This window comes from Ammospiza nelsoni, chromosome 1 (genome assembly GCF_027579445.1).
Source record: "Ammospiza nelsoni isolate bAmmNel1 chromosome 1, bAmmNel1.pri, whole genome shotgun sequence".
NCBI classification, from domain to species: Eukaryota; Metazoa; Chordata; class Aves; order Passeriformes; family Passerellidae; genus Ammospiza; species Ammospiza nelsoni.
Genome location: NC_080633.1, coordinates 33,470,844 through 33,542,932, shown reverse-complemented (window position 1 = coordinate 33,542,932; position 72,089 = coordinate 33,470,844). Strand labels below are relative to the sequence as shown.

The 72,089-nt window shown below is 40.3% G+C and overlaps 1 protein-coding gene across 1 annotated transcript; it reads left to right on the top strand.

The window, feature by feature from the left end:
* Positions 1-11,634: 11,634 nt before the first annotated feature.
* NPVF (neuropeptide VF precursor) lies at positions 11,635-63,708 on the top strand. Its single transcript, XM_059491163.1, has 4 exons — positions 11,635-11,803; positions 12,042-12,112; positions 61,402-61,471; positions 63,283-63,708. The coding sequence occupies exons 1-4, from the start codon at positions 11,759-11,761 to the stop codon at positions 63,706-63,708; spliced, it is 612 nt and encodes a 203-aa protein (XP_059347146.1). The 5' UTR covers positions 11,635-11,758.
* The last annotated feature ends 8,381 nt before the right edge of the window (positions 63,709-72,089 follow it).

Genomic DNA, 72,089 nt, shown 5'->3' with positions numbered 1-72,089 from the left:
TGCTTCCACGCTTTTCCATGAGCACTCCTTCTTTGGCTGTGACTTTCCAAGTTTCTTTTCTTCGAGGTGATGATTTTGTTTTTGCTGGGCTACTAAAAGACTTTTCCTTTATTGATTCCCAGCTGATCGGACCTATTTCAGTATTTTTCCCCAGACAGACCTAAATTTGCTGTTCAAAATGGCTAATAAAGAATCAGGAAATTCGTTAGCTATCTTTAAAATGCTGGACTGCTTCCCCTCCTTTTTCCATTCCAGAACAGAAGTAATGCAGGAACTATTCTAATAATAATTATAATGTCACCAGCTCTTCTGCTTCAAAATGATAAAAATCCCTTGAATTGAGCTGTTCTTAAACTTTGGTAGTATCATGCTCATTTTAATATCATGCATAAAATGGCTAATTTGTACGATTAATGGTTTTAATTTATGTCTAGTGTGCCATATACATTAGCAGCTCCCAGGATCAGCATATTTTTAATTTGTTGATTTTTCTCAAGTGCACCACAATAATATTGGTGTTGTGTTGATAGGAGAGAACATGTGCTTTAGGACTTTTATTAGTTTTCCTGCTCTGTCCCTGCACAGAGCATGGAGTACATTAAAAGTATTCAGAGTAATTCCTTCAAGAATCAACAAATTGATTCTGCTGTGTGACAGAGGCATGGGATATCCCAGCACCATTTGGAACACCTTCATCCTGTTAATTTCTGGGGTAAAACCACTCCCTAACAGCGTGATGTGCATAATGACACACAGAACAACATAGACTGGAACTGCCAGATTTTCTGGAAAACAGAAGGATTTAAACCCTTCCATGAGAACTGTGGCACCACACTAAGAGATCACAGGCATTTAATTATGTGGTCTCTCTTCCCTTTTAAAGATGACACTGTCAGCAGCAGCAATAAACATATCTGTCTTAAGCCATCTCTGCATATTTCTGGGTTTCCTATTAAATCAATGATGGCTTGCTTGCAGTATGCCTTTTAATAAATTGATGCAGCAGCAATAACTGGAGTGCCCAATACTAAAAAAAGAATGTTAATGCTAGGTATGGCTTGCACCAATACAGTTTATTTCAGTTTGAAGCTGACAGCAGAAATCCTGGTACAGATAACACATAAATCTTATTAAGTCTCAATGTGAGACAATATTGTTGACATACAACCTTGGCTGTGGCAAACAGGGGTTTCCTTTAAAGATTCACTCTCTGTTTCATAAAAGCTGTACCCAGTCCACCTCCACATGATCCTTTTAAGCCAATTTTCACACAAAAAGTTTAGTTTTTCTTTTTGACAGTTCACTTCCCTGCTTCAGGAGAAATACCTCCCTTGACTTAAGAAAATGATGAATTTTGAAAAAAAACCAACCCACCCAACAATTACTTCTGAAGTGACAAGTATTTTGTCTTTCAAAAATGGAACCCATGAGCAACACCTCTGTCTAGTTCCCCAAATTATTTTATCTGGAAATGCTGGTGCAATGAATACTGAGTGCTGCAGGATAAACATCCTGTAACCCCAGGCTTCTATTTCCCATTAGAGGGCTCTCAGTTGGATGCTCCATTTCAACCTGAAAGATCAACTTCTTGCTCTTCTGCAATGCAGTGGTCCCACCAGACAGGAGACCTTGCTGTCCATGGGACTCTGGCTGGGTTGGTTGCCAGGCCTGCAGAGAAGGGTGGGGGCATGGAGAACTGGCATTGAAAGCCACAGGGAAGAGCTGGGTGGAAAAATTCTGACAAAACCCCCATTTTCCATTGAAAATTGCTTGTTCAGGAAAAGGAATGGTGATTTTGACTCACCCTGCAGGGGCTCCAGTGGAGCACCGTCTGCTTTCCTGTCAGCTCACCCCTCCCCTCCTCTCTCTGCTAAACTTAGCAGTCATCAAAATCCTGCAGGTTGAAAAAATTTCAGTTTCCCAGACGGAGACCATGAGCTCAAAAACAGTTCTGGCTGCAGGTCATCAGCCAGGATTCATGGAGTGCAGATCTGGGTTCCACAGTAGGAAGCAGGGGAAGAGGTGCCTTGTGGATATCAGAGCTTGAACTCCCTCAGTGATGCTGCCTTCTGAAAGCCTTGAAGTGAGGTGTTTTTGATAGCTTTATAATTGCTTCCTTTAAGAAAATCCCTGCTGAGGGAATTTAATATGATGTTTGAAGGGTGTTTTTCAGTCTGAATTTCCCAGAGAATGGACAGTCTAGCTTTAGTCTGGAGTCAAACAGGAAAATATTTTTCAAAGTACTTTTTTTTTTTAAACTTAGTTAAAGTTTATAATGTCAACCTTGTAATAATTCTCTTTCAATCACAACTTAAATTTTCCATGGAGGCAGGGAGAGAAAAAATACAATCGAATATAAAGACAAAAACTATGATAATTTCTCCTGTATGGAGAAATCTTTGGTGGTTGCCATCTGGACTTTAAGGTCATCCTTTCCTCAATCCTCTGTGCATGAGAACCACCCTTAGGATAAGGGAACAAGACAAAACCTACATCAGAATGTTTGCCTGCCACAACAACCCCTTGAAATCCTGGGTGTCCACAAACATAACCCTGCTTTAAATTTATACTTAGATCTGACCCAGACCTTCAGCTAGTTAGAAAAGAAGTGAAAATAAGTGAGCAAGTTTGGAATTGCAGAAATAACCTGAACATACTTTGGCGGCTGGTTCACAACCTCCACCTATCCACATACTTTGAATTCTGCAAACAACACCTCTCAAAATTTTTCCTTTATATGCCTATTGGTGTTTGAAAGTTATCAGGTACAGCTTAGCAATTTAAACAGGAAACAAGGCAGTCTTGAGGGAGAGCTGGCAGAATTAAGTGTACAACCCTTACTGACTCCCACTGCCTGATGAAGGCACAAAAATGGGCAATGGCAGGAGGATTTTCACATTGTCACAATGAGAGGAATAGAAAACTTTCTCTCTACACCTTAAAGGCTCAGAGAAATGTCATGACCCTGACATATGCTCTTATACATGCTAAGAACAATAACATGTTTGTCAATGACACACGCAGGGCTGGACCAAGAGGCTGGGAAGTGCCTCTGCACCTGGTGCAGTAGGAGCAGGTAATTGTGTCACTGTTGTGTGGTGCTGCCCATGATCAATAAAATGGCCATGCTGCTGCAGACACTCTCAGGAGAGGGGAGGCCAAGCTCTCTGCAGGGGAGGCAGTGAAGGAATCTGTCACTGATTCATCCAGGGGGGCAGCCTGATGCTCCGAGGGCAGTGAGAACAGCAGGTGAGGAGGAGGAGGCCCCCAGAGCATCCTCCAACGGCAATGACTGCTGCCATGGCAACAGCAGCTATGTGGTAGAGGAGGAGACAGGCACCAGCTGTGGCTGGGTGATTGTTTTTCCCCTTATTTTCAGCAGAACTGCTCAGTACTGTGTGGCTAGGTTTGAAGGACAAAAGGGCAGATGCTCCTCTGCCAGCAGTGCCACCCCAGCAGCTCTTCCCACAGACTGCACACCACTCTATGCACAGGGCAATCCCAGTCCCTATTAGACCCTGACTTCCCCTTCACCATTTTCACTCATGTAACAAAATTCCTCCTTGGTTTCTGTAGATGTGAGATAAAAAGAATCACTAAAGTGCCCCCACAGCTGTAATCAGCAGACTACAGGCGCAGCGTGCTCTCAGCTGCACCAGCACAGAACCCTGCAGCTTCATCCCTACTCCAGATTTAGTTCCTTATAACCAAACCATTCTGCCCCAGAGATTCCTAGATCAAACCCTGCCCCTGGCATGACACCTCTGATCCTAGCTGTGATCACCTAAGGACTTCAGTGTGCAAGTCTCAACCAGGCTCCATCCAGTCTCAAAGACACCTGCAGAAGGTGAATTATCCACCAATAAGGGGACGACTCATATTCTGGAAATGCAAGCCCTTAGCATCAGATAGGATAAATTGCCCTCTGAGGGCAACAGAGAGACACTACTCAACCAAATTAAAGTGCAATATTCACAGCCTAATGTCTGATGGAGTGACTCTCATCTGCAGAGTAATGTTGCCTACAGACCTACTGAGTCTCATTCATCTCACACAATTTACTCCCATTTCTTGCTCCCTGCAGCTGAGTCAATGGCTCACATATTCAGGGCTGTGCTGCAGCCTCTTGTCTGCTTGGGGACCCCATACCAGACACAGCTGAATATGGCCCTGCCCCCCTGTTGCAAGATGCCAGGTTCAAAATATGTGTTTCTCCCAGACAGAAATTATCTGAGCAATGCCATTAGCAATTGTACCTATAGGGCACATTCTGAACTCCAGTTATGGTGTGATTGCCCAGAGTCCATTGAAACTCAAATAACCCATTTCAGTACATTTACCAATTATCATGCAAGGATGAGTAAGAAACAATTTGCTGTTTAAAATCAGCAAATGAAATCAAGACAACTTTCATCTTTATGAGTTTCATTTGATTTTCCTGTACTCTAGATGAACTCCCACCCCCAAACCAGAAGTCATAAGTGATTAATATATATATATTTTACTGAAAGCCACCAAGGGCACTAAATTAAATCTGCAGTGCTCTCCCTCTCTCTACCACACACATAAATGGTCTGGAAGCCCATGCAAGACTTCCTATTGGAGTGAGATTGCCAGCCAGCCTAAGAGCTATTAGTGCTGGTTAGAGAGTCGCAGAATGATTTAGCAGAATTTTAAATGATTGCTACAGCAGCATGCTCCACACTGGAGGGTGGACACTGTTCTTGGACGTGCATTTGGAAAAAGCTTATGATTTTAAAGTCATCTGACACATCTCTTGGTGTTTCACACTCCTTTGAGGATCCTACTCAGGGACACGCACAGTATCTTTTCAGGATTTACCATCAAACTCCTGTTTTAAGTACCAAAATCATGTGTAATTTAAATGCTGTTCATTTCAACCCTTCCTGTTGTCTGTCTATGCCAGTAGCTGCTGTGAATGGTTTCGGAAGGGTCACAGGGCTACCAACATATCAAGAGCCTTTCCAGTAATGAGTGATAGTTGTGCATCATGCAAATCACATTGACCTGCAGCCTATGTCTGCCAAAAGTGCACACTTACTAAAAATCTATTATACTCAGGCAAGCAAACCATGAAATCCTCCAGGTCTCTCAGCATTAGCCTTTCTGATAAAAGGAAAGCATATAAATTCACATAGATTTTTCGATTCACATAGACAATTTTTAAAGGATCATTCTCATTTGCCCAGTGGAAATTTTAAATCCTGTCAGCATAGAAACTGCAGCTGCATTTGGGTCTTGAACCTTGAAATTCCTATTTTTTTTCTCAGTGAAAAAAAGAATCAGTGTAAGAATTTGAGGGTCAGGGAGTGAGGATGGGAGAAAAGGGACAGATGGTCATCTTTTAGAGGTCTGCACAGAATACAAACCATCTTTAAATGGAATCAGACATTTGTAGTTTCCTGTCCAAAATGGCAAATTGACCTAAAGGCTATGAGATATTAGGATTTTGCCCAACCAACCTCAATCATCATCTTGACAAGAACTTTGCCTCATCTAGTAACTTAGGTTAAGAAAAAATGTTTTTTCTTTTGAATGATGACAGAACCACCTGTTTTAGGAAAGCCTTCTTATTTTCCAGAATGAATAGTAACCTCCACTTGGATTGTCTTGCAGCTTGTGCTAGACAAAGCACTGCTAAAGGTTTGCTCTTCCTAAACGTCAGTTGGACAAATGTGAATCTGGGAATAAACAACAAAAGGGAAATATCAGAGTCACATGGAAGACTTATGATTTGCCTGCAGGAACCCAGGCAGAGGTGAAAGAGAGCCTGTATATACTAAATAAGATAATTTTTGTTTTCATTTGCCCTTGTGAGAAAACTTATATAGAACACTCACATATCTATCTTGGTGCTTCCTTGCCTGTTTTAGGACTAAATAAATGGCCAGGACTTGAAACCATAATCTCAATTGACCAAGAACTAAAATGTCTCAAACATACAGATAGGCTGATGCTGATTCCTCAGACTCCAGAAGCCTTAGACAGTAAGGGTGAGTGGCTTTATTTGGAGTTCCCCCATGTCAATTCTGCCAGACAGTAAGATCTTATGCCAAAAAACTTATGATTACTGAGGTTGTCACTCTGATGGAAAAGGATATGTTTTCAGATGTCTGATCTGGGTATTCTGTCCAGCATTTGCTTCTGTACCATTCCAACTTCTACCAGAACATGCCACTGTCAAATGGTGAGGTTCATTTCGTGGTCCTCTGCTGGTCCTTCTGGTGCCAGCTCATCCTCAAAGTACTTTCCACTCCTCCCTCCTGTTGTCACACCTCTGTCTCATTTCTCTGCTTTGTCTTTCAATGCTGAGGCTGTCCTTGCCTGCATGTGATCCATCAGAGATGATCAAACACTGGCAGAATAATGATATTGATAGGTTTGTTATAGGAAGAATAAGGAGACCAGTTTTTCAAATCTGTTTTTTCCCTCTAGCTTTATACAAAGCCCACAGGACCTGGACTGGCAGATAGTTTCCTCTGTTTTCAGTATGAAAAACCATGTGAGCTAGTCACCAACACAAATGAGCTGGGGGAGCATTTTCCTTGTGAAGTCCAGCCTCAGAGGGATGCTATCAGGTGTCACAACATCACTATGAAGTTCTTGGTAAAAGCCATATAAAAGACTCTGTAGGCTGGAGCCACTGACCATTGCAGTCAACTGAAATGCTTCCAAGGGCTTTGGACCTTAGAGAACACTAAGCATGGGAATATATAATTTCCCAATAAATCCCCAGTCTCTCAAAGGCATGAGGGTTTTTGTGGGAGGGAAAATTTGGAGAGTGTTATGATGAGCAGTGATGTTATCTAAAGCTTCCCTGTGTGGAATATTTAGAAATCATCTGAATCATCTTTCACAGACAGCAGGGTTGCACCAGAGCTTCCCCTTACGAGGTCATGCGCCAGCACAGCCAGTCTCCTCAGAGACTTTTCCAAGTGCAGAGAAGTTCCCTACATCCCAAAATCAAATTCCTACCCTTTACTTCAAATGCACCAAAGGCCCTGGCACTTGTCAGAATCATTCAAGTTCAATCCAAAACTCCATAAATTCTGCATGTTTTTCTTTTCCCATTTTGGTTTCTAGTCTGGTTTGGGACTGATGTCTGGCATCTCTGCCCTGATCCAGGGGAGGGTGCAAGCTTCCCTGGTCCAGCACTGCTGCACACCTGCTGACCCACAACAAAAACCAGGCCAGGTGCCCCAGGGCTTTTCACAGTTTAAACTGTGAACTCTCAGGGCTGGCTTTGGCTAAGCTCCAACTTCACATTTTCTGGCTTTGGCTAAGTAATTTCCTCATTCTCCTTGTTATTCTCTCCTCCTTTCCTTGATACCATGCCACAAAGTTCTTTGTCTCAAGGCCAAAGGCAACTACACAGACTCTTCTGATCCCTGACAGAAGGAATGTAATAGCCATCCCAGGGATCTGTCTGACATTAGTCAGAGGACTTACTTGCTAAAGCACACAAACATGGTTTTAGAAGAGCTGATGTGAAGAGAAGCTCACATATTTTAATCTCATGCATTAGTGAGAGTTTTGTTTTACATTCCTGGGACTGTAGAGATGTGCCAACTTTAGGTGGACCTGACCTAACAGTCAAAAAGAGGGGAAAAGTGCAACTAATGTATTTTCAAGAGGTAAGGATCAAATCTCCGTAATTAAATTAACTGCCAGTTGGAAACAGGGCATAAACAGGGCTACCATGTCTTAAAGGAGAGAATGTATTCTCTTGTGTGCCTGCTATGGCCTATGAGCAAACTCTGCTTATATTTAACATTTTCTGAGTTAGGTTCCCTCAAATTTGTGAGGAAACAGCAAGTCCTGGTCCAGGGCTCAAGATCCAGCAGGAAGCTGGATGGATGAAGGAATGTGAAGAGAGGTCCATAACATAGAATATTTGTGCAGGGAATAAAAAAGAAGTCACAAGGAACAAACTACCTCTAAGCTCAGAAGAAGTACTGATTTTGTAGTCAGCTATAGAGAGACCAATTTCTGCCTCTCTGTGCAATTGTGTTTATATATGTATAGATACACACACATATATAGATGTCAGATTACAAGAAGCTGTAGGAAAGTACTAATTCTGTTTCAACTAGTGCAGACTGTGTATCTTTCAACTAGAGACTGGATTCCACTGCTGTGAAACACGTAGGTACCATTTAAATGTGTCTTTGTTAGCTCCCTTTCTCCATGATTTTATTGCCAAGCACAACATCATATGGTACGGAATATCCCTTTGGTCACTTGGGGCCTGTTGTCCCAGCTGTGTCCCCTGCCAGCTCCTTGTGCCCCCAGCCCACTCTCTGGTGGGGGGCTGTGAGAAGCAGCAAGGGCCTTGATGCTGTGCTGGCACTGCTCAGCAGCTGCTAAGTGACTTGGACACAGGACAGAAGGGCATACTCAGCAAGTTCACAGAGGATACAGAACAGGGAGGAGCTGTTCACTCCCTCCAAGGCAGAGAGACCTCGACAAATGAGAGGCCTGGGCAATCACCAACCACATGAAGTGCAACAAGGGAAGTGTCAGATTCTGCCCCTGGGTTGGGGCAGTCCTGGATGTTGGGAAGGGGAAGATGAAGAGCAGTGTCATGGAAAGGGACCTGGGGGTCCTGGGCGGCAAGCTGAACAGGGCTCAGCAGTGCCCTGGCAGCCAGGAGGGCCCAGCATGTCCTGGGGAGAGCCAGGCACAGCATCGCCAGCCAGGCAAGGGAGGGGATTGTCCCACTTTGCTCTGAGCTGGGTTGGTCTCACCTTTAACACTGTGCCCAGGTTTTGGCACCACAATATAAGAAAACTATTAGAGAGCATCCAAAGGACAGCTCTGAAGATGGTGAAGAGCCTCAGGAGTGAGGAGCAGCTGAGGTCACTTGGTCTGCTCAGCCTGGAGGAGACTGAGGGGAGACCTCACTGCAGTTACAACTTCCTTGTGAGGGGAAGAGGAGGGGCAGGCACTGATCCCTTCTCTGTGGTGACCAGGACAGAACTTGAGGGAATGGCCTGAAGTTGTGTCAGGGGAGGTTTAGGCTGGATTTCAGGAAAAGGTTCTTCACCCAGAGAGTGGCTGGACACTGGAACAGGCTCCCACATGGAAGTGGTCTCAGCACTAAGCCTGACAGAGTTCAAGAAATGTTTGAACAATACTCTCAGGCACATGGTGTGATTCATAGGGATGGTGCTGTGTGGAGCCAGGAGCTGGACTTGATGATCCTTGTGGGTCCCTTCCAACTCACCTTATTCTGTGATTGTGTGATTGTTGTCAACACTTTTTAAAAAATTATAAACATAAATCATAGTGCCAGACAAGCTATTGTGAAGAAAACTAACTGTATCCCATCCAAGATCAGCACACCACAGTTCCTGAGCAAACAGAGTTTGTTTGTTTGAGTTGGGATTTTTTTGGAGAGGTAGGAATAACTGTTTTTTACTGAGCTTTGTCCTTCAGCCATACATTTGTTTAGCTTTTGTGAAACTCTTCCCCTGCTCCTCATGATTTTATAGTCATCGAGTGATAGAAAACTGAGGAAATGTTACATCTGAGAAGAACAAAACAGTGGGAGTTTACTTCACCACTGCTCTTGAAAGTTTAAGTCAATTGTTGAAACTTTTTTCCAGTCTGGCACTATTATTATCAGCTCCTACCTCCACCTTGTTAATATTGCATGGAACCACTTGTGTTGCTGTTTGACAGATACCAGCCAGCTCTGGTTCAGGCACATACAGTAGGAGGGAGGAAAGGACCAAACACAAAAGCCTTACACTCCTAGCAGTAGTTTTACACCCCTCCTGAACCCCAGTGGGAAGAAGAGTCTGTGCTTCACTGCCCACCAAAGGAAGAGGGCTGTCAAGGTGAAGCCAGGTACCAGCCCTGTCTCCTTCCAGGGCTAGGAGAGCAAAGTCTCACACTACCGTGTTTTTCTACAGAGACAGATACAAGAAGGTACAATTAATGGAGCTACCACCTTCCACTTTCCCACTGAGCTACACATCCCCCAGCAGACCTGATGGGAAATCCTGAGGGGCTACAGAAGGTTTCAGGTTGAAAAATATTTGAACAAGTATAAAATCTCTGAACTAATCAACCTGCAAAAACTGTTTCTTTTTCAGACCCTGGTTTCTTACCTCAGAAGAATACTGAAAATCTCTTTCCTACTTTGCACAGCCTGATGCAAATATTAAGATTATGTATTAATTTATTTATTTTTACCAGAGCACCATCAACTACAAAGCTGAGGTTTAGCTATCAGATTATTTTTTATGGACAACGTCGTAGAGCTGTCAACAAGAACAGGTGTGTGTGGGAGGATTGAAGAAAAGGCCAGGCATCTAATGCAAGAAATATTTAGGTTCTTTCCCATGAGTAAAGCCTGAAATCTCCTTGATACCTCTCAGGCAGTGCTGTTCACAAGGAACTATGTGCATGCCAAACAGAGCAAAAGGCTTCAAAGGGTTGATCAGAGAGTGATGCAGCCACAGTAACTGCTGCCTACTTTTGTCTCATGCACAAATTCACAATGGGCCTGGGAAGGGTATCTGAAAAACTGTTGCTGCTGCTACTGCTGCTAGTTTCATTAGCTAAAACACATCTCCCTTGGAAAAATAAAAAAAGGAATAGAAATTTCTTTTGCTGACATTGTCATTCCCTGCTGCCCAGTAAATAAACATAACATCTATTTGTCACCATGGAAACACCTTCTATGGTTCAAACTATGCAAAGGAGAGGTATTTGAGAAACTCAGAAATCTGAGGAAACGAGCAAGTATGTTACCTAAAACTTCATGTAGTGCCTCTTTTCACTTTGCTAATTTTTTGTTTTTCTCTCTAAGGTACAAGCACACACATTTTAGAAGAAAGCAGTATGTATCTTGGATATGAAGCTTAAATATTTGCCTAACACACTGCCCCTACTGTGCCATGTTTCTCCCTCTTCGCTGCCAGAGAGGGATGTGTAAATAACTCCTTATTTGTAAATCTAAAAAGCACTTGTTTCTCCAGGGACATTGCATTTTTTCTTCTCATAGTATGCATCAAAGTTAGAAAGACACTGCCACGAGCAACATAAATGGTGTATTGACATCAACAAAGCTTGTCTTCTGCCCACAGTGTGTAGGCAGTGAGCTGGAGATGTGACAAACATGCCTCCTCCTTCCTGGGGGACTCTGTGCCACTGACAAGAGTCTGACCACCCTGCCTGCTCAGGGACAGATGCCCACTGAGGTGGCACCATGCTGGCCCCCTAAGTCCCATAGAGACATGCCTTTCATTTGCACAATATCTGACTTACATAGGAGTGGATACTTCCTTTCATAATTCCCCTATATCAACTGCTGCTAAATTAAGGTGAAAAAAATCTATCCTCCTGGACTCTTTTATCATAAGTGTTGTGGCAACCTGCAGACTTTGGAAGAACATCAAGGTGCATGTGAAAAGACATTCTTGTTTCTAGGACTCTAAACAGCTACAAACTAGGGAAGATAAATCCTCCTTATAATCCATATTACCTCCTGAGGCAAAGGAAATGAGGAAAGAAAACATTTGCATTTATGAGTACACCTAGACAAAGCAACTTGTTATTTACCAGCTATCCAGCCGTGTACAGGAACTCAACATCACACTCAAGGATCATGACCTTCACAAAACATGCATGTAAGAGACATCCTCAGCATTTAATTTGGAAGAATTTGTGTTCCCTGCCAAAGGAGACAGTGCAGCTCAGGACACTGAGCAGCAGACCAGCCGGCTGAATGCAAACAGCATTTGCATTTCTACCTACAGTCCAGCTCCAGAAGGTAATGGAGGTGTGAGGTCTGTGCTGCCAAGGGAGCACAGGTATAAACAGAAAGCTGGAAACCAGCTTTAAAATGAAAATTATAAGAAAAGGTTGATTTGAGACCTAGAGGCGTTGTCAGCTCAAATGCCTTTGCCTGCTCTTCCCTATGGAAACAGCAGAGATGTGTGTATATGCTGTGCATAGAAAACATCTTACCTGAATGATCTCAGATCCAAACCTGGGATTTTCTGTTCTAGGTGGTTTATTTTGGTGAGAATCACTTTCCTTCAGTGAAGCAGCTCCTGATATTCACCAGTATCGTGGAGAGGTAGGCTGATTTCTGCAGAACTTCACCTTTTTAGTTTTGATTTCTCTTCAGCCAAAGAAGAGACCTTAACACTAAAAAGCGAATATGAACTTGCTTCATTCCTGCACCCTTCTTCTGAGCAGCACAGGGACAATATCTGATTTCTTTCATTTTTTTAGCAGTTTATTATTTCTCCTTGGACCTACAAAAACTTCTCTTAAACCTCACACATGGACACACAGACACCTCTCTTCCATAGCAAAACTGTTTTTCCACAGGTTTCCAGTGCTTGTCCCTCACAGCTAGGAGTCCTTTGCCTGCCTGAGATACAGCCCAACCCACTTTTCTGCAAATAAACCAGAGCAAAGCAGGCACAACTTTTGGATGGTGTTGGTGTATGGAGTTTGGGTTCATGCTCAGCTTTAGCATTTCAGAGTTTCCATCTTCCTGAATTTCTTTGGGGTTTTTAAAAGATTTTTTCTTTCTCTGTCATCTGTCTGACATCATACACTCTCCATTAATTCCTCTCTTTGTCTTCTTTCCACAGATAGAGATCTCTAACCAGCTTTCATATCTATTGTGCTGCTCTTCCTCTCTTGCTTTAGCAGTATAATTTCTCTGCATGTCAAGTGACTTCTGCCTTTCCATCCACCCTATTTTTCCTAGACTTGAGCCTCTGCTCATAGCAACATATAACTGTGTAACTATCCATCACCTTTAGTTGAGTACTCTTGATTTATTCACTGTGAGAAAATCACTTGTCTACACTGATCCCTCCAGTACTAGGCATCAGCCATCACTTTTCTTCTCATGCCCATTGACACAACTATAGTACCTGTCCTAATAATACCTTTCCAACCATTAACAATCACTTTTTTCCCAAATACCAAGAATAGATGAAAGTTCCCCTTCAGAAACTTTTTTCAACAAATATTTCTCAATATGCTTTCTTTATTTAGGGTGCATAAATCCAAATAAGTAATGAGGTCCAGGGCACTGGCAATGGAAAAACATAGAAAAGACACAAAGTTATGTAGAGTGGTGTATTTTTGCCCTGCCTTTCACTTTGGGGGGAAAAAAGAGTCTGACTTGTGAAAACATCCCGTTTCCTCCTACACATTGCAAATATAAAAATGGATTTTTTTCCCATATGATTTCTTGCTGATTTGACCTGGGAAGTCAAAGGTGGTAGTGGTCAGATGCAGCTATGCTGGCTGAACTTTAGTAAAAAGGTGGTACAGCTTTTAATTTCACAGTACTCAGTTTTGCAAAAAAAATCTTGGTTCCTCACTTCCAGGAACATTAAAATTCATTGAGTTCAACTATTTTTTTATTAAAAATGAAAAAATGACAGAAGTTTAGCTTGTGATTAGGAAGTACTTGTTTATTTATAGACCCATTTGTTGCCTAAAAGCATTTCTTTTACATAATTGCTTCTTCAGACTGTTTGCTTATGTCGATCAGAAAATGTATTTTGGAAGATTAGGTCATTTGTACTTGTGCAAATCTGAGCAATAATTCAAATAAAGCAAGGTCAGTTTAAATGAAAACCATATCTAGCAGAGGGATAAACCCATTAAATTAAAAACACTGAACATAAGACTCTGTTGATCAGGTACTTACAGTGGAAAATTTTAAATGAAGACACTTTCTATTTACTAATTTATGTCAATGCTACAAAGATGGGATGAAATTCTTTAAAGTGTAAAGGTGGTTAATACATATCAGAAGGTCAAATAGGAATTGATTTCCAGGTGTCAGTAAGTTAACGTTATTTCTATCAGATACTGCAAATAGCTAATACTTGGTTTTTAAAATTAAGAAAACCAAAGCTCCAAGAGGGGTAAGCAACCACGAAAGCCAGCCAAAGATGCTAGGTTGATCTTGCTGTTGTATTTTAAGAATCTGAAGCAGAACAATTTCATTAGTAGCATCTATTACTGGGTTTTTGAAAAAGGGTAATAATTCCGTTCATAATATTGGAATTTCCATAGTTCATGGAAAAAAGCATAATTCCACATGTATTCTTCAGGCCTAAGAACTTTACATGGGTGCTTAACTTTACACTTGAGAGTAGTGCTGCTGAATGCAAAACTATAGTTCTCTTGTGCCCACAAAGTGAAACTGTTTTTTTATTTCTAATAGTCTGAATTTCTTGATAATTATTACACTGAATGAGTGATTTTCAGGTTATTTGCAAAATATATGTGTTTAAAATTTAGATACCTAAATTGCACAGTACTTTGTTCCTCCTATGGATGAAATGGGAACTTACTCCATGGAATTACATCCATTTTCTGTGTTTCAGGAAAATAAAAAAAGTGCATATACTTCAGCTATTCAAGGCTTTGCTGAATAAAACTCCAGTGAATAGAGGGGAGCTGCACAGTGGTCATTTTGAAAAACATTCACTGCTGCTAAAACTGGAATATATAAGAATTTTTCAATATGCACAGAAATGCTCCTGATCAGCTGAGGGCACTGACCAACAGGAAACCCAGGAATGAGAACAAGCAGAACTGGAGACCAGCTGTTTGAAGAGCTTCCAATGAGGCTTCCTACTCCTTGAAACCTTTGTGTGTGTGATGTATGTAGGGACATGTTTGCAGTTGGTAGGCTTGTCATAAGTCCTGGGGCAATTCCATGAGGTACCCTTGGTCTCTTGGGTAATGGAAAGGAACAAAGAAAGTAATGAGGCCACAGATCACATTTTTTTCTGTGCATTTGCATGTAGACAGAAATACATATGCATATAGAAAAAAAAAATTAGCCTGTGCCTGGATAGAGGATCCTGTTGGTACCACAGCCACAGGACATAAAACTCCTGTCCTGACAGGAAACATGTTGTCAAAATTGAGTTGCCCCATTTTTGATCCTCTTTTCCATGCTCTCAATGCTTGGAAAACAGTTCCTGATGTTTTGCCCTGCAGGCTGGTGAGCCCCCTCATGATGCAGCCAATTGACCACATGTACGTCACAGCACCCCTCCACCCATTCTGATGGGCTGCGTATGTACCCATCCCAATCCACCATGCATGCCATTTTCTTTGTGATGTGCTGGCTGTCTTTTCACACAAACAGTCCTTCTGCCCCTCCTGAGGCCCAGTACAACCTCAGATTACTTAGGAGATGGTAGGGCTTCCAATGCCGAGAGATATTTTGTCCACAAAGGGGCTGGGGATTTTCTACACTTGGTTTATCAAGAAGGGTTAAGTCATAATTTGTAAACAAAATTGAGTCTAAATAAATTTCTGTGATGCATTCTAATTCAAGTACCCCTAAAATGTATCACTTAAAGTTAGCATTAGAAGAAAATTCTATTAAGAGGGCATGAGGTAAACTCATTTAGTTGCTCAAATTGTATAACGCAATGAATTAATATGGTAATGCATCTTCAGAGACCAGAAGTAGATAATAGAGGTGAGCAGAGGTTTTCTAGCTTGGCTTCAGAAAGGCAAAAGTAATTTATCATTCTGTTTCAGTTTTGGAGGGTAGCATTTCTCATTTCTTCTGACTCTCCCTCTGAAGTTCTTAGTTTCATTTTTTAAACATCCAGTTCCTGAGATTTTATGTTTTGGGAGTTTTTTTGTTGTTTTGTTTTGTTTTGTTTTTGTTTGTTTGTTTGTTGGTTGGTTTTGTTTTTGTTTTTTTTTTTATTTCAGACAGAGCTCTGGTTGAATTTAGCCACACATAGTTTCCCTGGGAGATGCAGCAAGCACCAGACACTTTTAGTTTCAACCTTGTGCTTACAGGCCTTAAGGGGCTGCAGCAACCTGGGACTTGCCTCTCAGACATTCAGCTCACTACTCTAGCTTGTATAAGCAAGGCATGGAAAGGACAAAATGATATATTTTCCTTTTTTTGGTCAGTTTTCAGGGTCAGGGGGAGACTGCAGCTATGATTGGTGGTGATGAGTAACCTACTCCTTTATGGCCACACAAATAAGCATTATGTCTTTATTACTTACATGCATTGTCTTATATGAGCCTATTTTTAATTAATAGAAAACAAAGCCCTTTTGACCTTACCCACAGAAAATATTGCTTCTTTTATGCTGGCCATAAATTAGGCTAATACAGCCTGAGTGTCCAACATATTTCTCTCAGATAATATTCACTCAAATATTAAACAGGGAGAGAAAAGAAAGGAAAATGTAAACCATTGGCATCAAGATGGACTCTGCAATTGTTAAAAGTTATATAAGATTGAGAGACTTTATTTTGCCATAACAGTTGGTGGAAGAAGAGAAAGGTATCTGATACAATTGAAACAAAGGAAATTTTAGCAATGCAAAATCTAGTTGCCCAGACAGGAATGTCATCTGATGCTCTACTGAGACAAACATCTTCAAAGGAATAAGCAGAGAACAAAAACCTTCGCAGTGAAGAATAAAAGATGCTGAGCTAATATATAATAATTAACCATATTAATTTGGCTGCATAATTATAGTCTCTTTGTTTTTCCTTTTGCTTTTTTAACTACAAGCAGTGCACAGCAGTAGCAACACAAAATATTTTGTTTTGCCTTGTGTGTATGCTCAGTGCTGGCAAACAGTAGATATCTCCTCATAAATGAGCTGTCACAAATTACTCCTCATTTGGTGGCAACATCCTTGGTCTACATCACAGCAACAGGAAGCCTAATCAATTATGCTCCTAAAATGAAATCAGAGCTCTATGGTGCCAGGGGCATAGCTCATAAAATTAATTACAAGGCAAGTTTACATATTGAAGTACCAGTTTATGGAGGGACTAATAACTTTTGATGAAGACTTTGACAGGGTATTACTCACATGGATTATGAAAACAAAAATCTTTTGCAACTGGCTACTCAGACACTGGCTTGTGGCTCACAGCTGCCCTTCCCAGCTGTCATCCAGGGTCTGCCCCTTTCCTTTGTCAAGTGCAGACAAAGATACCCAACGATATCAGGGCATCATTACCCATGTAGAGAGCAGAGAGCAGTCCCCATCAGCTGCCACATCCACCCAGACAATGTCTCATCTCTCTGCCTCTCCCTCCTACAATTCTATGTTACATCTGCCAGATTATGGCAGGATTACCATTAGTCCAGACAGGACTAATTTCTTTTTGGTTTTAAAAAACTGGGAAACCCCTGCTAAGAAAAAGGCACAGGGTATTTTTAGTGGCTGCAGAGAGGGCAAGGCTACAGGGTGAGCCCTGGGGTCTCAGGGAATCCAGCCAGGGGCAAGACATCACAACTGCCTTGACCTCGGGGCACTTCCAAGGACTGATAATGGGAAATAGAGTTATTCAGGCGTTGGTGTTTGCTCAACTGTGGAGCATAAAAATGTAAAAGGTGAATTAGTGACAGATGGCAGATCTTTGGGGGAAACAAGTAATTTTAGTGGTGAAAGCAAACAAAGCAAATTGTGGCATGGATTAATGTGGAGCCTTTCATGCAAAAATTGAAAACATGTTGCTAGTCAGCCCAGCAAATGGGTGAGACAGGCAGGTAAATCCTGGTATGGCCATTACACCAATGGCTGAACTGAGGCACCAAAAAGACAAGCACCCTGCCAATATACTGCAGCCCTGGACAATAATGCAGGAATGGCATGGCCAGCAGTGGGGTGTCAGCCACTGTTCTTCACCAGCCCGCTGAGTCACCTCTTAGTCTGGCAAAAGCTGTTTAATGAATTGCCTTTATGAAGCTTCAAGACACTGAGACCCACATAGGACATGGAATGATGAATAGCCTGCCTCAAAGATGCCATTCATAATCAAATTTTAAATGTAATTCAGCTGAATGGAATCATTGCTCTTGTGTGCATCATTTCCAAGGCCGGATGCTGGTCTCTGAACTGGCACGGTCCCTCCCCTGACAGACAGGCTGGGAGCTGCCCTGCACAGGAGCTCACTCTGGGCACAAAGCCACACAGACTGCACAGAGTGAAAGGAGATGTGTGAAACAGGGCTGTAAGCATGGCTGGGTGTGACCACCTTAACTTTTCTGTGCATTGCCCAGTTTGAAGCAGGCACGATACAGAGGCAGCAATCTGAGAGATGCTGCTGTTTCCAAATGCTGAGTATAAGGAAAACTGGTTGTTGAGCAAGCAAGAAGGGGACCCTTTCCATGACCTATTTGAGAAAATAAACTAAACAAAGACCCAAAGACATTGGTCAGAAAAGCTGAAAAGAAAGTTTTACAGCACTTTAAAGCGAATCTTTCAGTTCCCAAGCATAAAGTAGAAGTGTGTTCTTTAAATTGCCATTACAGAGTTCCTTCTTAGACTGGGCAAAAGATTTTTATTTAAATGGAGGTCTCCTCAGAAGTGCAAAGAGGCCTTTGGGGAGGTGCAGGGGAGGAAAAATGTAATTTTTCAGGCTCCAAGTGTTCTTTTGTGTTTTATAAACAGCTGAGTGACAGCCCAGTGATTAATAAGTTACATAAATAATTATAAGCGACATGTAGCTGAATCTAGTCCACATTCCAGACATGGTACATTAAATAAAGAGAATTCTGCTCTTCCCCCAGAAGAAAATTTATCTGGCAACAGCAGATAAATCAGAAATGATACTGCTAAAGTATGTCCAGTTCTTTGGAGAGACAGCTCATCAAAACCAGAAGTTTTTACTGCACTCACTTTCTCAAGCAAATTGTTTCATTTACTTCAGTCCTACCTGGTACTCATTCAGTATGAAAAATTACTTTCTTCCTTTATTCATCCTCTCTGGTTGAGCTTATTATTTACCAGAAATGCAAAATGGAGCTTTGTGCCAGGACAGCCCCATCAATAGGAAGGTAAATGCCAGTTTGCAGTACCAACACTGGAGCTCGCAGGGAGCCTCACTGGATGTGTTTAATTGGTCATGTTTTACAGCACCACCAAGAAATTCAAGTTAAATTGGTCCCTCTCCCTTGGATTGTACTAAAAGAAACAAACCTGAGGACAGGGCCTGCCTGTGTTTTCTGTTGCAAAGACACATTTATAGCACATAGGGATTGAGCAGTAACTTTGTAAGATGTTCCTGAGGTTTTTAGAGCATCTCTCTGTCTTCCCCAGAAAACCATAAAAGGATGTAATAGACAAGAGCAGTCTGACCCAGTACAGTGCCTTAAGGTTAGGAAACAACCTTGTTTGAAATCCAGCTGTGCCCCAAGGTCTCCTCATTGGGTGGAGGGTAAGGATGTGAACTCCAATTAGAAAGTTGTGTGATGGGAATGATTCCAGTGCTGAAAAAACAATTGAGTAGTACTTTGAAATGTGTCTAAGGTTATTCAAAAGTACAAGCCAATGTTTAATACCTCACTTGCCCCTGTCCCAACCCCCAGCATTCTGTGTGTATGAGTTATTCTCACGTTCTCATGAGTTATCTCCCCCTGTTTTTGACACCTTCATACATTCCTTGTTCTTATGGGGAAAAGGAGTCACACAAAGACCTACTTTGCAAAGTTTTTTCTTTTAATAATAATATATAACACTGAATGGTTTTCTATATTTTAGAGTTCTTGTGATCTTGTGGAAACAATAAAAAAGAAGATTTCTGGTAAAGAACACTTCTTTTCACTAATTTCAGTAAAACACTGATCATCTGGTATATCATCTTAGCAGGTAGTAGCCACAATGCCAAGAAATGTGATTACTTCAATAATTAAAGTGTGGTTTTAATGACTTAGAGTGTGAAATGAGGCATCATTTCCTAGATTCACAGATTTAAGGCCAGAAGGGACTTGAAAGATCATCTGTTCCCAGTTCTCTTGTAAAAACACCACTGTTTTTTTCATTGCTGTTACTGAAGCAAATGCATTCCTTCCTGTGAAGCTAAGCACAGCTTTTTTCCAAAATGTATTTAGTTGTAGTTTAGTGACAGAACTTAAACTTTCTATATTTACTTTATATTGCATCTTCATTCCTTTCTTGCACTTAGGACAATTTACCATTTTAAAGGCAGCTGGCTGACAGCAAGCAGAACACTAAGATTTGACTCCTAAAACCATAAATAGACACTTATTTACATTAAATTTCAGTAAAGCAAGCCCAGAACAGAAGTACTGCACTGTAACTTTCCTGTTACCACTCCTGGCCAGAATAGCAGTGATGCTGGTGGCATCATTAGCAGAGGCAGCCACAAGCTCTTTCCATGCTCTGGACCATGAATCCCTTCAAAATGGATTGATTGCATGCTGGGATTAGCTCATCAGCTTTTCAACATGTTCAGGATCTCTCTCTTTTTTTTTCTTTTTTTTTTTTTAATGTTTTCCGATACAGGAAAATTTTGGCCTAAGAGAAATTTCCAGCACATCTTATCCTTGTGCTGCCTACCCCTACTCCAGGGTACAAGAACAGGCACTTGTTCAGTCCTTGCTTTCCAAGCTGTGGCCGTGGACAGGGAAACCCCACTCACACCCATGAGATATTCTAAATATGAATTTTGTCTTCCTGACTTTCTTTTCTAACTAACCTTGATCTCTTTTTCCCCCCATTGTACATAAAAGTCTTCTGGCAGAAATGTCAGTTTTAATCTGCTGTTTATACTTCTGTAGTAGACACTAAGGACCCTTATTTTATCTTGCAAACTTTGCCCTGACACAGCATCAGTTCAATTCCCTCATTGAGGTTCTAGCCAAGCAAAACTCACCTTGTTTTAATCTCTTGTTGTAATTCATTCAAAGCTCTTCCAAGTATATCCAAGATTTATTCTGTCAATTTAATCTGTTCTGGAGAAATAGATTATCCAAACAGATGCACACTTTATTTTTAGTTTCTGATTTGTAAGCTGCAGTAAAAGTGGAAAAAATGCAATCTTCAGTAATAACCGAAATTTTCAGAGAAATTCTGATCCATCTCAGTGACTGCATGAGAAATGCAATCAAACAAGGTAAGAGCTCCAATATACTGGGGAGAGGTGGGTGAGAGGGGAACATTTCCTTGTTTATTATGGCACAGAATTGCTGTGCAGAACAACTGTCTATCTTCTAAGGCTTCGAGTTCACTGCAAAAATAAAATCCCCCAGCAACTAATGTAGGTGCTTTATAACCACATCAAATGTGCTCTGACTCCCTATGTGCTGTTTTTGTGGCTAGCTCAAAAATGAACCCAAGGATCAATTTCAAATGTTTCTTTTTTGTCCTATCATATTCCACATCATACTATTGTTCTATTAGAAGAAACTTTTGAGAAAACCTCAAAAGTTAACATGCTGAATATCACGTGCAAATTATTATAACCACTTTAGTTGCATATTGCAATTTTCAAAGGTTTTAACTGTAGAGAAAATGAATGGATCTCATCAAAATGAAAACCGTAGAAATAAATCAGCCATCAGTAATGAAAAAAAGAGGATGATATAATTTCTATTTGTCAAGTAATAATGATGTCACCACCCATTTATCCTCTGCACTTAAATGTTGAAGCTGTTCAACAAATCTCTCCCGAGCCACGTACATCTGTTGCTTTAATGGTGCCTATAGAAAAGCTTTCTGATTAGTTAACACATCATTCATCAATTAGAACAGAAGGTAAAAGTTATTTCTCCCTACCCACAGTGCTTCATTAAAAAAATAACCTTTAATGTAATGAATGACAGCTGAATCAAGAAATAAATAAGAGGAGAGGTGGTGCCTGAGGAGGTCACTTTTTTGAAGAATTCTAACTTTTCCTAGAGCAAAGGAAAATGAGGAAATATGAGAAGAGGGGTCTTAAGAGGTGCCCAAATACAGACTTTTCTGTGGCTCAATGCAGTGGCTACTAGTACAAAAAGGCACATGCTGTGTTGCAAGCCACTTTACAAAAGAACTCACTAAATAATAAAAAATGCACTGGTACTTCCATCAAAGTTTGCATTGAGTACTTATCCTCAAAAGTCTTGCAAAGATGTATTTTAACCAATTCCAATAAGGAAGATGAGCAATTTGTCCATGTGAATCTTTATATCAATCTTTAGCTAAGAAAGTTTGTTCTTATACAGTGCATAAATTGAAAGATGCCCCTCCAAATATATTTAGCAAATAACTCCCTGGGTTTACAGGTAACATATTCACCTAAAGGTGAAAGACAAGGATCCTGTTTTCAACAATTTATTCAAAGAGAGCAGCATCAACTAAAGACACCCATCACAAACCCCCTGAACCCCAATTGCAGACAGATTTTATCTCCATGCCTTAGCACCGGAGATGGGGAAGCTTTCCTTGAGCACAGCACTGTGACTGCCTTCAGGGTGAAAAGCAGATCTGAACCCAAATTCCCCATTTTAGATGTGTTCTAACCACTAGGCTGCTGGGTAGTCAGCATGAATAGAGCCCAAGTCTTCCTCTTACAAGGGCCACAAAACAAACTACTTCAATTTTGTTAAGTTGTTCTTTTTGCATCTAAGGTTGGCCATTTTGTATTAAATAAATCTATTATATCAGGGCAGAGGTTGAAGTAGGATATTTATTTTGCCATTTAAAGTAATAACAGTAACCAATTCAATCTAAATTGAATTCTTCATTTGGTTTGTCCAGCAAACCAAAACATCAGGCTCAAGTCAGGTATTTGTTAGAAGCAGCTGCTGCAATTACAAAGATAGCTACCCTGCCTATTGCATCAAACAGGGTGGATAGCTGCAGGCACATTCAGATGTCAGGGGTCCTTGGAGTGATCCAAATGAGCATGTTTCACTTCCCTGGAGATGGACCCAGGGTGGCTCAGGGCCAGTGACAACAGCCCACTTCAAGGGCAGTAATTCACTGTGGAAGGATGGGAACATGGACAGCCTTGGCTGCTTCTCAGGTGGATCCCCACTGCACCCTGAGCTGTTTGCATTCTCCAGCTGCAGCTCCCCATTCGCTGCAGTGAGCACTGCTGGGAGCCATGTGCACTGATGGCACACAATGCATTTTCATTTATGTCCCAACTTCTGGTGTCAGCTAGACCAGCTTTCCAGAGCATTGATTTCATCATCATCTTTCCTCATCTGGCTCTTCATGGCTGTCCAGTCTGCAAGTCAGTTTTTCCTCACTCACAGTGCCACAGTAACATTAGCATAAACCCTGAACTCATTTTGTTTCTCACTATTTCTTCATCAGTAACTATTTCAGACAAGAGGAGAGAAATCAAACAGAAGACTGACCCCAGCACCTATTTAGTGGAAAAATTCCAGGCATGGGGTCTAAGCCGATGACTGCCAGGGCACATTCAGCCCAAAGACAATCTCCTTTTCAGTAAAAGCAGTCATCATCTTTGGAACATGGCACTCATCTGCAGCCGGGAAACACTTTCAGGCTTTTGCCAGCATGCCTGTGACTGACAGCCCTGGCACAGCCTCTGCATTGGCTTTGCAGAGCTACAGCAGCCTTGTAAAGTACACAAAGTCTGTGCACACTGGGGGTGGATTTTCCACCATACCATAGGGCTTACATTGTTGTAAATTGATGGGAAGTTAGAGGCTGGGCATCTATTTCAATTGCAATGCAGGAGGCAGCAGGCTTGGTTTTCATTTTGAGAAACAGTCAGTAGAGTGAAACCAAGAGAGATTTTGGTCATATCTTTTGTTTATTGTCTTTTTTTAGATAGGAAGCACAGTTTATGATTGAAGTACCAGTCATGCTGACTGTACAGGTGTCAGCACTCAAAACACTGTAATTTATTCAGTCCAGCTCCAGTATTCCCACCCTTAAGAGAGGCTCCCAGGGAAACACTTGGTACATGCTGCCATGCTGTTCAATCGCATTGGCCTGGTAGGGATGGGGTGGAGCAGGAGATGAGATGACCCCATTCATTCTCCATCTCAGACTGTCACACAAGAAAGGTATTTCTTCAAAAGAAGGAGCACAGCTGGATCCCTGCCTTGCTGCTCTGATGGGCTGCAAGAGGAGTGGGACCAATAGAGAGGATGTTTCTGGCACCATTTCCTGCATGGAGTGAGTAAGAGACAGATCTATGCCCCACAGACAGTATCAGCAGAGATGAACAAAGCCATCTACCAGTCACCTCCCTGAGATCTGTGGTTCCAAGCAGTTGACAATGTCAGTCAGTAACTGAAGAAGTTTGAAGAATCAAACAAATGCTGTGAATCTTCACTTCCGTTCCTCTGAGTGAAAAAAATTCTCAGGAACGTTCATGGCCACAGGAGATGGCCACAACTGCCTCTCTCTTCTGAAAAATGCAGTGAAGGAAATCTTGCTCAGAATAGTCTCACAGTCTCTGGCTTTATGGCATGCATTAATTAATTTCACATTAGCAAGGGGATGGATTTCCTTCCATTGTGGTCATATTCTTCCATGCAGAATTTCTATTATTTTGAAAGCTACTTTAAAAAAAGTATTGTTTCCTATTGATCAGCTGGAATCCTCATTATGCCTGTGGGTTATGTCTGCAGAGTGGACTGCAAACAAATGTGATATTCTAGTGCTGATTGCTCTTGCTTGGCTCCCATTTCTACCTATTGATTTTCAGGGCTTTGGTACAACCCTGCGTGCAGTCAGTGAACCCCCACACACCCCAGTGAAATGACACAGGTTAAACTGTACAGTGTATTTGTGCCTGGATGAGCATTTGTGCAATCTGTGAATTTCAAGAGACATGAGCACAAGCTCGCCTGTACAAAATACACTTTAAGAGCTGACATTAAAGTTAATATGAAAGTTCAGAGGTGCAAAATAATTGAAATGCATAGAAGAGGTAGCAATAACGTTTCTAAACTGAGGCAGTGAATTATGTATATAAGAAATATTAAAAATGCAAAGCTGACTCTATTTGCATTTGGAATGCCCCCTAGCTGTTACCAAAGAGGAGGAAATTGCTTTATGCAGAATTCAAGGGCATAATACTTAGTGCTGTATTTAAGTCAAGAAGGAATATCAGTCATTTTTATTCTACCACTTAACTTGGGCTTATGTAATCTGCCTGAAAGCCAAGTCAGTTGTCTTATTTTCTATCATGGAGAGAGAATATATAATCCAATCATTAAACCTTTATATTCAGATGGTTCTGAGACCCCTCAGAACCACATTGCTGCATGTAAATCATGGGCTGTCATCAGTCCAAGAGATGGAAATATCAGTGCTTTTGGGCAGATTACTTTTGGGTAATCAGAGGGTAAAATTAAACTTCTTCACCAGTTGGGGAATACATAGTTGATGTGGAGCAATCAAATGATGCCTGATTTTCTTGCAGTGGGTGTGGGTTAGGTATCACTTCAGAGCATCAAGGTCTAAAATGAGAAGCCTGGTTCATCTTACTGGATTTAAACTTTTTCTGGGTGGAAATGTGTGAGTGAATTTTGCCTTTCTTGGCATCCAGGCTTGACAGCAGTGACTGTGGACTGGACATGGGCAAATGGCATGAACAAGTGCATGAGGAAATGCCACCAAAATGGTGAGGAGGCAAAGGTCTTATGCCACATGCAGCAAACACTCTAAGGCTGAAACCCCTGTACTACAATCACCAAAGGATTTTTCTGTAGTCTTAACAAAAAGAGAATTAATGTAGAAATAATTTTACAAATTAGTAGCTCCTGTCTGTCTCTGATCATATCCTGTCTTTTCCATTTCCATGATTTCCTCCATGAGCAGTAAAAATCAATCAAATTCTCACAGAGCTTTTATTTAACATCAGCTTCACTTCCAAGATCTGTTATATAAGTGGCAGGAAAATATCACAAAACAGCTGCTTCCACCTATGACTTCATAAGGAGAATAAGCAGAGGACCAAAATGGAGTTTACACATCTATCATCCATAAGCTTCTGCATGCTGATACAGAGAAAACTACTTTTTGTGTTCAGAAAGCCAGCACTACTGACCAAGCCTGAATTTTAAATACCAGACTGAATTAATCCCAGTTCACTGTGGTAAACAAAAGGAAATGGTAGCAAGGACAGACATATGCAAGGGCAAGATATGTTTAAGTACACAATCAGGTTGCTAATGCATCTGTTTACTTCCATTTATATTATAGATCTACCACAACATTATCTTGTATTTTCAGCAGCCCTGATATTTAATGAAAAACTAAAATAAAAAGCATTCAAAGTGTATCACATATCCCATGAGTCTTCCCATCCCAACAGCTGCACAATAAGGGATGAATGCAAATTTTCCCAACTGCCACATCCTTGCCATTAAAAGAAATGACCCTTTCCTCCTCAGCTCTCCCAAAACAGTCTCTCAGAGAACAGTACAGGAAGGGGCTATTCAAGCTCAGATCAGTGTTGCCTCTATCTTTAATGCTAAGTAAGGATTTTGGCTTGGAGGGGGTATTGAGAGAAAACCTTACATACTGCCATCAGGATATTTTAGCTCACAATGGCAGCAAGTTGTCAAAACTGATGTCACTTGATGTCAGGACAGCTGTTTAAAGTGTAGTTCTGGAGTTCTCATGGGACTGACTTTTTTTTCCAAATAGACTGGGCTCCTCCTGATATCTCAGAACTCAAAAATTACTGCATTATTTTGGTTACTTTTTTAAACAAAGGGACAAAAGATCGTAGAAGAATTACAGCTAAAGCCAAGAAGGAATATACTGGAGATTGAATTCAGATATGGCAATAAGAAAATTCAATTTAAGAAGACATTGATGTGAGTCTCTGAGTGTACCTCACTAAGGGACAAAGCAGAGCTGGAGAAGTGAATATCCCCTTAATGAATATCAGAAACATGGGGGCAGGAGACAGATAAATCAGGACACATGACAGAGGTCACATATTGTATCACTTGTGTTAAAAAGAAGCCAGAAAATAAATGAGACTTGCAAGAATGGGCTGAAGCCATTAGAACAGGGATGGCTGGGAAGGAAGGGCTGAGCACAGAGCTGCAGAGTGTCTGCAGGAAGAAATGAAGACTGGATTTGCCACTCTTTGACAATTTCTGTAGCAGAAGGTTTGTAGCAGAAATGGCCTTAGTCTGTGTTGGGGAGAAAAAGAGTGGTGAGGGAATGACACTGTGCAGGGGCAGTGCAGGATGGCAGGAACACTGCTCCAGAAAAGTGGTGTTACAGGACAGAGGTCTGAAGCTTGCTCTCTGACAGACATCTCTGCTTGGAAGAGCTGGAGGCAATATCTATGGAGAAACCCCAAGGAAGAATACTGTTAATGCTTTGATCTGACATATTTTGTTTAATATTAAAGGGCAAACTTATTCTGACTGTTAAATCGATATCAAATCAAGGCTGGAATCTGCTTTATGATCATGGACAGTGAACTCCTTACTGCTGGAGTCATAAATGATGTCACATTTCAGCAGTCCTGTGGCTGCCAATATTCAGCCCAGAAATTCCCATTTTAATTAAAAACTTCAATCTGAAAGGCAAAGTGTCACTTGCTGACAGTGAAGAGCATTACTTTGTGTTTCTCACGTGCTCTTGAAGCTCTGTGTGGAGCAGAAGACAGCTCACATCCTTCTCAGCACCATCCTGTCCCTCTGGCAAAGCCCTGTCTGAAGGCAAACCTACAATTTACACTGTGAAAGCAAGTTTGATGTGAGATCACAGGCCTTGAGCTGGCCTTTGGGGACGAAGGAATGTCACTACTTGTGAACAGCACAAACCCAGAGTATCCTGTGCCCTCCAAACACAACTTCCCTGGGATTAGGAAGTTCCCTCTCTTATGTCCCTCCCCCAAACCACTGAGCAACCCAGCATGTGCTTTAAATCAGCAGTGCTTAGTCTGGCTTTCCAATTAATTTTGTTTGGCGTGGGCTGGACTCAGAATTCTCAAAAGACAGGTGCATTTCACATCTGAGCCTTTGAATAGGATCCCAGAGGATTCATTTTATCAAGAATTTCATATCCTAGAATGACTGAAATCAACAGAGACCTTTGCCACTTTCTTATTTATGTTGCCCCACTTGGTGAATACATGCCAGTGACTGGGAAGGCTGCACTGCAAGGTCATTTTTTATACCTTTCAAAGTGAAGCATTATTTAGGCACGTGTCAAAACTTTCACAGGTCTCAAGGATTAAACATAAACCACAGGTGTTTTCTCAGGGATGAAAAGGTTTACTGACATGGGGGATGTTGAAGCAATATGTCCCATAAATCCAAAGGCTGTCCGGAGGCCTGTGAAGAGGAATGTCAGGAACTGACTCCCTCTTGCTGTACTCCAAATCTGTGCTGTAGATCCACGGAGACACAGAAACATCAGGTTCTCATCACCACGAGGAACATTCCCAGGTCAGGATTCCCTGCGTGGCCCATGACTGATGAGCAACTGCAGAAATCAACTCACCCTGCTCAGTAAAACCTTTCCAGGACAGTGACAACTGTAAGCTCTTATGCTAGACCAGTCATCCTGGAGAGATAGCAAACTTGGAGGCTTCATCAGACAGGAAGAATGTCAAGTCAGAAACTTTGCATTGCTCTAGTCCAGTAAATCCCTCAAAGTAGCTGAATGCAGTTGTTTTGCTGTTGCAAAGTACCCAGGCATTTATCCACCAAAGCAGCATGAATATGGGGGCTTTGCTCAGCACTTTGTCTTCTTCAAACAGACAAAAAATGCCCTCTATGAAAAATGGATGTCTCCTTTTAAATTCTAAGGTTAGCTCTCTCCTTTGATTCTAAATTTGCCCCAGATCCATCAAAATTGGTTTCACAAGTGCAGGCTGACATGATGATAATCTAAAAAAGACAGTTTCTAATTGGACCAGGACATACCTTACAGTCATGCCATTTTAGAAGGGGAAAGTCATGTTTTCTCATTCACATGTACGATAATTCCCCATGAGAAATTATATTTCTTCTCCTTGAGCAGATTTTTGCCTATATGGTACAGATCTTCTTGCAGAAAAGAACTGGGAATATTCTGGGAGTTTGCACAAAACGCTTTTGTGGAAGAGATTAGTGTTTAACATATTACACACGCTCCATGGAAAGCATTCAACATCCACAGGAAAACATATCTGATATATAATTATCATCTTGTTTTACCTCTGTTTTTCAGAAAAACTGATGAAAGAACATTTAGACAGAAAATGCTTTCTACACATCTCACAAATTAAGGAATAGAGTTCATTGCTTCAAATTTTAATTTTAAAAATCTACCATTTACTTCAGGGAGTTATTTTTTCTCTCTAGGCAGTCTTGTTCCTCTTTGGCCTGGAGTAATTTCTACTAGATACTTTTTGATGAAGAACATTGAACAAAATAAGCTGACAATCCAATGCAGTGTGATCCTCCTTATCAGTAATATAAGAATATTACTTTTAATTGCTTTATTTGAAAATGGCAATAATAGCCTATTAACCTGGAAATTAACTCTGGACAACTGTTCCTATGAGATAATATATGGATTTGATTTCAATGAAATCTCTGTCTTTATGTGAGTAGCTTTTAGCTAATTTTGTTGGCTGCAAAGGGATCTCCCTATTTCATTTAAATGGAGACAGAGGTAAAAGGAATGGAAAGTTTCTCAATGAGATCCAAGTCCTTGCCTTTTGTCACTATGAAAAATCCTTTTCCTCACTAAGTAAAGTCACTGTAAATTATGGCGTAACTTTTCTCCAGAAAACTAACTTCGCTCTGCCTTTGCAATATTAGCTCCCTGGTTAGGCCAGGATGCAAGGACCATGAATGATGGGCAATGCCCTCATTAACTCAACCCAATTCTTGCAGTTCTGCCCTGTTTTACAAGGTGTTTGAATCCAACCAATAGAAGCAGCCATGAGGTGTGTACTGATCTGGCAGTAGCAACAGTGCCAGCTCAGCCCTGACCTGGTGCTTGCTGCACCCTGACTTTTGTACACGGGTGGAAGCTGCTCCTTAACAATAACTTCAGTGTTGCTTCTACCTCCAAAGTCCCCCAAATCTGAATTATTTGGTTTTTTTTCTCCCTGATTTCTATTTTTAGAAGCTTTTCTCATTGCCAATGTAAGGTCAACTTTGACAAGTGACAGGAGTCATCATATATTTTCTCTCAGGTTTGTCCTACAGGTGCCTGTACCTGGTCCAAACAGTCCTTGAGGACACACTGCTAGGTGATGAGTGCAGTTTGGTGCACAAGGAGGGACCCTGTGCCTGCAGCTCTGCTCTCCTGCCCCCCTGCAGCATAATCCTTGGCAATTACACCAGCAAACACTCCAGCACAGGAACTAATGTTCTGTGAGCTCCATTCAGCAAAATTCTTAAGTACCTGCTTAAGATGTATGCCTTGTTGCCTCTAGAGTCAAAAAGATTAGTCATATACTTGCAGTTAAACACATGCAGGAGTATTTAATGTGTTTTAATGGCTCTGTATATTCATTTGTCTGTTAAATGGCAGCAGTTCTGGACGTCCCCACTGGAAGCAGGATGAAACTCATACATCAGATGCCTTCAGCCCACCAGACTCCGTTTAATGGCTGGAGGGGGGGTGCATAAGCAGAGATTTTGCATTATCCAACAATAGATAGGTATTTTTTGTGGATTGATACAAAATACTTGCATCTGTTGTTTCTCTGAAAGAATGCTTTGAGCAACTGCTATGAAAAGGACTATAGGAAAACACAACTGTACTTTGAATGTTCTTTTCCTGCTCTCTCTGTGTTGTGCAACAGAGAACAGATGTGCCCTCTCACACAAATCAAGAGCTGTCAAGATGCACTTTTATCATACATTTTTATTTTCAGCTTGTGAATCTTCTATATTTTTTTAGCTTAAACTATTAAACTCTTTTCATAGCATCAGCTATCTCTCTCATTTTACTTTGAGATTTACTCTGAGGTTTTGTGAACAGCAAATAGTCTGCTTATCTTTGTGCTAAATTAATCCAATTTTCACAGAATCATAGAATTATTTAGATAGGAAGAGACCTTTAAGATCAAGTTCCACCTTTAGCCTAGCACTGCTGACTCCACCCCTAAACCATTTTAGGAAATGGTCTTTAATTGTTATTATAGTTCACACTTAATTGCTGAAGAGAACAGAAATAAAAACATTTGCATCTTTTAGAATAATTCTAGTCAGTAGCAGCTTCACATATTATTATTCTTTAGGTTTCACCAGGTAGAAGACAACCCTATTTCACATCAAGCTTGTCATTTCAATAAAGTGCTTGTCTGAACAACCTACATGTAGTGCAAGAGGTGGCTTCAGCAGGGCAGTCACTCAGTGGCTGTAAACCTGACTTAAGCAGCCACTTAAGGTGGGTTTATGACTGCTTTGCATTATTGAAGGGACAGGGGCAGCTAGAGCACACCAACCTGTCTGGCTCAGGACAGACTTCCATAAAGCACCAGATGGTCATTTACAGATGTGGAAGCAAAGTCTACTGAGATTTTTAAGCAATTATCTTTTAGTGAAATGCTAAGCCAGAGCTGGATAGGGTGTTATTCTTTATTTTATAAGCAGAGAAGAGCACTGCATCACCTTGAAGAGGACTGGAATAGATGATGGTTTCATGGCATAGCTAGGCCACTGCACTCTGATTCATGTCAAAATATTAACAAACACACGAGCTGAGACAATGATTTGGGAACCCTGTACTCTAAGGTTCCACTCAGAGGATGTCCTAGGCACATGTACACATTTAAGAATTGCAAGATGTTCTCCTTACATTAGCTTCAGTGGATTTATTTGCATACTAGTGGTTATACACATGCTGAAGTACTTTGTTTTAGCTGCAATCTATATGTAATGGGAACATCCTAATCTTTCTTTGTCATCATAATTAGAAAATCATCACTTAAGCTTTCTGCCCCCAACTAGGCAAGCTTCAAAGCAAGAAATTTGTTCTGACTGAGTCTACTTCCAGAAACCTGACCTCAGAGCCAGACAAGGCTCCATTGTTTATTTTCTTCATTACTGAATGAAGAAAAATATTTTAAAGCTTACAATGTCTGCTCAAAGAAGAGAAGACTTTCCATATTGAATTTTTGCTATTGTGAATCCATGGTTGAATGACATTAAATTGAAGGTAGTGGAAAAGGTCCTATCATCTTCCACTAATGAAGGACTGGGACTCCAAGTCAGTCAGTGTTTCTGAAATTATATATACTCCTTGCCCTCTTGTTCCCCAGTATGAACTTAGGAGAAGTACTTCCTCATATTTCTCATGTCTGAATGTTACATCACTTAAGCCTGTGCAATAATGTTCTGAAAGTGGCTGGTTAACAACTGCCACAGCACAAGCAAGTAGTCTTGATCAATCTTAAATCCTCATCCCTTGACACTTTAATCAAAATAATTTAAAATTCTATTAAGCACAATATGCAGAGCATTAACACTCTGAACCACTAAGCAGTTGGAGTGGGGAGGCTGAGTGATATATCTGAGTAACAGCCTTGTTAGAAAGGCTATCATGTTTAGCTCCTTGCTGAATCATCAGGAAGATAGTGGCAATATCACTCTTTCATTGCTAATGTGTGGCTCAAAGGATCTGACAAGGAGCTAAGTGTTTGATTCCCTGGGAGAAGCTACTTTACTGAGGTGTAAGGAAAATTTTCCATCTTTTAAGACTTGCATGGATTCTGGAGATGCCCATCACCCCATAGTAGGAGCAGGAACCAGACACCTTCTTAGTATTATTCCTGCTGCTGGGCATTCCCCAATCTCTTCAGTCTAGCTGCTACCTTTCCATTTAATCTGGATCTGCTGCTCTGTCTTGAGGATTCTTTTTCTCACTGTTTATTTCCCCATTGTTTTTCTAAACCCCACAAAGCCATGTCCAGTGTCCCAAAGAAAGACACCAAGAGGATCAGCCACCACTCACTGGGCAGCTGCCACTTCCCAGCACAGTTACCATTAAAGAATTGAAACCACTTATCTGCCTTTCAAAACTTTGTACAGACTAAATGCACCCATACCGACCAATTTGCATAGAGGTTTGGGGGTTTTTTGGTAGTAATGCAGATGTCCATCTGAATAATGACAAAGGGGGGTAAATATTTTGGGTTGATTTTGGGTTGATTTTGACTACATCCATAGGGCAAAGTCCCTCATAAGAAGTGTACACAGAAAGCCCAAATACCCCCAGGAGACCTCCTTCATTGCACTAGAGCTCTTTTGTTATTTGTGCAATGCCTTAAGCACACAGATCTGAGATAAAGTTAGTATTTCAGCAAATATGTGCATAGAAAACCTCATTTTTGTCTCCCTGTTTAAAATAGAATGGTGTGGATTTAGGTGATCTCTCCAGACTCTTCCAGCTCAATTTACTATCATACTATGAAACCAGATATACATGACATCTACCCAAAAATACAAGCATGTTTCTACTGTGTAATAAAAGGAGTAATACTTGCCTGTAGATTGGATTGTGAAGGGTGGTAAAGAGGAATTTAAATTCAAGAAATGAACGCAAAAGGAAAATTACAATAATTAACTAGTGGAGGTAGAAACTAGAATCATTCCTGAATGCTCTTCATGTAATGCAATCACTTGAAACAGACAGAATACTATTTTTACTATCAAATGTCAAACATGGACAATGTAGTTATTCCAGTCCTGTGTATATAAAATTTTTGAAAGGCTGAAAAAAAGCTAAAAAACTTTGAAACCTTTTCTCCAAAAGTGTCACACAAAAAGCCAAATTAGTTGCTAAACTAGCTCAACTGTTACAGAGCAGCCACACCACTGGCATGTATAATAACAGTCTCCTGTGAATTGTTTTACTTGCAAAGAGTAAGATCAGCAGTTGTGATTATCAGAAAAAGACTCTGTGAACACAGGGAGCTTTTTAGCATAGTAAGTGAAATAATTACTAATTCCCCACTGCCAAAACTCATACTTCAGCCTGCATGTGAGCACAGTGTCCCAGGCAGTTTTTTCTTTCCCAGTAAGATCTGGTTAAAAGATGCTTCACCAGGTTTTAAAGCCCACTGGAGGTGCTGCACATTAGCTGAGAAGACTGATCAACCCATACAGTATTAAAAAGACATTTGTGGACTCATTTAATCAATAATTGTACAGTATTACTGTGCAATTTAGATCGAGAGAAGACAGCTGTAAGACTATGATACATCAGCTAATGAAAAAGCAGAGAGGGTATGATTCAAATCAGTAGAGAGGCCAAGAGCCAGCTTCTTAGCTGATGGAAGCAGGGATAGTAGCACACTCTTCTGGGTCCCTGACTCCATAACCAAGTCAAGGATTTCTCCCAGAGCAAAGGGCTGAGTGAATTCTTTCATGCAACATCCTTTCCATGGGAATAATAGCAAGATTTCTGAGCCACAAAGGCACCAGGATTTTAAGAATGTCAGACAAGATTATAAAATGGCCCAATGTGACCTTGAAATGTTTCAGATATAGCCTTGACAGCTACCCAGGATATGTTGATAGATATGTATCAGCCTCTCTGATTTCAAGACGGTCTCAAGCAAGAAGGATTTCTGAAGAATAGAAAATTTTGCACAGATCACACAGATTACCCTAAAGATATACAGCATATGGTTTTGGTGCTATTCTACAGATATGATTATCAAGTCCTAAGGGCTGGACCACCCTTTAAAATTTAGCCCTTTTTCACTGCTAGAAAATGCACAGTTGCCTTTATGTGTAAATTCCCCACAATGAGCAAAGCTGGCCTTATGCTCTCAATCCTAAACAAATTTAATGTAGTGAGGAAGTTGCCATACAGGGATTGGGAAAATGTAGAAAAGCAGTGGTTACCTGGGTCACCGTCCCTAATGCACTGTGCCTTGGAATCAAAACCTGCTTTGCACTGCCCAGGAGTTTCTGCCAGGACTGGAACCAGTAAAAGAAGCAGGACTGGATACCTACAGCTGCCTCTCTTTCCATTCTCTTTCTTTACATCTCAGATACAAATCTCACAGCTTGTACTTCCAACCATATATGGCTTTCCATAGACATTCCCTGCCCAAGTGCTTGCTCCATTAATGAGGCAGATACATTCCAGCCTGCAGAACATGCCAGACTCCTGGCAGTGACAATTGCTTCACAGATGCACCATCTGCTGCTCTCTCAGTGAGACTGGTTGCCTACTTTTCATGGTACATTTCTTCTTCCTGGCCAAATGGCTCCCAAATCCATGAGGTCCTCTTTGACAAAGCTGTGTAGCATCTCCTGATGTCAATACTTATGCAAACACATATTTCCATGAGAATAGCCTTGCTAATCTCTATGTGCTCCTATGGATTGTGATACTTTTCCTGGATGCAGCTTTTGCTCGCAGAAGTTATTTCTCCTTTTGTAAGAAGACACAGGAAAAAAAACCTGTTTTCTACCATCAACGCTGAAGAAAGTAGCTGTGGTTGAAATATGTGAACTGATAGAGGTGTTTGGAAAAATGGGAAGACTTTATGGATTTCTGTAGTCTTCTTCTGCATAAATCACCACATCCCTCATGTGCCAAACTACATGAAGGGCACCTTAAGGGGAGGGAGCAGGGAGAGATGGTCAGCAACAGTAAATATTGGTTGCTTTGAGTTGCCCAGGATTTGCTGCAGACAATTAAAATTTCCTCTGCATGAAGAAGTAGGGATTTGGACTGTTATTAATAGGATTGTTGATTAATATAAATATTTTTTAAAGATTCATAATAATTTCTTAATAAATAATAATATATTAATATTTAAAAATATTAAGAAAGAAAGAAAGAAAGAAAGAAAGAAAGAAAGAAAGAAAGAAAGAAAGAAAGAAAACAACAAAAAGCCAAACAACACCCCATTCATAAAATTTCAAGTTTTCAGACATTTTCTGTAATCACTAATTCTTGATAATGTTCACTGTCTTACTCTACATAAAATCACTGCTGATACAAGTTTAGTTTTATGTAATACTCCATATGGTAGATTCATAAAAACCTTCTAGTGGGAATACCACCATAAACTACTATTTTCTGCTATAAAAAATAACCATTAAAGTCCAGACATGCACAAACAAGGTAATCTGCCATAAATTTTGAAATGGTAAAATACTACAAATGTAAATGTATTCAGGTCCCATTGCAATGCATGTAATTTCCATAGCTTTATTAGAAATCCTGCAGTTGCAGTGGTTTGGCAATAGGTGATAAATATAGTAGGAATGAGTCAGCATGCAAATCCCTTCTGTGGAAAACAATTTGAGAGATTTTATAGCCCAAAGCTGTTTATTATTTTGTAAGAACAATAATGCAAGTTCATGTTCAAAACCTGCTGAGAGAAGAATTTGCAAATATCCTATTATGGAACAGGCAGAAAAAAAGTATAAGACCTATGTAATAGCACTGGGCTAGAACACTTTCACATCTCCCGTTTGGATGATTCTTTTTTCCTCGTGTACTTATTAGGATCCTTGTGAGATTATCACTATATCATTCTAATAAAATGAGAGCACAGATGAGGTTTGAGATTTTATTTCCAAAGTCCTTAAAACCTGAGATGTATGGAACTAAAAAAGGCTTCTGGAAGCTTGGTGATATAGAAAAAAAAATTGCAATTAATTGTGAAAGCAGGATGTTGTGATTTTTAAGTAATTATCTGTTTCTGTAAATAGTACTGATGAGAGAATATGTTTCTGATGATTCCAAACCCCTTTATATCCATTTGACCCAAACATTTCTCTGTTTTGCATAATAGATTGCAATGAATAAATTCTATAAACATGATCTAATGATGTTGCCTAGGTATACTAGCAAGTGCAGGGAGCTATTTACTTTCAAGGCTGTCTCCATTATGCATGCCACACTGCAGAGACACTTTTGATGCCAGTGAATAAACAATGAGTCAGGCTCTGCAACTGGGCTAGGGCTGGCAGGGGAGGCAGAAGGACATTTCCCAGCCCTCGGTGCCCTGTGCCTGTGAAGACCTTCTCTGGTGTGAGATCTGCTCAGGTTGGATGAAGCACAAAGTTGGCCCAAGACCATGGAGCCACCAGCCAGGCCAGCCCTGGCAAAGCCCAGCTGCACTGGGCCCTGCTGCATGACACCACTCACAAGCACAGAAATCTCAACTACTCAGGCCTCTCTGACCTCCAACAAATCCAGGCACTAAGTTTTGTGCATTAAAACAACTGACAGTGTAGATAAAAGGGTTACAATTTTTTTAAACCAGGATCTTCAGATCAGAGCCATAACATTGTTATTAGAAGTGAATTAGAGTTTTATCTGTTCATGAGAGCATAACAATCATGCCCAAATTTATTGAAATATTTCAACAACGTTTTGATAGGGAAAAAATGCAAGCAAAGTTCACAGTTTGGCAAAGGCAGTTTGCGTGGAATGATGTCGGGTTTGGGTTTTTTTTCAAATCCAAAGAAAATATTTTGGATCAGTTTAAAAGAGAAGGCTTCAGGGTGCCCTAATTTTGGCCTTCCAATATCTGAAGGGTACTTACAAGAAAAATGGACAGAGACTATTTACAAGAGCACATAGTGACAGGACAAGGAGGAATGGATTCAAGCTGAAGGATAGTACGTTTAGACTAAGTATCAGGAAAAAATTCCTTACTGAGAGGGTGGTGAGGGACTGACACAGGTTGTCCAGAGAAACTGTGAATGTCCCATCCCTGGAAGTGTTCCAGGACAAGTTGGATGGAGCCCTGAGCAACCTGGTCTAGTGTAAGGTGCTCCTCCCTGCTTCCAGGCAGGGAGGCTGGAATGAGATGATCTTTAAGGTCCCTTCCAACCCAGACCATTCTATGATTCTGTGAAATTCGTGGGGGCTCAGCTCATTACTACAGTGCTGGATCAGAGCTCTCATTTGAGTTTTCCATGTTCTTTCTTCTCTGTGAAGGCTGGATACCTTTGCTAAATTATCTTTGCTGGGTAACCCTTCTACCTACTCATGGGCATCAAAGGATTCAGATGCCCCCAGTATATAATGACAGGTCTGACCTCACTTATAGAAATCTTCATCACAGCCCTGATGAAATGCTGAGTAAGATTGGCAAGATGTCATGCAATGGAAACAAAAAATAAATCAGATGCAATCTGATTTAAAGGCAAAATCAAAATGTTGGGGACACAGCAGTGCTCATTGTTTTGTTTTCATCAAATATAGTCTGGTTTTGACACTTGGTGGCTATTTTAAACACTTTATTATTTTGAATTCTCAGAATGATCTGGGAGAAATAGTAGTATTTTTTGTAAACTGGGTGCACAACAAAATAAATTATTCACTTAGCTGAAATGAAGAATATAACCTAAGTCAGCTAGATAGTGATGAGATATAAGAAATTACTATTTAGATGAAGACACTGATTTGGAACTCATGTATACAGCAGGCATAGATATAGAAAGATAGCTTAGGAAAAACTGAAAAAAAAAATTCCTGTGGTGCAGTTAATTACCAGGTCTTTCATTAATTTTTTTTCTTTTGCTTAAGAGCTAGTAAGAAATTACTTTTTAAGAATTTTCATCTCTGATTTCTTTACCATCTCAGAAGTATCATAACCGTAAATCAAATCTAAATAATTATACTTGAGACTAAAAACAACAAGGGCCACATCTGTAGAACACATCCAAAATGAAAGGAGCAGGAAGCCCCCATTTTCTACAAGCAGCTAACATTTCCCTGTCTAAATAACCAAAGTCATTACTGTAATTTCCTTACCCAGTTTAAAAGGAAGTCATATTTCCATATGCATGACAGTGTAAGTTAAATTTTTTCTATTAATAAGAATAACAGGTCTTGGACTATTCCAGTCAAACTCTGATCCCACATTTAATTATACTATTATTATTTTTCTAAGGAGCATACTTTCCCAAAAGTAGTCAGAGTTGCGTGAAATTCTATTCTCCCTCACGACTGTATGAACGCAGAATAACCCCATTGCTACTGACAGGACAGGGAAAATGCAGTAGCAGAAATCACATAAAGAGTTGGAAGTCACTAAAATCATTGTCACTCAGTTTCCCATTTAAGTTCCAGCTCCCAAATTCAATAAGATTTTGACCAATCTTAGTTTCATTATGCATTTCTGCACTTCGTTTATCACAGCATTGGCATAAATAACCACATAAAACTCCTGTTCTCAGGTAGTAAAAGACATGAAGATACAGAGAGCTGCAGGTTAAAAGAGTTCATGGATTACATTCTCCTCTAATTCCATATTTTCTTTCCAATAGCCAAACCCACAACATCTATATGTAAGGAATATCTCTTAGATGTTCAATTTCTAAATAAAGTCAGGGCACGTTGGTGCCGACAGCCAAAACTTCCACTTCGTGAGCAAGGCTTGAACTCTTGTCACCAACATTAAAAGCAGATTAATAGAATAGCAGAATTTCAGCTGTACCAGATATAAAACCACATACATTTTTTTATTTATATTTCAAGTGTCATTTGAGGGTGAGTACACTGCCTGTGTAAAACTTTTTAAAAATATAAGGCTTGTGGCTAAATCTTCCACCACAAGAAACCATGTCTTAGAAGAGCTCAGGATGACAGATAAGAAGGCATCTTTGAACCAGTTTGCATCTTTTAGTGCACCTCTTGTAACCCATGTTCTGCCTCCCTGCATGAAGGCAGAAAGCAAAGAAGTGACACTGCTGCCCTTCTGTGACCTACACGTCCTTCTGAACTGGAGCCCAAGATCTGGATTCTTGAAAATTGTATCACAGGGTACGAGCATTTGCAGGAGGACCCACAAAGGTACCTTAGGTTTTGATCCACTCAACAGAAGAATGCCTAAAGGCCATGCACATGCACAGGGAAGCAAGATGCCTGAGGACAGCTCTGTTGCATAGGCAAGGTCTCCTAGAGGTCCCCAGCAGATGTGAGAGTGTCAAGACACACTCAGAAGGGTATTTGGGGATTACCCTTTTACAGTCTGCTATCAGCTCTGCTATCTGTTAATACTGAATATTTCCACTTTGAGAGACTAGCAGAAAGCAAGCATAGAGAGACATGAATCTGGCTTTTAAAAATTTCCTCTCAGTTCTCTGAGCTGGGCTCCATGAGCCGCAATACTATGGCTTAGCAAACCAGCCTCTGAAATTGGCAGGTTTCCACCACCAGCTCAAATATGTGCAAGTGTTTTTTTAGGCTTGTTTGGCAAAAGTTGTGATTTCTTATTTCTTTCCTCTTCCACAGGATCATAATTTAAGACCTATCATTCAAGACTGCCTGATCTTGAGCCATGTTCATATATCACTCAGAACATTAAAACCTGACCTTTATACATAGAATAATAAATACCTGTGAGTCACTTACAAGGTAGTAACTCACTCTCACAGTTCAGCAGAGAGTAAGGGATGATTCTCAAGATGAAAAACTTCAGTTGTTGCTAAATATGAGTGGGCTTATAATAATACTTTTACATTGGGAAGTCAATAAAGAAGGTTAAGAGTATTTCAGAAAGATGATGATACATTAGCAAATAGAAATGAAGCTGAGCAGTCACCAAAACAACTGCAAAATCCAAGGTGCTGTAATCCCCACCTACATAATGCAAGGAATTACTGGATTTGTGCTAGAAGCCAGGAGCATCTCCAGCGAGCTGGGCTGGTCTGACTTCAGTACAACAGGCAGTGTGTCAGCCAACACAGTCATCAGCTCCTTCACCTTCACCACCTGATTCAGCAGCCTGTGCAGGGACATTCCTGCTGTGGAATGGGGGCTTTGCAGGGCTTCTTGTCTCTCATGCTCTGCTCTTTGACACCTGAGCCCCTCCAGCTCTCCTGAGGGGATAGCTGGTGCATGGCTGGTGAGCAGTCAGAGGCAGTCACAGACACCTCGATATCTGCAGATGTAGCCCTCAGAGTGGAAGGATGAGCCTTAGAGTTCTTAGGGCTTCCATCAGGCTGCAGTCTCTGTGTGGGCCAAGTGCAGGCCATAACCTTTAGAACACAGTGCAAGAAGAAATATTATCATAATTTAAAGAGCTGACATCAAATTGCCAGGTCTCTTGAAACTCTCCTCTGCCTCTTGATAGCTATAGTTAATATTTACACAGTGAGCTCCTGAATCGAAGAGGAAAGAGAAAAAGAAACCTTGATGATGCAATTTCAGCAACCAGGAATACCCAGTATAATATTTTGTACATTCATCAACACAAATTCTATATATATATCCTCTCCTTTGCATATTAAGGGGATCCAAGAAACAAAAAGAAACAAAAGGGCAAAGACAGTTGCCTCAGCTCTCCAATGAATTTCCCACATTGGAAGCAAGGCAATGGCAACAATGGATACATGTCCTCCTGACACCTGAGCAAGCATTTTCTCTGTCTTGTTCTTTTCTGTCTTGTTATTGTTCACGCCATGCAAATACGAGCTGAGATCACCAGCTATTCTCCCATAATTTTGGCAGGAAAGTGGTAGAGGGGGAGTAACTGCTGTTCACCTAGCAGTGAATTATAGGTTTTTGTCTCATAATTTATGCTATCCTGAGAGGAAACTCAAGAAAAATTAATTTACACAGCCTAAAAAAAAGACTGCTAAGGAGCCCCTGTCATGGGTCATGTACTGATTTCATTTACACGGGTGTAAATCCTACATACCATGACCAAAATCAGAGGCATTATGAAAGGCTTATAAGTGAAAGAGAAGTTTGATTCACAGCTCCTAAACACTAGCAGCAAACAAACTTTATTGCCCAGGAGATTGTTGTTTTCAGTATGGGAGCAAGGAAAAGGAATAACACAAAGTGAACAGGTGAACCCCTGAAGTGAAATGAAGGGAACCATGTTCAATGAGAAGGATCAATGATGTATTAGAATGACCTTTTGAGGCAGGAGATGAAACCATTTCTGTTCTGTTCCTTTCTTCACTGGCCAGGGAACCGAGGAGACACCTAGAGATATACAGAGAATTCAGTGTTGACTAAGCCCCGTGAGATGTGCCACAGTGCCAGCCTTCCTCTGCACTCACAGCAAAACCCTTCCTGCCTGCTCTCAGGGACACCTGAGGACCTTGCTGGTGGCCGCCCCTGGTTGCTGTGCCACAGGCAGCACACAGCAGGCACAGCATGCTGGCTCCTCTCACCTACAGGGTGTCAGGACAGAGACCTCTGGAGGGCTCCTGTCTTCTCTTGGGCTGGTAATCTTGCATTACCTTGGTGCAGAGCAAGATGGGCTGAGTCGCCTTGAAGAGGTATTTTTTCACCCCATTCAGTTTATTTTTCACCAGCCAGGTAAAAAATGTACATTTCCTTCCTGGAGTCTTGAGCTGATTATTTCCTTCTGTCAGTGCCTTGTCTCCATTTTATCAACAGAGCAGGAGACTTTGGTCCAGGCAGACATCATTTTGAGAAGACAGCCCCTAGCATTAGATGGTAAAGACATTTCAAAAACTAATGGAGAATTTTGCTTCATTAAGTAGCCCATAAAACTGGGAATAATTGAGCACCAGGGGGAAGGCACCATAATTAGTCAACATTATAAATGCCTGGTTTCACAAAGGAGCACATAAAGGTTTTAATACAGCTCTACCTGCTGATCTGCTGGCAGATATCCCTGGATGTGAACTACTCTCACTTGAACAGGATCTTCATTCCTTTTAACACCACAGTAGCAAAACTCTGAATTAGAAAGGTTCTATCCTGGGCCTCAGTGATAGATAGTGCTGAACTTGTTAAACTGCAGTATAAGAAAGCATTAGCCAAGTTGCTCTTGGACTCTACCAAGCTCCACCTCCACCAAGGTGCCTCTCAAGGTACAGAAACTTTTACAGAAAGCCATACTTTGGACCTCCTACCTTAAGATACTCCACAAAATCCAAAAATTTATACAGTGCAATTTAATTCCCTTAGACTGAAAACTGAAACACTGCAAAATAGAATCAACCCACAACTAAGACTATTATGCAGATATTTTTCAGCCTGCAAATTCTTTCAGTGGTCCTGTAGACAGCTCTGCTTGATGCTTTCAGCAACAATGCTAAGGGAGGGACATATATTTAATTAGGAAGAATATTCTTTTCTTTTTGGTGTCAGACAAATTACTAAGACTTTGCTTTACTCTACTAATAATTCAATAATAAAAAAGTATAAGTCCTAGTCTGCCCTACCAGAACAGATGTACATGTACGTAGTTCCATCCAATGCAACATAAAATAGCTTTTTTGAAACAACTGCAATATCTATTATACTTTTATGGCCCATGTTCAGTACTTATATAAACAAAGCAAAAAATAATTACTGTTCATAATTCATTCTCTATGTTTTCAAACTCTGTGGTAGTCTTGCTGGGCTACCATGTCTTCAGAATGGCTCTTTTGTAAGCTGGAATGCTCTATCTGCTGGCAGCCCTGCTTTCTCTCAAGCATCTAATGCAAAATAATAATGACCTTGTGAACACAAATAACATTTACAGCATCAGAGAAATGGTTATAAAGCAGTTAAAGGAAAATACGGACATTTCTTTTCCAGGCATGTTAGTGCTTTCCTATTCTTCTCTTCATTCTGTAAATTAACATTTTTTTCAAATAAAAAAGACAAATTCATAAATTACTGCATTTGGCAGTGGAATGCAGCAATGGTGGCAAGGCACAGCTGGAGAGTATGAAATGTGGCAGCTTTCTTCGAGGCCATCATTTTCCTGCTCCTCTGGGAATCGCTGCTAAACGTGGCTACTGCTAATGTAATGAATATGAATCCATGTAAATCTCCGATGTGGAGCTGGGATCTGTCCCCTCGTGGGCAAAAAGGAATTTTTTTTCTATGCAGATTTTTTGAGTGCCTGTGTGTGCATAACTCTGACCTTACTTCGGCAGCTCACCTGCTCTTAGGTACCCAGGTACTGCCGACCTCCTCATTTTTCATTCTGCAGAAACCTAACAATATGCACTCCCTCGCTTTTGAAGATCCCTGGCAGAATAATACACCACCTGTTCAGCCCCCCTTCCCACCCCCTCTTTACTAATTAAGCTCTGAAAGTGTTTCCAAACAAAATTGGATTTCTTTTCTTCTGCTCCCCTCTCCTTCATTCCCTGACTGCACCTTTGTAAACATTTTTGATTGGGCGTGAAAGGCACAGAAACAGCCACAAATAAGGGGACTGTCACTTTAGCCAAAGCCATTAGTGCTGCATGGAGAAAACTGGCTGGGCTCATACTGAGTGACTGTGACGTGCCCAGGGATGGAGAGCAGCAGAGAGAGCCCTTAACCAGTGTCCAGAGGGGTCTCAGAAATTGTGGGGTGCACAAGACAAAGCTTGCTGGCTCCTCTTCTGCCCTGCCAGGGCTACTGGCTGACTGATTCATTTAACAAGTAGAGCATTTGAGTAGCTGACAGACATTTTCCAAGGAGGGGGTGGCTGAGGGAGGTGTGCACATTCTGAGTTTGTTTCCACCATGGAACAGGCAGTTGGAATTTTAATCTGTGTAACTTTGGTCTCTGTGGTCGTACAGTGCCTCACACAATAGGTCTTTGTGTGGTGCCAGAGTACTACTGCAATACATACCATAAATAATAACTGTAATAACAGTTAAAAAGCTAAGATTTTTTTAATGGTCTCTAGGGCTGGAAGTCTTTTCTGGGCAATTGACATTTTTAAAAATCAGGTCACCTAGTTAGGCTGCTTATTCTGAATGCAGAGTCTTATTTCACCATTCATTTTCTTTAAAACATAAGCCTCCAACTTGGCTCATGTAGATAAATATTAAGTGAGGGGGAAGCAATGGAAACACTTGTCAAAATAAACCAAGAATAATTATTGGATTCCATTCACAAGTTTTTGGAGAGGAAAGATCAGGCCAACCACCAAACAACAGCTTCAGCCAAGATCCACAAGTAGAGGGCCATTGTTCTGCTTGACAGTTCTTCACTGAGGTGATTAACAAGCCTGGCTGATGACCCCTTGGGCTCAGATGTACAGCTGGGGTATCACACATCAGCTGAGCTATCAGCACACTTCCTATGTGCATGGCCATGCAAATATAAAATTCTGTGACTTGGCTTCAGCCTCTTCACTGGGGCTAATCAAAGCCATGTTGTCTTACATTTGCTGTCACTTAAACCATTCATATAGATACCACAAGCTCAGTTGTGGCACTGAAAGGCAACACTGGCAGCTATTTCAAGCAACAGATTGGTTGCAGCTGGGATTCATAGAACCAAAATTAGAGTTAGTCAGACAGTCTGGGTGCCATCCACCTGCTAAAATGCAAGTCTTGAAGTCAGAGGAATTGCACTTGAAAAGTGCATATTTTTCTCTCTGGATCATAATGGCAACCACCTCAGAAAGATAACTACACTGGAAGAAAATAGTTTTATCTGGTATGAGTTCTGTCCTGTGTGCCTGAGCTTTAGACAACTGCTCTGTCTTCTAAGCTGAAATTTCCAGTATGGGCTTCCATATACAGGTTAATATACAGCATTAGAGCAGCATATAAAAAAGTGTCATGGATGTCCCTTGCTTCAGACCAGAAAGAAAGAACATACTCAGTTCAAACTCTTCCAAGGAACTCCACCTCACTTTTTTCTGGACAAGGCAGAATTTAACTACTGACTGAAGAAGAGGTCATGCAAAGGCAGTCTATTACAGTCATCCCCTCTAACATATTTCACAGGAAATTTTATAGCCTAGCTCTGCTGCATTTCCAAACACACTAAATCACAATTCTGCCACATCGTGATCCAGAAACCAATGCAATCAATTTCAGCTAATTATGCATCCAGCTTGTACAGGAGCTGTACAGAGCTCACATCACCACGTTTAGCTGAACCACTACTGGAAAGCAGGGTTTTGGCAAGGATATTTTGTGTGTGATAACATGGTTTTAAGTTAATGAAAAAGTTCAAACACAATTTCAAAGCAGAATTGGGTTTTAATATTTGTGTACCTGCTTCTGCTTCCACTGAAATTAATAGCAACCTGCCACTGACTTCAGCGGAAGACGGTCTGAGGTCTCCATTCCATAGAAACTCCAGCAGTAAAATCCAAGAAATTCATTTTAGCTATTATATTTTAGAAGGCTGACAACAGCTGCATGAAGAACCTGAACCTGAATCTCCCAGGGAGACACGTAACATTTAAATCACAAAGCTATTCCCTTTGATATGCATGCTGTATTATAAAATTAATCTTTTGTAGCAATTAATTAGAGCAGTTATGAGGAAAGTCATGCAGTCTGAGACTCACATTTATTGCTCAGTGTGGCCTTGTTTGTTTAGTCAGATTCCCTTAAGCCATTTATAGAGCTTTATGTTAATTTCCTTAATGCTTCTGATCAGCATGTTCAGAGTTACAACTCCACTAGGGCCTCACAGATTATCCCAACATATAGTACAAGTAAACAATAGAGGCTACTTCCCTCCGTGTGTCACTCTCCAAGGATACCCTAATGAGATTACATCTATGCCAATCCAAAATGCTAACAAGAAGTAAACAGAACTCCTTGGGCTGTGTCTGAACTTTCTGACACATTCAGCCCTGAAGAGGTTAAAAATAAAAAGCTGCCTGGGTTTGTTGCTGAAATTGTGAATAAGTAAAGGAAGCAAGTACATTCTTCAGCCAGATTTCTTTTCTCTGAAGGTATTTATCTGGAAATGCTTGAAAAGCTGGGTAAAGCACAATCCCAATTTTCTTGAAAGGAAGTGAGATAAGAGTAAATCTTGAAAATGCCAGACGTAAATGCCAAACTGGAATTTATTCAAATGCCTTTCATGTCTAATGCATAAAGCCTGGTTATTCCATCAGTCCCTTTGAATCAACCCTAGGTGCTTAAACATGTGAAAAACCCAAAGCTCATGTAGGAGATTTTATGTATGCAACTTAACAACTGGCCCAAATCTCTCATTGGTTTCAGATTTCAGTAGTGATATGGAAACAGCCAGGCACTTGTCTCAGGACGCCAGAGAATAATTACTGCATTTGTTACACTTTTCTAAAGAAGTCATCCAATGGAAAAGTTACATAGTACTATGCTAAAAATAAATTATTGCACCCCTTAAATACAATCAAACAAACAAAAATCCCCAGTCCAAAATGAGTGGCAACCCCCTCAGTGGCTGCTTAATGCACTTGGTTGTGTATGTTTTCTTCAGACTCCAGAGCAGCCTCTCACAGCTTCAGGACTGGAGGAATGATTCTCGTGTCCTTCATTTGCAACCACGACATCTAAAAATGGCAATCTGTGGCTGCTTCAAAAACCCAGGAAACCCTTGGAGCAGCGTGGGCACGGCTGTTTGAAGGCTGCAAATCTCACATGCAGAGAGCAGGTGCTCTGGTGTGGACAGCAGGTCAGGCCATGGCAGGCCAAGCCCTGTGAGGTACAGCGCACACAGGGCCATGGATCCCAGCACAGAGTGTGTGACCTGCTCACCTAAGGAGCCAGCCCCTCGATCTATTTGTCTCTCTCCTCTCCTGCAAGTCGCCCACATCTGAACAATCTCATTGTCCACTGACACTTTTGTCACAGATAGTTACAGTGTGGGCATGTCAGCATTACTTGTGAAAAGAGTTTTTATCCTGAAATATCTCTTCTACACTGAGCATAGGACTAGCTCTTTTAACAGTTTTCTGTCTTGGCCCTGATTAGAAAAACCAGTCATAATTCTGTGTCTCCATTTATATGCTGCCTTTTCTTCCTATTTACAATGGTGAGTTGGATTTTTTCATCAATGTAAAAATATTTTTTTACAGCCTCATTTAATTTTTCTTCCATTTTTTCCTGAAAACCTGAGCTTCCTACTTAAGATCAAGCCTTATCCTCTGCAGATATCCACATTCACTTGTAGTTCAAAGGCACTGCTTTCCTATCAACTTTTAGAAACAGTCTGCACTGAAAAAATAACTGTGGGATGCAGAAGCTACTATTGAGTAGTTCATTGAACTCTGAGATCTTTGCTCTAGAGATGAACCTGGAGAAAAAAGATGAGGCATATATTCAGAAAGAAATGGATATGTGCATGTCAGTGGTATATCAGTTTCTAATCAATAATAAACCTCTAACTGCCAAGATCAATAACAGCTGCAAGGTCATAGCTGTCGCATAGTTTCTCAAACATATCAGCAAATAATGATTTTTGCTATGTGCTTTTTATGACTGGTGGATGAGAAATCTCTACTTTCATCTTTAATATTTTCAATATTGAAATTCATATTATGCTCTTATTATCAGGTATCAGGACCTGAGTAAGCTTACCCTCTAGCTTAACAGACAATAAACACTCCACAAAGGCCCTCCAATCTTTCCAAAATGCACTTCTGGAATGTTGAGGTAATTAGGAGTCAGACAGTTTTCAGCACTGCTGTGGTCAATAGCTTTTGGTTTGTCTGCCAGCACCCAAAACAATGCTGCAGCAGCTCAGCATGATACTGAAATGGGAATTGTTCTCTATTACATTGCTTGCTGTACCTTGGAGAATAGCTGGCAAATTGGCAGTGCCCAGAGGAATATGAGAGCTGCATGTTCTGATAGTATTTGAGTCACCTATTGAAGAATACTTTTCACCAATGATTTTTCATGAGGGGATGTTCAGTCCCACCATCTCACAGACAAGGGAAGAAAGCTGCATTTTCTGGTGAAGTTGTAGCTTTGTTATAGTTGCAAAGGGAAAGAAGTGAGAAGGGTCTAAGCAAAAGCATAATATAATTTATGAGATTAATAGTTGTGGTAAGGAAAAAATTGACACATTTTTGGGTACATATTTTTTCAAATATGAAGTTTAACTGGATAATTGTAATTGTTAGACTGTCTGAGAGGAAAATTTCCATTGGAAAAAGGATGGATCACAAAGCATCAAGTTTTTCATCTGTAGAAAGCTGGACTGTCTACCCAGGAAATTTTAAGTGCTCTTTAGGTATAATATTAATGCCCTGTTATTGTAATTATTACTGTTCCTTTTATTTTTGGTTGTAATATTTCTTGAAGTCTCAGTATAGTATAATGGCGTTGCAGTGCACCCTGAGGGAGAATTGACAGGGGTTTTTGTAGTGCCCCTGAACCAGAAAAAGAAATTAATTTTATGCATTTCTTTCCTGTCTCCTCTCTAATTCCAATAACAGTGTGGCTGTGAGGCTGTGTCAATTTTTTTGTGAAAAAATTGTGAAAAAGCCCCCTACAGTAAGAGCTCTTTGCCAAGTTATTACCCTCAATGCCAAATGCTGCACAATGGAGAAGATAAGATTTTCTTTATTTTGCTGTGTCCTACCATGAAGGAAGCACACATATTTTGTTTAAATTAATCAGACTAAAATGTGGATTTTAAAATTAGAATCTTTCTTTGGAGAATAATACTTTATTATGCACAGTGCTTAACCCATGTACACATGATAGGAGCTATGATGCTTGCTTCTATTGTTTCAATCAATAAATATATTACAGGATGATTAAATACAAATATATTACAGACATGATCACCCCAAAAAGCAAGTTATTAAAAATTAAGATCTCAATTTTTAATGTGATCCCCCTCTCCTCTTGTCTTATCTGTGAGTTTGTGTGAAAACCAAAGGTTACAGGAATGTCTGTAAGACATTGTTTTTGTTCAGTTTCACAAGTGTTTTGCTTTGTTGGCATTCAGTGGTTTTTACAAGAGAAAATAATGAAAGCACATAAAACCTGTAACCATGCCCAGTGGGACAGAAGTCAAACAAGAGAAAGCCGATGTCTTTGAGCTGACTGAGCCACAATACACAGGTCTTAACAGAGTAAAGAATTCCACAGACTGTGTTAAAGACTGTCAAACCTACCTCACTAACACCAATTAACTGGGAGATACGGGGATCTTAGAGTTTGGATCAAAGCCTTTCTTGTCCAGATGAAAGATCACATCAGCTTTGAAAGAAAGCTACAGATGTCTATGGAAAAAAAAATCCCTCTTCCATTCAGCTTGTTTTTCAGTGAATTTTGAATTGCTTTGTCAAGAAGAACAAAATAACATCCCAGCTGGAAAATGTGTCAGATGTTTCATTTAAAAACAACTTGAAGTCAGGAAGGTGGTAACCAGCTTAGAGGAACTGTTTGATCCTTTCCCAAGACTATGTTGCTTTTGAGGAAAAGCAGAATTAAATCATTCTCTCTAATCAGTTCTCGATTAAAAAATAAAAAAACCCAAGCAATATTAAAAAAAAAATCAAAAACAAAACCAACTAACTGTGCTCTCCTGCTTCATACAAGGATATCATGGCATGAGCACATAGTGCATGATACAGCAAACCACATCCAGGAATAGTGACCTCACTGTGCTGTAACTTACTAAAAAGGTTACAGTGGTTATCAACCAAATTGGCTTAATAGTGTTCCATAAAAAGTTATGTGAATAGTAAATTCAAATATATTTGATGCATTAGTGGAGCAGAAAAGCTTACTGGAAAACAGCATCTGACACCATGTTCATTGCCTCATTCATTTTAGAGAGAGCAGAGATGAGCTGATAGCTTTAGAGATTAATACACTAGTGCTGCATTGCTAGCAGGGAGCAGACATTTTAGGGAACATAAAAACAATGCAGTCAAACCTACTGTGGACTGTTTTGGGGACAGAAAGGGCACCGTTAGTGTCAGTCAGTGTCACATTTTGCCAGGATAGGGGTGCAATGTGGACTCATCCTCTGCTTGTCACAATTCCTCTCATGTGCTTGTGTTTTAACTCTGAGAACACAGCCAAGAGACATGAGAGCTCCTTTGATAAACAAGTGGACAAGCAGGCTCAGGTTATTTCAGCATTTTCTGGGAAGGATTTTTAGGCAAGTTTCTATAGAGCACTTAAAAATGCAAGATGTCAAGATTAAACTGCTGGAGCAAACTGAATGGATCCAAGCCCAGGCATCAACATAAGAAGGTTTTAGAGCTTAGGAAAAGGTACCCAACAGCTGTAGTCTGCTAGAATAAATTCTGCTGTGCTGTACAACCTACACTATCATCAGAAATAGTTTTGCCTCTGTCTTCTGACTGGACAATATTTAGACTTTCTGTAGAAATACATTTACCACAAAGATGGGTTTACACAAAGCTAAGGAAAATAAGTACTCCAAGTTTTGGTGAAGTATGAATTTAATTTGGGGTCCTTTCCTCAGTTTCTTCTCTCTGAGAAGAACAGGAGGACAACATTCCCTCTCAGACTTGGAATTCACCTGTGTGCAGCAATCTTGTTTAGACAGACATCAATATGTCAAAGGCACATGCTGAATACTGCAGAATGGAAAGCACAAAATGGCTCAAAAATACAAGACCTAGATTTATGGCTTCTTTGACCTGTGTGAGAATTAAATATCTGCATCAAAAATGTGCAGAACAAAATACTGATTTTCTACTTATTTTGAAAAGAAACAAGCTTTCAGGTACTGTGAGCACTTGCTTATACAGTGTTACTGCTGCTCATTTTTGCTTTGATTTAAAACTACAAGAGCAGAAGCAAAAATATTCCAGCCTTTTAAATACCAATAAAATGTGTGCATTATCTTATAAATAAAAAAATCCATTAAAACACAGTCTTGGAATTAGACATATAAATATTCTGTTGTAAACAAACCAGTTGACTGAGCAAAATAAATTTATAAATTTAGGGGAGAAAAGCAGCAGAAAACAACAAGCGTTCATTGCCTTCAGAAACCAAAGTGGATAAATAGGTTTAGTCATGTCTGTCCCAAGAGAGTCTCAAAGCATGCATTTTTTTTTCCAATGCGAAGTGCAAAGAATTGCATTGCATTTTGAATTCCATTTTAAAACTAATTAAAGGTTTGATTGTGCTACTTTTGCTGTGTTGGAATGCACTTCAATACATACTCAGCTTAAGGCATGTGCTCAAGGAGAACTATCCAAGCACTTAACATCATTAGCTGTGATTTCATGGGCTTTGCTGGATCTGGGCTGCAATGTATACAGCACAGTACTCATCTTGCAAGTGAATGACAAAAATTAATGTCATCTAGGCAATTAATGAAATGGATTTACTCCAGATGTAGGTGGCTATATTTCAGAGCAGCTTCCTTCTCATTTAATATAAATATTGAGGCTATTTAAGTCAGATATGCAGTGTTACATGGAAGATTTCAGATTTTGCTCACAGAGGCCCCAGAATAGAATCATAAAAATATATTTAGAGGCCAGCTTGACTAATGGGGATATTTAAAATCTGTTTTGATATTCTTTCCTGTCCATGCTATATTTTTGTTTCCTACTATATTTTAGGTTAATGTCATTTGCAATAACAGTTTACTAAGTATTTTGATGGCAAGCAAAGATCTGAAAAAGCAAGTGACAATTTTGTTTACCAGGCAGGCTTCCTTTCCTCATATTTCCCGGTCATATGCCTAGAATGCTCTCTTAAATAAATATCTCATGCCCCCATGTGGTTAAATGGAAGCACTACTGAATAAATCCTTCGGCATGGCTTTTCTCTTTCCCTCTATTTGCACACAGCAAATAGAGGAAGAAGGTGGTCAAATTGTGTAAGAGCCTAATTTAGATATTACATCCATAATAAACATCTACAAATAAGCAAAATATAGAAAATTCTGAGCTGTTTTAGGAACTGCCATGGACTAAGCTATGATAGACTGTATTAAAAACTTACTAAAAATGCCTCACCTGAAACTGCAGCATGTATTGCATTGACCAGTGCTTGGAGGGCATCAGCTACAAACCAATTCTAAATGTCTAGGTATCTTAGGTTTTCATCTATATTTTAATTAAAAATATGCCCTGAAAATACCAGTTTATGTTCTAAATCAGTAGATTCAGTGTCAAGGAGGTGGATGTGTGAGCTTTTTCTCAAAGCAAATGTCCAGTTTAGAAGTCTCGGCAAAGTAGATTTCAAAATAGTTTTTTTGGTATACTTCTTCACATCCCAGACTCAAGAAAAAGAATGATTATCATGTGTCACATCCAGCACTTTGTTGTTTACAACAAAAAGAAGCAAAGAAGTCTCCACATGTAACTGGTCCTATGACATTACAATGCTAATTTTCTAGATTAGAATTAGTGGTAATTCAGTATTTGTAATGAAACACCTTTTCAAGAATTCATACTCATCTGAAATTGCAATCCTTCAGGCATGTCTATTATACACCCCTTAGTCTGCATGTGGAGACAGGTTTGGTTCCTTTTGGCCACACATACTTTTTGACATGCCAGAGAATCTCTGAAAATTGTACTGAAAGATGTTAATAGAGACACCGAGTTTTTCTAAATGCCAAGGTCAGTACTCCCATCAAAATCAGAAGCTTCTGGGTATCCCCTACCTCTCTACTCAAACACTTAACTCTCCTAAGCAGCTCCCCAGAATTGTTGCCACATTTGTGATGCCCTCTCTCTGAGTACTCAGGGTACAATAGCTTGATTGGCCAACTGTGCTGATTGTTAAATGCTTCTATTCATTTATGTGCACTGAGTAATTGGCACCATTACCTGTGGAGCAGAATATGGCTGTGATGCTACAGCAGACAAGCATATGACCCTTCAATTACCTGCCTACTGTGCCCATCCCCTTTTGCTGTGGCTGCCTCCCTTCCACACTCACCACTAATCAAATTAGCAGCTATGTCCATCTGCTCTGGACCAAAATCCATGGCATGGTGCTAGGGTGGGATCAAGCCCAAGAACTGTTTCTTCCTCAGTCCTGGCATCCACCTGTGGTAATCCACACTGACCTCCCCTCAGCCCTCCATTATGGTCACATCCTGTGCAAGGGGCTGGTGGGATGAGCTTTGATTGAGAAATTAATATACAGCAGGAGGGCAAGAAAGAGAAAGGAAAATATGTAGAAGTAGGAGTCTTACAGCTGTTTGTCACACAGAGATGGGAAATTCGTAGTCATTATGTTCTTCTGCATCCAGACAAATAGTTGTTAAATTAAATAGTCTTTAAAGAGATAAAGAGCTAGAAAACAAGCTTCATTCCTCTGTGCCCAGCCTGTCAGCCTGCTCCTAAAGAACAATTTTCATTTTTGCTTCAAAAACAAATGCAAGAGTGTAAGGGACTATATGCTAGGACTAGGTGACCATTACCAACTTCTCCAGTGAGGTACTGTCATAAACAGGAAAATAAGTAGCTCACTACTGTAAAAAATTACAGGGCTGTAATTCCACCAGGGGATTGTGGTGAAATCATAAACTATAAGAGCAGACCTCAGGTGGCCTTATACAGTCACCACAATGCAGCAATGGAATTATAGACCTATAACTCAAAATTTACTTAGTGCTTATACTCAGGAGCCAGGAACGGAGCTTTCGGTCAACATCCTGCACAGACTGTCCAGATTTGCTCTTCTCCTCCTGTGCTTTCTGCCTCTGATTCTTTTGCTGCCCTGGCACCACACACAGCTCTCATCATTCCTAGCACTTACCTTACAATGCAGCAATCACGACCAGAACTCCTTTGTTTTCAGGACTAAAACTCCTTGGTTTTGTCTTTTTAGAAAATCACCGCAAGATTCAGGGAACTGAGTAGCAAATGAACTGACTTGCCATTTGATAAGGATTTTGAGGAACAGTATTCTACTAAAAGTTCCTGATGCCCAAGCTGATATGTCAAGAATTCAAGAATGACAATTCCAGGCCATTGTCAGCCCATACCAGAAATGCTGGACACTGCTGATAACTCCTAGAAGGACCAATAAATGTTTTTTATTCATAGAGGTTTAGACAATGCTCTCAGGCCCATGGTGTGAGTCTTAGTGTGTCCTCCACAGGGCCAGGAGCTGGACTCAGTGATCTTGATGGGTCCCTTCCCACTCATCAGATTATATAATAAATTAGGACCCCTGTGTAACAGTTTTAAAGCATTCTCCTTCAAGACAGAGTGAGGTTGAACACAGCTGTTTCAGTACACATGGGCCTCAAACTAGCACAGCAACTAAACCTGAGTAATCCTGGTGTTTTCCTCTAGATCCTTTTATTTGAAAATGTCATGTCCCATCCTGAATTCAGGTTCTAGATTTGTCCTATCAGTGCTGTTTTCCCCTTATTTATTTCTTCAAGGGCTATCCTCATTCAACTGCCCTGAGACATCACAGATGAGTGGTAGAACCTCCAGTACTGGCTTGTACCTTAGCATTCCCAGTCTTCCCATTAGAAACTTTCTGATCCCATAGTCACACCATAAGGATCAGATCTTCACAAGAACTGTTCTCAGTATTTCAGGTGAAGAGGGAAGCAAAATTCCATTGGAAAAAAAATTAAGAGAGAAAGTAGGGGAGAAAAGTGACCTTTTTTCCCCCACAAGACTGTAAGAACTTCAGAACTAAAGCAGCCAAACTGTCCAGCAATATCCAGTACAAGTGTCAAAGAAAGCTGCACAAAACTGGCAATAATTGGGCCACTGTCTGCACTGTTAATCCTGCCTCTTTTCCATCAAGTTGGTACCTCCCTTCCCCAGCCCTATGTGAAGCAGCTGAGAAGCTCCTGATCCTCTTCCTGGGAGGTGGCCCGGGCAGAGCCTTGCTCAAATAAGCTGGACCTGCTTCTCCAGCTTTGTCAGTAAAGTGCTTGTAGTCTTTTTCTTACTCCACAAAACACAGGTGTTCTCTCTTAATATTTTTCCTCTCCTAAATTATGTTTTTCCCTAGAGTGAAAATCAGTCCCTGCAACCCCCAATTCAGCTAATATATGATTTAATCTTCAAAGTCCTATGTTTATATACAAGACATAGGGGAACTATTCAAAGAGCATAATATTTCTGAGGAAAAAAAAAACATTCTGAAAAAGGGGAGAACAAGGAATGAAGGTATTTGTATCTATAACTAGCACAAGTTCCAAACTGAAAAAATGAAGGGAAAACATGGAATAATGAATCTATTAGGAGTCCCTTGGTTAATTGTTAACTTGAATAAAATCTACTAATGATTTTTAAAGTCCTGAAGGAGTTTTTAAGGCATAATTTAATGTTGCATTTTTTCTCATGCACTTTCCATTGCTGCCTGTGGACTCTATATTTAATCAGATTTCTTGTTCTTGTAAGACTTTATGAAGTCTTTCTTGATTTGCAGCCAACCAAAGCACTTTTAATAATGTATGGTAAAAGGGTTAAATTTTTAATAGACAAGAATGGGCAAGAGTGCTACAAGCTATAGTAGATTGGTAAGTATGGTATTACACTGCAGAGTAGTTAGTAAAAAAGAAGATATTTATATCTCAAATGTTATTGAAAACATGTTTATTTTATTACTAACACAAATGTATAATTGAAGAACCTGTCTAATCTGGAATTATTGTTCACACCTATTTACCAAGAAGACAAAGTCATTTTCAGCTTGTTACCATAACAGCTCAAGCCTCTCATTGTCTCTCATGCTGTCCTGCTGCTCCAAAAGCTCAAGGAAAAAAAATTAAATGTAAAACTACACATCTATAGTCTGTATTCAGGGAATCAAGGGGGGGGAAATATCTTCTAACAGTGGTGATTAATTCATAGGCGTTAACCTAAAAATGAGATTACTTGTACCTTTATATTTGTATACATTTGTCCTTAGTTTACTACCACCCAGCTAACAGGAAAGCTCAGAGATACATATAGGGGAAAATGTGGTTTAAAACTAAAGGTCTGATTCTGCAAATCAGAGGGGGCTGTTTCATAAATGTTATTTTTCCACACCAAGCTACAGTACACAAAGAATGGAGCTTTCACAGTGGAGTAAGTTCTCCTACTCTTTCACAGTAGAGTAGGTTCTCCTATTCTGCAAAACCCCAGAAGCTGAGCTAATGCCTCATTAATAAAGATCAAAATTATCACTGTGTCCACAGTAAATTTACAGATGTTGAGGTTTTATACCTGTGGTATTTCAGCAGAGCCATTCCTGATTTGGTTTTGGTTTTCTAACGAAATGTGGCAAGTCTGTTTCTCTGTGCATAAGTGTGTGTCTGTCAGTCACCCTTGATAACTTTCAAATCTAGCAGTCAAGCTCAGTCAAATTTGGCAGGGAAAAATCTCTCTGAAATAACAGGCACAGCAGGAGAGGATAGAGACACTGCTCACAGGGACATCCTACAGTAAGGTTAACCCTTCCAGGACCTCAGAGATTACCCACTGTCATTGATTATTCAATCAATAAGTTATGGGAAAGCAAGCTTCACTGCTTCCCCTGATCACTGAAATATTTATTATCAGTATGAGAGGGACACCAGGCCTACATCTGCATACAGAGTAATGGTACTGAGTGAAGTGGAGGTATATCCATCTGCTTGGGGCCAAACATGTTCCAGGCAAATACTCCTTGCACTGTGGGCCAGAACTGGAGCACAACACAGCGAAGCAAACACAACCTCCTGCATGCCCCAGGAATGGGTGAAAAATGAACAGAATTGCTTGCCAATAATAAGAGTTGCAAATTTTTAAATCTTCTTACTTCAAAATGAGCCATAGGATAGCTCATATAATATATAATGGCAAAATGAATATATTATGAATGATTTATCATTATGGAAATGCACAGATGCTTATTGGTGTCATGAGTCATATAGCATGCAATTTTCACACAATATGTTGTTAATAATGGATAAGAATTTATAAGTATATTCTCATATGAAAAAAGAGCAATATTAAAACTTGTTCTTTCACTGGAATCAAATAACTGTGCATAGAGCTGCTTATGAAATTGAGCTACTTTTGCCATTACTACTTATTATATATTAATGTCAAATTTTTAAAGTATGTCCATCAACTTGTCACAGATCAAATCCAACTTACTCTTATACCACTAAGCCAAAATGCTCCTACTCATGTGCTAAAATGTGCCTACCTACATTAAATGAAGGGAAAACCAGAAGCAAACACTACCTTTCCCTAGTCTCTAGTATGCACCAATGGGAACACTCTTAAATTGTCACTGCCTGTGAGGCTTGTTTCCCATGTAGATGGCACAGCTCATTCTTACTGAACTGGGGAATTTTAAAAACAGAAGTTCAGTTATGTTAAAGTCCTCTGAATAGCTTGGCTGATGAGTGATGGAAGATGGCAAGAAAAAACAAGCGTAGGACCAGAGGCTAAGAACTCAAAAATTATTTTCAACAACACCCAGAGCTGTTTCCCCTCCATGTGCCTTGATCCCTTTGTGGATCAAGCAGAAGCAATTAAAGAATAAACATCCCACTTCTACAACACAATGTGTCACCAACAAATGTGTCTTCCCCCTGCCAATAAATAATTTTAATTGATCATGACAGGATGCCTCAGCTGCCTCAGCTGGAAGTCAGCTGGGCCAGCTAATGCTGCTGCTGAAGTCATGATCACATTGATGAAGAGCACTCACGTTATCCATTCTGGTACTTGAGCAGTAGGGTCTGACAAGTCCTTCCTCACGAAGGTAATGAACAATAATTGTAATTTCTAGACTTGAAATTTCCAAGGAGTTCCTGCTGTAGAGCCATCAAAGGCAAATTAATTCATTAGAAAGTACAAAGACACACAAATCCCTGACTGCCTGGCCCACAAAACACCTGAAAACCTCACTTTATGTTGATTAGAAAATCAACATACATAGGAGACAACCTGAATGTCAAGAAAACCTGATTTGGCATGGACAATAGCAATACATTTTCTTTTTCTGTCCAGGGAAAGCACAATTTGTATTCATGCCAAACAATGTAAGAGAGAACTTTTGGATCTTGCAAATACTATTTAATTTAGAAGGCAAATATTTTCACAGAGTTAATTGCAAGATCATTGATCAAGAGAGGTTCATAAAGCAGCAGCTAGATAAAAGGAAGGCCCAGTGGTAAATGACAACATTAGATAGATATTAGAGTATGAATTGCATTCTTTACTGTTATTGTACGTCTGTATTGTTACCATAAAGGAACTTGGAAAATCTGTCTACTGCCACAGATTGAAGCCCCCTGACATGAGGCTCCAGAGAGTCAGGAATCCACATTCAGCCCTTGATGAAAAGAGAAAATTGCTGCCCCTGACCTGCCCAAGCACTAGGAAGACATGGGCTCCTTCTAGAGGTCTTCTCCATTGATGTTTTATTCCTTCTGTTTTTGGAAGAATTTTCTTCAGATCTGAAAATACCAAAATTTTGGTATCCCCAGAATTCCATTTCCCTGTCATAAATATTATTTTAAAACAGAATTATTTAAAAAGACAAGTCACCTGCTCTGAGAAAAGGACTCATACCAAGGCACTCTGAGGACAAATGCATCATCATGAATTCTTACATCCTGCATGCATGGTTCATGTGTGCTCATACAAGCCCTCTTCATGAATCACTACTGGCATCTTTTCCCTCCCTATCTACCACACCCCACTCTAAAGCACCTTGCAGAACAGTCTCAGAGAATGAAAGGGGAACCACGGCCCCTTGAGATGACACAGAACTGCCATCTCATGAGCCAGAAAAGGGATCTTGCAGCCCAGAAAGCCAACCATAACTTGGGCTGCATCAAAAGAAGTGTGGCCAGAAGGTGAGGGAGGTGACTCTGCCCCTCGACTCCACTCATGAGACTCCACCTGAGTTATGGCATCCAGCTCTGGGCTGCTGACATAATAAGGACATGGGGCTGTTGGAGTGGGTCCAGAGGGGAGCAGTGAAGGTGATCAGGGCGTGGAGACCCTTTCCTATGAAGAAGGCTGAGAGAGCTGGGCTTGTTCAGCCTGGTGAAGGGAAGACTCCAGGGAGACCTTAACCACCTTTCAGTACAAAAGGGAGCCTACAGAAAGCTGGAGAGAGACTTTTTACAAGGGCCTGTAGTGAAAGGACAAGGGGGAATGGCTTTAGACTTAGAGTGGATTTGGATTAGATATGGGGAAGAAATTCTTCACTGTGAGGGCAGTGGAACAACACTGGAACAGGTTGTCAAGAAAAGTTGTGGATATCCCATCCCTGGAAGTGGATGGCCAGCTTGGATGGGGCTCAGAGCAACCTGATCTAGGGGAAAGCACCCCCACCTATGGCATGGGGGGTTGGAACTAGATGATCTTTAAGGTCCCTTCCAACTCAAAACCACCTATGGTTCTATGGTCTTTGAACCCAACATTTTCTGCTATCAGACATGGCCAGAAGGATTGCACACCACAAAGAAACAAGGAATACAAAAATGTAAATGTAAAAGTAATGGTGCAACAGTAAAGTGACATACAAAAGCCAGTAAATTATTAAAATACACTCTTTTCTCACAGGAGGTCCTAATTATCTTACTGATACCATACTGATCTACTTTAGCAATTTGATGGCCTCTGTTACATAAAAAAGCACCAGAATCTTTGACCCCTTCTCCATCTGGGGAAGTTCATCTAAGAGAAACTGTGCCCTTTTCACTTCCAGCTCTGTCAATGGGATTTCCTCCTGAAGGCTGCTTATGGCTTTCAGGATCTCAGTTTCAGAGAATCTAAGGTAGAAATGACTGCAGGCATGCACCCATCAAAACAGCCATTTTTTAATTAAAAAATGAGGTTAGCTGCAAATCCTCCAGCTTTACTGTGCAGCAAAGACAGTAACATACTGTCAACAGATAAACAGTCCATGCTGCCCACAGCATAAAACATGTTCTCTTGGGACAACATTGTTAGTACTGTGATGGAATGGACATTTTACAACTCTGGTGTTGAATTGCAAAGTAACATGCCTAGAGTCCAATTTTCAGTGTGAGCACTTAATGCAAGCAATCAAATTTCCTCCATATGGAGCTGATATTAAGTACTAATTTAAATAAGTTCAAGAATTTAGGAATAACAAATGGAAGAACAACACAATATGCTTTTTTTCTAATATTAGCCTGGTTCACCAGCCTATCTACCAACCAATTCAATGTGTGCTTTAAGGGTAGGTTTAGTCTGCATCCTGAATCTCCTTCTGGGACAGAACACACATGGGCAGTCCAGTGCTTTCACTGTGTTCAGCCAAGTGGCAGATTAAAAACCACTGCTGGAAATTAGGCCTGAAAAATATAGATACAACATAACCTTTGGAATTTCTAAAAATTTACCTTATGGGCAGGGTTTTAAAAGCATGTATCTAACCCATTCTGAATGCAAATTAATGTCAAATTTAGAGCACAGGCATTATGAACGTCAACAGACCACGTTGATGCATAACATCTCTTAGGATCTGATCAACAACCCCAATACTTGATTTTAATGGGACAAATGTTCCTAGGTGCACATAAGTATAAACAAGCACTCTGTGGTCCAAAAGGATTGTTTAAGCAGAAGAATGCTTACATGGGGAAAACTTCCTTTCATAGTTCTTCTGAGGACACCGACACAAAAGAAAGAAACAAGGTGATTTTGTCTACTAGTGATGGAGCATTGTTGCTATTGTACATCTCTACTCTTGTGGCTCTCAAAATTAGCTAATTAAGACATACTTCAGCAGAACAAAATATTTGTAAAGTCAGTGTGTCCCTAACAAGGAGTTATGTTGTCTAAGATGCTTCACAAAAGAAATTCCCAACATTCTTCCAATATATTCAAATTATTTTCCTAATTAATACTGGGAATTAGAGCTTTAGAGACTGATGTCATGGTGAAATTTTTTTTTTTTGTTTTCTGATTATATAAAAAGATGGCAGTTTTATTTTCTGTACAGATTCTGAGCTCTCTAAGTAAGCTTAACTTGACAAAAATGAAAGTCATTTCAACCAAGAAGTTTATTCCGTTTGCTTTAGCTACAGTGGTCTTTCTCACATCAAACAGCATGTGCCTAAATGAAGCAATGAAGTCCAGGCTGCAGAGCAGAGAAGACAATGATGATAAAGATTATGAGGTAAGATCTGCATTACTGTGACATTGTTTGGGGGAACTTTGGGTGAGATCCTGAGCACACTGGATTTTTTTGGCAGAGGCTGTCCTAAACTCATTCGACAGCATTCCGCATTACAGCACTAGCAGTATGAAAAAAGCTGGGTAAAAGAATTTTTCAAGAAATTTCTTTGCTCAAACACATCAGTTGATTGTGTAAATCAACTCACGTTCCAATTTTCTTGCAGTACATCTTTGTGATTAGGCTGCAACTTTTTCTGAAAAGTTTCTTATTTATACAGTGAATCCTCAATTAACATTCCTGTCAGGTGTTTTATGCACATAATATAACAGATAGATTGTTAATCCAAAATTAATAAAGGCATGCTTGTAATACTCAAAGAATAATGATAAACAGAGAACATTTTAAATCTAATATACTTAATGGCCTTAAAATTTTACTCTGGAAATTGCCTATAAAAATTTCTTTGCAGGGTTGCACATTTATTATGCCTCAATAGGTGCCAAATGAAATTTTCACACTTCATCTGTATTATTTTTCATGTTTTCCCTGCAAATGGTCCCTAGGAAATGGGAGCTAACCTCTCTTTTTGACTTATCATCATTGGTATAATAAACATTCTTCAAAACAAAATACAAATTCAATTATGCTAGTCAAATCCTCTGGACTTGAGCTCACTATCTTTTATATACTTCCAGAAGCACTGTGCAGGTGCTATCAGAGAGATAGTTTATTTAAAGTTTAAATCATGCAATGTGAACTAGAATGGATCATTCCTGTTCTCGGCCAGTAACTGGAGCAGCTCACAGGGAAGACAAATAGGGATAAGGAAGTGAAATTTATGATTAGGAGCATTTGTGTCTTTGACTGAAATTTAAATCCATATTTTTACATATTTGCAGTTAAGTCCTGGAAACTTATTTTTGTGACAAAAGTAAGTTGTTTTCAATATTACAAGGGAAGAACACTGCTCTATAAGAAGGGTCATACAGATAAAGCTCTTTTTCAGGCAACAGCTGCTCTCAGCGTCATGAGACACGTAATATACTAGGCTCAGTTCTTCACTGTATGACAGCATAGATACAGAAAGTGTATTTTGTGCTGATTGCACAAAAAATTAGGAGCCCAGGAACTCCCCATGTATCTTGTGGGCTAGTGGAGGACCAAAGCCATTTAAAGCTCAGGGCAATTTCTATGCTGCAAGGCCAGAACAGGCATGATGTGAACTTGACCCAAAAGCTTTCCATTCACTTCCCTGCCTGATAGCCTGGCTGGATATTGTGTCCAAAGCATCTGCCCAGGGCTGAGGAACATATAAGCTGTACCTTCAGGTAGCTTGGTCCATCCTCCTGTTCATCCAGACCAGGTGAGTCTGGGTCTGTGTCAAGTCACATAATATGTTCAGCATCTTCCACTCGAGAGAACTTCAGGTGGTGGCACTAGCAAATGTGGGCCTGACAGCAGCTGCTGTCCCATCTTAACTGACTGCACAGGGTCTGAGACCTGTGCCCAGAAATATTTCCAACTGACGCCATTTGAGCTGAACCATTTGCTGACACTGATATGGGAATATGCCCTTGTGGCCAGAGCTCTGAAAAGATAAGCAGGACAATGTCAGCATATGAAATAGTGAAGGAGCACACGTTACAGTGGAGTTTAGCAAATAGACCTAAAAAACATTTCATATTCAAAAAAATAAGAGCACTGCCCAGCAGCTTTCTAAGGAGGTATGAAATTGAATACTTTGTGTCATTGGTAGCTGGAGTAATGCCCTATAAAATGATTATATCCTTTTCTCAATTATTTTTCTTTAGATTAAAGATAATATTTTGGAAGAAAAGCAGAGGAGTCTCAATTTTGAAGAAATGGAAGACTGGGGATCAAAAGATATCATCAAAATGAACCCTTTTACAGCAAGCAAGATGCCAAATTCAGTTGCTAATTTACCTCTTAGATTTGGAAGAAATTATCCAGAAGAAAGAAGCATTAAACCATTTTCAAATTTGCCCCTGAGATTTGGAAGAGCTTTTGGAGAGAACATACCTAATCATTCTCCAAGGGTATCACACAGGCTTGAGAGATCTCCCCTTGTTAAAGGTTCCAGTCAATCACTTCTAAATTTGCCACAGAGATTTGGGAAGTCACTGGCTGTCAATCTGCCTCGAGACATTCAGGAATTCGAACCAGGTAATGCTACACAAGTGTTCAAGCCTCATATTAAAATGCATATTAAATCATAGGTTACCAATGATTAAATACAGCTAGAATTCCTCTAGGAATATTCCTAAGCATTGCAATATGAGTTCAATTTGCCAAAAGAAAGATTGCAGTTCATCAAATGAAAAAGCCTCATAAAAAAGCAGTAGAGATGATCTTTTTATAAAACCTTTTTTAATGAGAAGGTGCCAAACAGCCAAATCTGAAACTGTTCACATGACAGGATTAGATTTGATGCTTTTTTAGATCAGGTTTCATTTTGAACAGTCATAGCTTTGGTGAAGAAGGCTCAGAATCATTAAAATATCCCATTTCAACACTATAAAATTACAAACTTACCTACAAATTACTCCTCAATTTTCTAAATTTATGCAAATTAGAGTTATAAAAGACAAAATTCCAAGCCAAACCGCAGCATTCTGAAAATTATTTTTTCTCATCCAATCCTATTTTTTTCATATTTTCTTACTGAGACAATGTTTGAGATTTTGAGTTTTCATTCCATGTTACCATGGAAAAATTTCTGTGACATCTCAGATATTTTTTCAGCATATAAAAACTATTTCCTGCTATTAGTAAGAATAATTTAAACCAGCTCTTCAACAACAGTCCTTCTTATCATAACTGCTGCCTTACTGGAAGTGCCCATTTGTCTTGTAACCAAGATTCAGTTGGCTACCCCTGACCTCCATCTGACACATGAATAAAGTAGAAGTTCAGGCCAGAAAAGATAACAGATATATTAGAAGCCAAGGTTCTCTCTCATTTAATTTGATTCCTTTAATTCCTTTCTCACTGTCTCACCTAATTATAACAGCTTTTGTTTTATTTGTCTGGTATTTTTAGGGATATGAATTCTAACACTTACGTTAATACTGGAATGAAATTATGAAGACAGAATCTGAAAGACTTGGAAAAGCTGCAATGTGCTTTCAAAACTAAAGGTCATCAAAAGGAAATGTGTGAATTGAAATGCAAACCTGCCTTCATGTATGCATAATGTCTTTTTTTCTGTACAAACCCTTGACACATAAGGCAATGATAATTGTAGTAATCGTTGTGGTAGTTTGCTTCAGTGGTGGTCTAGTATAAATTCTATTTATTTCTGTGCTACTTATGTCCTATTGGCTGTAAAACCAAATTTCAGAACAATGGCTGTGTAATTTACAGCATTTAAAGCAGAATTTAAAAAAGCATAAAATTAATAAAGGTGCATGGTTCAAATGAAAAGAATCCTATAATGTGGATAATAACAATGAGAAGCAGAATCAAAACTGCTGATAGCCATTGTGTCATGAACAGCTAAAAATACCAAGTGTTGAGAAAATGCTTTTCCTGGTTTTTTATGGGTCATCTTGGATATAAATCTGAAAGGCAACTTGTCTCTCTGGCAGCTGGCTCCTACACTTCTTCTTCAGCTCACAGCTTGTCCAGCTTTAAATTGACATTTAGAATCACACACACAAATGGGTGCCTTCAGCAGCAGCCCTTTGATGCTCAGTCTGTTCAACAGCTTGGAGCCAGACAATCTGTCTCTCTCCGGCTCCTGGCCCTCAGACCTGCAGGTCCCTTTGACTCCTCAGCTGCTGGCAAGCAGATCACTCACTCTACTGTCCAGCCAGCCTGGCTTGAGGTTTGTTATCAGATCACAGCCACCCATGTTCACAGTGTCCATGCCCAGGGTCCCTTCAGTGCCTGCCTGAACCTCCTCAAGGCATTGAGTGGTTCTGTTTGAGTCCCATCAAGTGGTCTGGGAGTTCTGCTCTTTGCTACTGTCCTGTTGCCTCCTCTTCCTCAAGGTTTGGATCTCTGAGAGTTTATTACTTCTCCTGTCTCTTGTCTTAGTCTTTTATGCTGAAAAACCAGTAACCAGATGTCCTTACATTCCACATATCTTTACAAGAACCTGGAAAAAAACTCTATCAAACTGATCAGATCAATTCATAGAGGGGACAGAGGCTGAGTTGCCATTCCTCCACAAAGTTAATGAGGCTACAGGAAACACAACACTATTCAACCTGTACCTGGTGAATCTAATTCAATCCAAAGGAATCAGACTATAGTCCTGAGACTACCTATTCTCCTACTCACTCATACCTGAAATAACAAAGAGAGAGGAAATTCTAAACAGATAAAAATCAGTGAGGTTACACTTTCTGAATGTAAGTGCCCCAAACCAATCTTTGGGTTTTTCTCTGAGCCTCAGAAAACACTTTACCTAACAAGTGCTGTTGAAAGACCTGTTTTGCACTATAACACTCGGGTACAGCAGCCAAGTCCATGCTGAAGGACACTGGTCAACAAATTGTGTGTGGGGAAAGCCAAAGATCCAGGCTATGAAGCAGAAGTCTTGCCACTGCCGACCACCAGAACAGGTGCCATTTATTCCTCAGTCAGGAAAACCAGGATCTTAAAGTGATTTACAATCAAATGGGCAGCAGAAGTAAATGCCATGAACTTTGAGCTGTGTTTCTGGTCCTGCAAACATCACTGCACATCATGCGAACCAAAAGGAAACAAGATTTGTGAGAATCCCTGAGCAGCAACAGAAGCTGCCTTTTTAAGGCACATATCACCTAGCAACAGGGAAAGGGTACACATCCATTGGCATTAATGATAGCTGCTGTGGGAGGAAAGCAGAAGCCCAAACACTGGCCCAGCAGCAGGTACAATTAAGTTGTCCTCTTATGGCAAGCTTCATAGCACGGATACAGGAGGTGGCTATTGATTTATTTTCCCTTAGCAGAGGAACTGCTAGCTGAAGAGTACATAAAGTAGGAATTATGCTATGCTGTGCAAAATTTCTGTTTGGCTTGAGAGCACATGAGCCAAGAAAACAATCACTGGATAGTGCAACAGGAGGAGAAGGGGCACCACAGGCAGCATACATTGCTCTGGCTATCACTCAGTGGATTATTTATTATCCACAGACAGATATTATTCATGAATTGGGAAAAAGCAAGGAAAGGACACAAGTAAATCAATTGACAGACTATTGGGACTTCCTGGCATGAATTCTTGTTGGGTTCAGGAGCTCCCAGCCCTCCTTGCCATACAAGTAATATTTATGCCTGTTATTAGTCTCCATGCAAAAAAACACCAGGCTTATTTTAGGTTCTGACTTGAGCTTATAGAGAAGACAGCTGACAATATACTGATTAATTTATAAGTCCAAAGGCTCGTCATGGGGTTGATTTCAATATATCATTTAGACAGATTTAGTGGAGTGTAAAGTGACACTTTTGGTTTACCCTCAGAAAGAACCAGACTTTGGAATCGTGTTTGAAATCTGTCAGTCTTAGATTCCTTTCAATTGCTTTTGCAAGTGCCTTTTGTATTTTTTTAAATATGAAAACTGGGCTACCCTTAGTAATGAGAGACCACTAGAAATTTTCAAACTTTAATCAAGACATTTTAAAAATTTCCCCAAGTTTAAGAGCACCTGTTAGCAGGAACTGGAAATGCTTTCATCAGTGCCAGCCACAAAAGTACATCTGACACAGATACCTTGATAGTCATAGATGTCTGATTTGCATTTGTGCTGCTCTCCTGGTGACAGAATGTAGAATGGCCTCAGCTAGTGCCACTCAGATCTTTTGTAGCCCAGAGTTTGGATGAGAAAAATTTGTGCGACTAGGAAAGAAAAAAGAGGCTTACAGTATCTTTATGTGTATTTTATCTCATGAAAAATGGATAGAGGAAAATACAATTTTCATCTCTTCATATCTGTGCACAATGTATTCTATGCAGTGGTTAGACAAAAGGTCAGTCCTGTGGCCTTACTCAGAACTGTATCCAATTAAAATTTTAGTGAAAACCAAAAAAAAAAAAAAGAAAAAGAAAAAGAAAAAGAAAAAAAAGGGTTTCTCTTACAGTTGTCATACAAATTATCCACTTATATCCCTAGAGTTAACTGGTAGAAGAAATATTCTAGATTGGTTTTCAGAAAACTCAGACACCTCTGTAGGCTATCATTGTACTTGAAATACTGAAAAAAGTATATGGTTATGACAGATTTCTTAATTCAGAAGTTATTAAATGCTATTCAAGTTCATTCCATCCTTTTATTACCATTCTCCAACATGCTGATAATGCATAAAGTCAAATGAAAAACAGAAGGGTACTTCCATTGTTTGCAGGTCTTAAAAACGGAGTCAGGTGTTTAATACAGACATAGGTCAGAAAAACCTTGCACAGGAAAATTCATTTTGCCACATCCCAAATTTTCAGAGGCACCCAAGTACTGCTTTGTCTCACACAGCAATACCTCAGCAGATAATTATTTCTTTTAAGGCCATGCTTTCAACAGGAGGTGGGACCACATGATCTCCTTTCTTCTCACATGTATTTGATACCTCAGCCACACTGAAAGAAATGTTTAAATAATGGAAACTGGAGCTAAACCTCGCATGCTGCACACTGTAGCACAAATGCACAGACATGCAGCAATGCAATATGAGTGTTTTAGGGCACACAGAGCCATGTAGCTGTCTTTGCAAATTTGGGCATATACAGGTAACAAGTAATAGATGAAAAGGGGTTCAAAACCAGAAGCAACTATTAGGAACACTTTAACCAAAACTTTGCTTGGGTTTTGACCCTTAGTTCCTAAAGCTGCCCCACCTCACATGAAAGAAAACATTAAATCAGTGTGCCTCACTGAGGTTCAAAGTATGTCATAAATCTCTGAGGAGCTTTATATCAAAGTTATCAGTCGAAAACAGATTTACAGTTTGTGGAGATGCTCTTGGTGGGCTGATCCAGGGTGGAGAAAAGGAGCATACCAAAATCACCATATCACTTCCATCTTCAGCTGGACAATTAAGAAAAAATATAACAAAAGTCTTACAGGTGAAGACAAGGAAGATCACTCCTAAATTCTCTGCCTCCACCTCCTCCACACCTGCAGTGCAGGGATTGGGGATTGGGGTCAGTAAATCAAGTGATGTTTCTGCCTTTCCTCCTCCCTCCTCACATTGTTCCTCTGCTCCACTGTGGGGCCCTTCTTCCTGGAGACAGTCCTCCATGGCCTTCTCCAGAATGAGTCCTTTCCATGGGCTGCCCATCTTCACAAAGTGCCACAGTGAGTCCCTGCCATGAGGTGCTGTCCTGCAGGAACAGAGTGTCCAGTGTGGGTCCCTGCAGGGTCACAAGTCCTGCCAGCAAACCCACTCCAGCACAGGCTTCCCACATGGGTCACAGCCTCTTTCTGGCATCCACTTTCTCTGGCAGGGGTCCTCCATGGGGTGTAGGGGGACAGCCTGCCTCATCTGGGTCTGCAGGATGCAGGGGGATCTCTGCTCCAAGACCTGGAGCGCTGTCCTGGATTGTCAAGCAAACTGTATTCTATTTGCCATCTGTATGGCAGTTGTCTTCTGTTAAGTGCAGTGCTCCTTATCTTTTCCACAACTGGGGAGACATCTGCTGATAACAAGCTGTTGAATGTCACTGCATGACTGATAAGAACTATAGCATCCCTTGTGAGATGCTCTGCCCAGAGGGAAGAGCCAAGCATTCTACCCAGATGTAATCTTGAGTTTCTGGAACACCAGCACGGCTTCTCTGCTGGATTTCTCAGAGGAACAGCTGCCTCTTCTTCCACTAGATCTTCAGAGGAAAACTACACCCTTTTCTACAAGATCCTTGCTCCAACAGAACCACCCCTGACACTGCAGGAGGACTGCAGCCACATTTCCAATTGGACTGCACCCAACACCCTGATCAACAGGGTGTCAGGTTGGGTTCTGACTCTGTCAGTGTTGTTCTAGTGTACTGCATTGTTTATTTTATGTTTTTATTTTCTTCCCTATAAAAGAACTGTTATTTCCTGCTCCCATATTTTTTGCCTGAGAGCCCCTTAATTTAAAATTTATAGTGATTCAGAGGGAGGAGGTTTACATTTTCCATTTCAGGGGAGACTCCTGCCTTCCTTAGCAGACATCTGTCTTTCCAAACCAGGACAAACACTTCTTATTTGGATGAATTAGTGAAGGAGAACAGAGGGAAACTTGTAAAAATAATCTGCTTCTCTTAGCTGCTTAACTCTGCAGGTACTTACTTGGGGCAATAAATGTTTGGAATTTATTCTATGGCCAATATGGAGAAATTTATTTGTAAAAGAATGGAGACAAACTTTCTTTGAGCTCTGTTGTTGAAGAGAGTGGCTCAAGAAAGACATAAAAGCACATGTTTGGTGCTGAGCTTGTCTTTGAGCGTAGTTACCATTTTGACTAAGTACCTACTTGCCTTTAGGGACCACCATCAATTCTGAGAGGTGCAGGTTTGCCTGTCCCTCAAGACACATTTCAAACTAAAATGTACAGCCCAATTCAGCAGCTGACTTCTGGCAGCTATCAGAGAAAAGTCAGAAGTTTAATTTAGATTCCTGTGAAGAAATTAAATACCAGTGGAGGTACTGCAGAGCAGCCTATAGTGCAGTTATACTGGGATCACATATGGCTTATGGACTCTTGAAAGAAGTGTGAACCCAGGTGATTCTGAATTGCTCCTGATGTGTCAGTCTGAGGAAAGAGCAGGGGAGGGGAAAAGAGCAGGCAGTTTTTAGAAAGTTCTTTCTGTGTCTGCTCAGCCTCCACTGCATGTTTCTGGAAGTTCTGTATTTCAATGCATTTCCTACCAAATATGTTCTTGCACATATTTATACTGCATATGATTTTATGAATCCGGGGGGGGCGGGGGGGGGCTGGAGGATTTCAGAGCCCACCCCCATCTTAAATGTGTAACTAGTGATGAATTCTTTCTAGGTCTTATTTCCCTCTGCTGCTAAGTGCAGATGGTGCACAGTTTGGTACTTGCACAACATGTACAGTAGTGATTTTCTTAGTTAACCCAGAAATCACCAAGATGAGGCTATTTGGTAATTCCAGTCAGTAATTTGGGCCGACTGAAAAGGAGCACATAGGAAAAAAGTTCGCAGGTAATGTATAAAGTCGTGGGCTTTTTCCCCATTTCCCAGCATGTAACAAACAAAATATTCTCATTTGTTAATATTATTTGACAGTGAATAATCTATTTTTTTATATAATACTTTTCTCTTAAATCACTATTGGATTATATGCTGTTACATGTGTGCTACGAAATTTCTTGTTCAGACTCTTTCATGTAACATGCAAGCTTCATATTCTGGGTCATAACATAAACTAGAAAAATTTTATGTAATTCGTTTGAAATCTAAATAATCAACTATTTTATTCAAATGAAAGATACACACAAATACATTTTATACAGGAAAATTGACTCAGAGATACAAAACATATGTCTGTTCTCTAAAGTAAAAGCAATTTGCAATTATGGAAATGAGATTCAAGTCTGGAATTCACATCGATGCAAAACTGTAAAATGGTCTTTGGCCACGAGAGGGCAGAAATAACATTCCCTGTAAAGCCTGATTTTGGGGAGAATCGTGTGTTCCCTTATAGAACCTGGGATGTAAATTAGCGCGGCAAACTCCTGGAGGAGTTAGAAAAATGGAAACTACAGCATTAGCTTTACAAAATCTATCTTGTTAAACTTTAACAAGTCATGTCAACTTTCTGTCTTTTAATAACCATTCCTAGAACAAATAGAATTTTTAAAAAGAAATTACAGTGGCATTTGACACAAAGCCTGAAGAGATAATTTGTTTCAGTGTGTATTAATCTGCCTATCAATTCTTTCTAAGTTTTTTCCATTTAACACCAGCTTAGGGATAAGAATATGTATAATTTCTCACTTCAATAAACAGCTTGCTTTGGCTCTTTTTGGATCTGTGAAAGGCCACTAGATTAATGAAAGGTCTAGAACATTTCTCATATGACGGAAGGCTGAACAGGAACTGTGCATGCTGGAGAAGAAAGGCTCAGGAAGGATCTCATCAATGTGTACAAACACCTGAAGGGAGGTTGCAGAAGAAGAGGGAGCCAGGCTCTTTTCATTGTGCCCAGTGAGAAGACCAGAGGGGATGGGCATCAACTGAAACATGGGATGGTCCATCTGAACACAGGGAAGCACTTAGCCTGAGCCCAGAGAGGGGCTGATAGATCCCTTCTTGGAAACATGGTCATAGGCAGCCTGATTTAGGTTGCCTTGCCTGGGCAGGGGCTGCACCAGGTGACCATGAGAAGTCCCCTCCCACCTCAAGCATTCTGTGATTTTGTGATATCCATCTTTCCCTGACACCATTGCTCCATCAGCACAGGACACCCACTGTAGCCTGGTTAGGGAGCTATAAAGAGATATATCAAGGACCTTCATCCTCCCAGTTAGTTTTTTCCCAAAGAAATTCAGTAATGGGGAAATACAGGTGCCAGTGAAACACACAACTAAGGTACTGATAGATTTACATGTGGGGGATGTCCTTTTTGTGTAAAGATTCAGGGTGTAGAACTGATGTCCTAAGCCTTTT

Excerpts from the sequence above, each read along its gene's own strand:
- NPVF (XM_059491163.1), top strand. The coding sequence starts at position 11,759 with ATGCAAACAGCATTTGCATTTCTACCTACAGTCCAGCTCCAGAAG. Across the intron at positions 11,804-12,041 it reads CTACAGTCCAGCTCCAGAAG|GTGGTTTATTTTGGTGAGAA; the intron begins GTAATGGAGGTG and ends TTTCTGTTCTAG. Across the intron at positions 61,472-63,282 it reads ATGATGATAAAGATTATGAG|ATTAAAGATAATATTTTGGA; the intron begins GTAAGATCTGCA and ends ATTTTTCTTTAG.